The sequence below is a fragment of the Nicotiana tomentosiformis genome, chromosome 2 (assembly GCF_000390325.3).
Source record: "Nicotiana tomentosiformis chromosome 2, ASM39032v3, whole genome shotgun sequence".
NCBI lineage: Eukaryota > Viridiplantae > Streptophyta > Magnoliopsida > Solanales > Solanaceae > Nicotiana > Nicotiana tomentosiformis.
The window spans coordinates 56,816,563-56,887,538 of NC_090813.1; the positions used below are offsets into that span (position 1 = coordinate 56,816,563).

Below are 70,976 nucleotides of genomic sequence, written 5' to 3' on the forward strand. Positions count from 1 at the left end.
TTCTTCATCTTTAAAAAAAGGAAACTTAGGAAGAATACATGGAATCTAGATAGAGGCTAATATACGAGACAATATTCGGGTCACTGTAAGGATTCCGATTTCACTCGAGGGTTTCAGTTCTTATTGCGATTTCTAACTCTAATTGCTGCTATATTTAGCTTGGATTTTCGGCATTATAAACTTGTTCCGGAAGTTCTTTCTATCGTATATTGAAGAGGATTTGCATCCCTAGGTTTCTTTCTACTCTTTTATTTTTATTTTTATTCCTTTAAGTGTTAGTAATTTGAGTTAAAAGTTGGTAAAAGATAATAAAATAATTTATGAAAAGAAATACTTACAGTTTTGGATGCTTGAACTTTTAATTATTGACAGAATTGCATCTCTATGTTATTTAAATTTCTTAACTTTAGTGTCAATCATGGTACTGAAAGTTGTTATGATTTTTTGCTTAGATTCTAACTAGTATCCAATAATATTTTCTTGAAATTCATTTCCATGTTAATCCATTAGTGGGATGGACGAGAACCAATATTTAGTCAAATTTGTTTATCTGATAGAATATAATGGCGATTGAGGTCGTAGACTTCAAATGTTTGGAAATTTCAGAGAACATAAAGAGAGTTCACATTATGCTTTAATTTTCAGTACATTCTTTTATCATTTGGAGAATTATTTAATTTATACGCTACTTTGGGGATTGAGTCATAAAGTTACATTTTAAAATTGTATCAAATGACAATATTATCTAGGTCAATAATTAATTTTAGTGTAGTTTAATTAGTAAAATTAAGATTTGAAGTACTTTTATTAAAGATGAATATAAGAATACAATATTTTTTCTCATTTCATTTTTTTTCCTTTTTATATATATATATATATATATATATATATATATATATATATATATATATATATATATATATATATATATATATATATATATATATTGTGTGTTATTTCATCGGATCAACAACGTTTGTGTGGTAAAATTTCTTTATAGTTTAGTTCAAAGCTTTATGTATGTAGCTTAGTTAGTAATATGATTTTATTAGTTTATATTTCTTAGTTTTCTTTTTTATTCTCGGACATATCCACATCTTAAGAGTTTAGATTATAATCTAGTGTTTAGTGTCATTTTGTTTAATATTTATCATGTATTTAATAGTTAAATTTTATATTTGTTGGCGTTAAGTTGTTTGCTTGTATCAATATTTTTATTCTGTCAAAGAACGGCGCAAGAAAGTTTTTAAATAATTAGACATAATAATTGACTAGTAATAGTTGATTCATTTGACTTCGCCTAATAGGAAAAAGCTTGGGCCGACATAAGAGTTTAGGCCTATCGTTAAAGAAAAAGTACTAATAAGGCGGCGAGATGAGTCATGAACTAATATAAGACTCGTTGCAATAAGTAATAATAATAAAATTATACAAATAAATATTTCGAATCTGAAAGAGACAAAAATAATTGAAATATTCTAAAACGCTAGAAAATTTTTAGATGTACTTTAAATATTAGCACATGTGTTCATATCCGAACCTTGGATTGATATTCTTAAGTGATAAAAGGATCATGAGCGCATTCCCGTGTCTTGATACCATTAAATTTAAAATAATTATGTTTTAACCATGTGTACATTTCGTACCTTGGTTTAACATCTAACTTCAAAGAAATACCTTATGTGTGTATCTCATCTGGGTCCAAACAATTAATAAAATATAATAATTAGTTAAGTGGTAATAGGAAAACCATAATCAATAAAATACAAGAATAGCCAAGAATTGATTTAAGCCGGACATAAGTCAATAAAAGCAACCGTGCTAGAACCACGAGACTCGAGGGATGCCTCACACCTTCCCCTCGGTCAATAGAATTTCTTACTCAATCTTCTATTTTCGTAGACTATAAATAAGGAGTCAAATCTTTCGTTTGATGAGGGATTAAAATAAAAGGTGACTTGGAACACCACAACTCAATTCCAAGTGGCGACTCCAAATAATAAATAATCTCTTTTCAAATCATCAATTTAATTGGAAAAACTCTTCTAACTCAACCTCGTAATAGGGTTGCGTGGAAAAAAAAGAGGTGTGACAAGTATCAAGACACCAAATCCATAAAAGCCTAAAGAGAACTACTCCATAGATATGGAGTAATTCATCATAAATATAAAGAAAAGCATAAAACGATCCAAACTCTTGTCTTGAGTGAGGTTTGAATGATGAATTCCTTGTGTTTTCACTTCTCCGCCTTCTCTCTAGCATCCTTAGGTCTTAGATGTGTCAAAAGTCTATAAAATAATATTTTTACATGTATTTATACTAAGTAGGGTCGGGCCTAGACGAAAATACATTTTCCTGCGCGAACTAGGATAATAACTCTGTAAAAATTGCACAAGCGTGCCGCATGCGGCGACGCGCCACGCGGGGCAGTTGTGGGAAACTTCAGAGAGCTTATTCTGACAGACATCAGGAAAATTGGGTAGCCGCGCCGCGCCGCGGCTGTGGAAATTTCTCAGAGTCCAGATTTTTCCTTGATTTTTGATATCCAGATGTAGTCCTCGACTCCCCATCTCGATCCCCGCTTAATCCCTTGGGCTTTTACTCAGTCTTCAAAATTTCAAATCACTCGAATTAGCTCCATAACATCTACATAACTCTGAATCACTCCTACAAAGCATAAAACCCATAATTAGTGCAAAATACTAGTGATTAAAGCTCAAACTCAATTAAAGTACAATAAATTGAAGTGTAATAAGCGACTAAAATACGAGATTATAGCCTACCATCATACCTACATTTGGAAAAAATGGCCTTAGCTCTCGAAGTCGCTACTCGGGAGCTGAGGCCCTACTTCAAATGCCACCCGATAGTTGTGGTGACTACTTTTCCTTTGCAGAACATCCTCCATAAACTCGAGATCTCGGACAGATTGGCCAAATGGGCTGTCGAAATGAGTGAGTTCGACAAATAATATAAACCAAGGACTGCAATTAAGTCACAAGTCTTGGCTGACTTTGTGGCCGATTTCAGTTTGGCACTACTGTTTCTGGCAACCAAGGAGGCAGTAATGGTGTCGGAATCAACATCGGGGGTTTGGACCTTATTTATGGATGAAGCTTCCAACGTAAAAGAGTCAGGACTCGAAAGAGTCTTAATCACGCCTTCGGGGGAAATCTTAAGGCAAGCCATCAGAATGATCCTTTTAACTAGCAATGAAGTAGAGTACGAAGCTTTGATTGCAGGGCTCGAATTAGCCCAGGGACTTAGTTTCGAGGTTATCGAAATCAAATGTGACTCGCAGCTGGTGGTAAATCATGTTTACAGGATCTTTGATACCAAAGAAAAACGTATGCAACAATACGTGGTAAAGGTCTAGGCTCTTTTGGAACGATTCCGGGAATGGTCAACTACTCATATCCTGAAGGAGGATAACACAGAAGCGGATGCATTAGTAAAATTTGGATCATCGACAGAAATAAAGGGATCGGAGTCCGGGACGATAATGCAACTGATAAACTCAGTCCTGGATACAGATGGTTACTATGAGGTAAATTCAACTAGTCTGGTCTAGGACTAGAGAAATGAAATAATTGACTATCTCGAGCATGGGAAGTTACCCAAAGATCCCAAAGCATCATGGGCGTTATGCGCCAAAGCTGCTTGTTATAGCTTCAAGAGAGGCCAATTGTATAGAAAATCCTTCCAAGGCCCGCTGGCCCGATGCTTAGGAGTGTCAGAAGCTAATTATGTCATGAGAGAAGTCCATGAAAGGATATGCGACAATCACTCGAGCGTAGATTCTTTGGTGCTGAAGTTGGTACGAGCAAGATATTACTGGCCTCGTATGGAACAAGACGCCAAAGACTTCATACAAAAATGTGATAAGTGCCAACGCTACGCACCACTAGTACACCAACTGACAGAACCCTTACACTCGGTTATATCCCCATGGTCGTTTATGAAATGAGGGATGGACATCGTCGGACCGCTGCCACTGGCGCCTGAAAAGGTAAGGTTTCTTTTAATTCTGACTAACTATTTTTCTAAATGGGTGGAAGCAGGTCCTTATTAGAAGATCGTAGAACGTGAAGTGGTGGATTTCCTGTGGGAAAATATAATTTGTAGATTAGGAATACCAAAAGAGGTAGCATGCGACAATGGGTCATAGTTTATCGGTGCAAAAGCTACAAAGTTCCTCAAAGATTTGAAGATAAAGAGGATCGCATCTTCTCCTTATCATCTGAGCGCAAACGGTCAAGCGGAGTCAACAAACAAAGTGATTATTCAAAACCTCAAGAAAATGATGGAAGCAACAAAAGGTAAATGGCCCGAAGAATTGTCCGAAGTTCTATGGGCCTACCGAACAACAGCCAAATCGAGCACAGGAGAAACTCCTTTTTCCTTTATGTATGGTGCTGAATCCCTAATCCCGGTGGAAGTGGGCAAACCCACTTTGAGATATTTTCGGGCAGATGAAGAATCGAACAACAAACAATGTTAATCAACTTGGAACTGCTCGAGGAACGCAGGGACTTGGCACATGTAAGAATGGCAGCTCAAAAGCAGAGAATGGAGAGATATTATAATCGAAGGCCAGCCTCCGTTATTTCAAAGTAGGAGATTTGGTTCTGAGGAAAGTAACCCAAAATACCGTGGAGCTCAACGCAGGGAAGCTAGGTCCAATGTGGGAAGGACTCTACCGTATTTCAGCTATCACTGGGAAAGGTTCATACGGGTTGGAGAACCAGAATGGAGGCAAGTTGCCTAACAACTGGAACGTGGCATACCTCAAAAGATATTATTGTTGATGAACATTACTCAAGCGGAAAGTATGTGTTGTACTCTTTTTCCCTTCGTTCAGTTTTTGTCCCAATTGGGTTTTTCTGGCAAGGTTTTTAATGAGGCAACGATAGAAAGCATACTACGAAGACAACAGTGATAAAACCTTTGATAGCAAATGCAAACAAACAAGCTTCTACTCGGGGACGGTTAGATAATCTTTGGTTCGATAGAAAATTCCCACTAGGAAGTTAAGTTTGCTACCAAATAGAGGTTCCCCGACCGTTCACGAGCACAAACTGCTAGAGGATTGTTAGATTTTCTTTCACTCGATATCATGGATTCCTAAGGGGAAGTAAGGTATGTTGCCAAATTAAGGACTGTCTAGCAATTCATTGATGGAATATTTGAAGAGACAAGACTTCTAGTGTTCCAATTCGCATTCTTCTCATTCAAACACTAGGGGGAATGATATGAGGATACGGCAACATTGACTACCATGTCAACCGGGAAATGAAAATTCAGAAACTAAATGTATCATCGAGACCGGGGACTGCACAGCCAGCCCTGTAGAAACAAGTTGTACAAGAAAGACACAAGTAATCGCAATTTATTTTTAGCATAATAAATGCTAGCCACAAGTAATGGCAATTTCTTAGCATAACAAATGCTAGCCACGAGTACCTCTATAAGTGACAGACTCTCGAGACCTCTTGGCCTCCCTTTCCTCTCTATCCCAGGAAAGCATGCCCTCCAATCTCCTGGTAATACTCACAACTTGCTGATAAGAAATATCCATCTCCAACTCCCTGGCCATACTAATCCGGATACTGGGGTGGAGTCCCTCAATAAACCATCGAATCCTCTCTCGAACTGTGGCAACCAAGGCTGGTGCATGTCGGGACAAATCACTGAAGTGGACTGCATGCTCTGACACAGTCATAGCACCCTGGCGTAGCTGCTCAAACTCTGCGCGCCATAAGTCCCTGAGGCTCTAAGGGACATACTCTCTCAAAAACATGTCCGAGAACTGAGTCTATGTAAGTGAAGCTGCCTTATCTGGACTACTCAACTCATAAGCACGCCACGACTAATAGGCTACTCATCTAAGCTCGAAGGTGGTAAAAGAAACCTCACTCATCTCTGCTATGCTCATAGTACGGAGAATAAGATGACACTCCTCCAAAAAACCCTGAGCATCATCCGTAGCCAATCCGCTGAAGGTATGTGGGTGGTACTTCTTGTACCTCTCAAGTTTGAGCTGCTCCGCCTCAGAAGCGGATGTCCTAATTTCATGCTGAACTGGAGCTACCGGCTACATCGGTATAATCTCTGGAACCTGGTCGGCCTGAAACCGCTGCTCTGTAGTATCGGCGATGGGAGTCTGTGCTTCTCCCCCGGCCTGAGAAATGGCAGGACCAGGTGGAATCAATCCAGCCTGAGCTAAGGTGTTGAACATGCTCAGAAACTGGGCTAGAATCTCCTGGAGAGTTGGTGCAGTAACAGGTATCTCAGGTGTTTGCCCTCCAGCTGGAGCTACTGGGGGCTCCTCTGTAGCAGCTCGTGCGGGTGCTCTGGCTGCACCGCGTGGACGTCTTCGGCCTCTACCTTGGCCCCGGCCTCTCGCTGCTCTAGCAGGGGGCGCAGGTGCCTGGTCATCAGATCTGCCTGTACGTGTCCTCACCATCTGTGAGAGAATAGAATACAGAAGTTTAGAATTTTTGATGTCAACAAATTTCACACGACAACGAATCAAAGAAGTATAATGTTTTTCCTAACAGATACATAGCCTTCCGAAGATAAGTACATACATCTCCGTACCGATCCGCGAGACTCTAATAAACCAACTTGTGACTCACGACACTTATGAACCTAGAGCTCTGATACCAACTTGTCATGACCCAAACTCCCTCTGTGTAACTTTGTCATGGCATCTAGTCTCTTTAACTAGGTAAGCCTAACAAATTGCGAAAAATAACAAAACAAAGTAAAACTTGACAACTAACAGTAGTGGATAACTGAATAACTAGTAAAAATGCCGCTCGGCATGTACCATAACCAATACTCTATAAATACACAATCTTCCCAAAACCCAAAACATCGTAAGTCACAAGCTACAGAAGGAACTAGTATCTCTATACACCAGATTCTAACAAAAGAAGTACGTAAGGTAAATGACATAGGAGAGATTAGAGGGGGACTCCGAGTTCTGCGAACGCGGCAGATGTACCTTGAAGTCTCCGTACAGCAGCAAGCACTCTCATCTAATAGCGGGGCTGATAAGTAGTACCTGGATCTGCACACAAAAACATGTGCAAAAGAGTAGCATGAGTACACCACAACGGTAGCTAGTAAGTGCCAAGCCTAACCTCGGTCAAGTAGTGACGAGGTAAGGTCAGGCCCACTGGTATATAATAAATAAAGCAGGAGAATATACAGTATAATAAGAGACTAGAATTTAACAAAAGGAAATATAGCGAGGCATCAGTACAACACACATGGGTAAACAACAGGGGATCTCCTGAGATACCGTCTCGTAGTCCCAAAATAAATATACAGGGAGAACTCTCGAGGTACCGCCTCGTAGTCTCAAAAGTAAATGTGCAGGGAGAACTCCCGAGGAACCGCCTCATAGTCTCAAAAGTAAATATACAGGGAGAACTCCCGAGGAACTGCCTCGTAGTCTCAAAATTAAATGTACAGGGAGAACTCCCGAGGAACCGCCTCGTAGTCTCAAAAGTAAATATGTAGGGAGAACTCCTGAGGAACCGCCTCGTAGTCTCAAAATAAACACACAGCTCAACTGATAAATATGACAGTTAACAACAAGATTTCTACAGTTAAACCGATAAAGAACAAGAAAACAAATAGGAAATCAACTAGGCATGCTTCACAGAGTTCAAATAAGTAGGTAAAGTACGTAGACATGCGATATTAGACTAAACAAGATAACTACACATATTGGAATAGCTCAATTATGAATGAAAACTGACTAATACTCATTTAAACGGTATCACTCAAATTAAAGGAAAAACAGGTTACTACTCAGTATAATAAATCAGGTTTTACAACAAATAGCCTGTGTACGTACTCGTCACCTCACGTACACGGTGCTCACATATCATAACATTACCAAATTCTAAGGGGATTTACCCCACATAAGGTTAGGCAAGCCACTTACCTCGAACCAAGCTCAATCAATCCGTAAGAATGCCCTTTCCTCGATTATCTGACTCCCAATGGCCCAAATCTAACCAAACACAATTACATATCATAAATACAACTATAATAGGCTCGACCAGGGCCCACGTCTCGGAATCGAGTAAAAGTCACAAAATATGAACACCCATTAACTCATGAGTCTAACCATATCAAATTTACTAAAATCTGACACCAAATGATCCTTCAAATTCTCAAATCAAACTCTCCAAATCCCTAGTCTTAACCCCCAAATTCCACCTTAAATACACACTAACTAGGTGGAAAAATAAATGGGGAAGCAAGATTATTGATCAAAAATAAGCACAAGGGACTTACTTCAAGAAATCCCTCAAACACGCTCTCAAGAAATCGCCAAACCCAAGCTCAAAATGTTAAAAATGAGCAAAAATCGCGAACCCTTGCATTTAAGTGTTCTGTCAGAAATCTCGCACCTGCGGCCCATAGTCGTACCTGAAACGCCCGCTCCTACGGAATTCTTCTGCTTCTGCGATCCCTCACGCCCTGGCATCTTCAGCTTTTGTGATCCATCTTCCGCATCTGTGGATGCGCAGATGCGGTTATACCTACGCACCTGCAACCTCTGAACTCTTCCTTCCAAACCGCGCATGCGTCCATTGGATCGCTTCTGCGGGCTCGCACCTGTGGTCAATGTTGCACAGGTGTGATTACACCAGGTGCAGCAGCTTCAGTTATTCTCCCAAAACCAAATTTTATCTGTTAACCATCCGAAATCAACCCGAGCCCGAGGCCCCCGGGACCTCAACAAAACATACCAACTAGTCCTAAATCACCATACGGACTTAGTCGAGCCCTCAAATCACATCAAACAATGCTAAAAACAAGAATCACCCTCCAATTCAAACTTAATGAACTTGAAACTTTAAATTTCTATGACTGATGTCGAACCCTACCAAACCACGTCCGATTGACCTCAAATTTTGCACACAAGTCATATTCAACATTACGGACCTACTCCAACTTACAAAATCGGAATCCGACTCCGATATCAAAAAGTTCACTCCCGATCAAAATCTCCAAAACTCAACTTTCGCCAATTCAAGCCTAACTCAGCTACAGACCTCCAATTCACATTCCGGACTAGCTCCTAAGTCCAAAATCACCCAATGGATCTAACTGAACCGACGAAAATCCATTCCGGAGTCGTCTTCACACAGTCCCGACTATGGTCAAAATCCTAAGGCTTAAGCTTCCGTTTAGGGACTAAGTATCCCAAAATACTCTGAAACCAAAAACAAAACCGTCCGGCAAGTCACATAAGTAGAAAAGGATATAGGGGAAGCAGTTAATACATGATAGGGGCTATTTCTCTCAAAATGGTCGGCCGGGTTGTTACATCCTCCCCCTGTTAAAACAATCGATTGTCGTCGAACAAGCATAAAGACATACCTGAAGTGGTGAAAAGATGAGAATAACAGCTGCGCATATCCTGCTCGGTCTCCCAAGTCGCCTCCTTGACCGGCTGACCCCTCCAGTGAATCTTCACGGAAGCAATGTTCTTTGACCTCAGCTTTCAAACATGCCTGTCCAAAATAGCCACTGGCTCCTCAACATAAGATACATCTTTGTCCAACTGTATTGAGCTGAATTCTAACACATGAGACGGATCACCGTGATACTTCCGGAGCATAGAAACATGGAATACCAGATGAACCTCTGCAAGACTGGGAGCCAAGGCAAGCTCATAAGCAACCTCCCCAACACGTCACAACACCTCAAATGGGCCGATAAACCTTGGGCTCAGCTTTCCCTTCTTCCCGAACCTCATAACGCCCTTTCTAGGCGAAACCCGGAGCAAGATCTGCTCTCCAACCATGAATGCAACATCGCGAACCTTCTGATCCATATAACTCTTATGTCAGGACTGGGCTGTGCGAAGTCGATCCTGAATCACCTTCACCTTATCCAGGGCACCTTGAACCAAGTCTGTACCAAATAATCTATCCTCTCCCGGCTCGAACCAACCCACTGGAGACCGACACCGCCTACCATACAGAGCCTCATACGGTGCCATCTGGATGCTCGACTCATAACTTGTAATGACCCGTAAATATTTTAACCAAAACTTGGGGTTTTATGGTGCCAAGATAGATTCCTAAGCTCGCCGTGGTTCAAAATTTTTGGACTGAAAAGTACCCTAAGGACTTAGAGGAAAATGTTTAGCAGAAGAAAGCATTTCTGCGGCCCATTATGCGGCAGCATAATCACTCTACGGACGACATAATGGCCACAGAGTGAAGCAGTAAGTTTGGCCAATTTGAAGTTAGTTTTGCGGTCGATTATGCGACCACATAATCAATATGCGGACCGCATATCGGTCGCATAATTCCTCTTGGGTTTCTGTGGAGGGAGTTCTGCGGTTCATTATGCGACCGCAACAAGTATGCGGACCGCATACTGGTCGCATACCTGAGCTGAAAGTTTAGGCCCCTGAGGGCCATTTCTGCGGTTACTTTGCGGACCGCATAACCATTATGTGGTCGCATATGTGACCGCATACTTGTGTCGGGGCACCATTTTTCTTAATTTAAAACTCGACCCCCATTCCTTTAAAACACTCATTTAGTCTATTTTGAAGCTCATTTATGATATTTCTAGAGTGAGAGAGAGGGTTCTAGAGGGAGGGCCTAATTTTTCATCAAATTGATCTTCAACCATCACTCAAAGACTTGGAAATATTCAAGTAGAGCACCAAAATTCTTCACCCTAAAAGGTAAGACTTCATCACCCCAGATCTTAATTTCAAACATAGCTATAATGGGGTACTAGGGTGATACTTCATGGGTATGAGAGTGGTTTATCTTGCATGCATGTGTGATAAAGAGTGTGGGGGGAAAGTGAGCTAGAACCATAAACGTTTTCCTAATTCTGGGTTCAATTTGTATATCGCTAAAATAGATTGTAGTTGCTAAGGGTTCCGGATAATTGTAGAGTCTAAAGAAGCGCAATTGAGGTATGTATGGCTAACTCTCTTCTTCCTAGAATCGAACTCCCGGTGTCCGAATGATGGGTGTATGTTTTATCTTGATCATACTAGAATTGTTTGCCTTAGTGTGTTGAATTTAAAGATTCATGTTCCCTAATTGTTTTAGATGGTTACCATGTCATCATGCTATTTGAGAACGTAATTATGTTGTTTCCAAGCTCCTTCCCTTATGTGTGCAATGCCTTATGTGATGATGTTCTTTGAATGGATAAAAAGGGAAAAGACTTGAATTGTAAAATGTTCCCAAGTGCCAAGAACTACTTAATAAATGAGGCTGTTTGTGCCATGTAACAAAAGATGGGAAAGAAATGTGAATTTAGTGAACAATTAAAAGAGGTTATGTCTCAAGTGAGATGGCTTAGCCGATCGGGCCGAGATCGGACGCCATGCTGTACACATGGTGGTATTTGTGTTGGAATTATTGATTTACATTATGGATATAGATATGTCTCACTTGGCTTAGTCGGCCGGGCCGAGACCGGATTTCGTGTAAAAATACGATGGCATTGTGAGTTGTGGCTTTGGCACTAAAGATTATTAATCTAAAGAGATGGAAAGATTGAATTGGAAACTATGTGACCCTTACTTGGTGTTTTCTTTGTATTTATATGAAACTCTTATTGATTTTTATGACTGCCTTCTCTTTGTTTCACTGTTCATTCTATTAAGATTGGTGTTTGCCTTACATACTAGTACTATTCGACAGTACTAACGTCCTTTTTTGCTGGGGGCGCTACATCTTTGAATGGATGTAGGTGGTTCCATTGCAGATAGTGCAGATCGTAGATAGGTGGTGCTCTCTTTCTCTCCTCACAGCAGTCTTGGTGAGCCCCATTGCTCTCAGGGGTCATGTAGTCCTTCTTTTGTATAAGCTTTCCTATTTTGAGGTATAGCCGGGGCCTTGTTGCCGGCATTATCATGTTGTTCTTTTGTATTCTTAGAGGCTCCGTAGACGTTTATGTGGGTCATGTATGTATGGTGGGGTGGTTGTTGGCTGTTGATCCCTTATTTGATAATGTGGGTGAGGATAATCCCCCTACTATCACATTGCCTGATTCGTCTACTCCAGAACAGACTACCCCAGTTCCTACACCCGTGGAGGGTGCCACAATCCCTCCCGTTGATATATTTGTTTCACCTCTAGCCCCAGCTCCAGGTCCCGGTATTTCTGATGGGGATCTAAGGGAGCTATTCAGATGCTGACTCAGTTAGTAGCTTCTCAGGCCCAGAGATCAAATGTTGCATCCACCTTATTTAGCTCACAAGAGGATTCTTCTGATTCCAGGGTAAACAGGTTCCTTCAGTTATACCCTCCAGTGTTCACATGTACTGATCCCGGGGCAGACCCGCAGGATTTTATTGATGAGATGCATAAGACTCTCCGAGTTATGCGTGCTACTGAAGTAGAGGGAGTAGAGTTGGCCTCTTATCGTCTGAAAGGGGTGGCATATTCCTGGTTTGAGATGTGGGAAGATTCCCGTGAGGAGGGGAGCCCTCCGGCGAGATGGAGTAAGTTCCCGGATGCCTTCATCGACCATTTCTTGCCTGCCGAGACTAAGGCAGACTATGTTGTGGAGTTTGAGACCCTTAAACAGGGTAGTAGGAATGTGTGGGAGTATCACATGGAGTTCGTGCGCCTGTCGAAGTATGATGTTCATATGATGCCGACGATGGAGGCAAGAGTGCGTCGATTTGTGCAGGGCCTTAGCCCTTTGGTTATTAATGAGGCTGCCACAGCTGCTCTAAATTCTGACATGAACTATGGAAGGATGGTAGCATTTGCCCACGCTAGGGAGGCTCGAAAGTTAAAGCTCAGGATGGAACGGGAAAGTAGTAGTATGGTCTGATCAGTGGGCAACCTAAGGGATTCATTCGGAGGTGGGAGATCATCTTTTCGGGGAGGATCATCAGGGCCATCCCAGTCTTATGCTCAGTCTTCAGCTAGTGCCATGCCATCAGGGCATGGCCAGCAGTAAGGGAGTCATTTTAGGCGCGGTCAGCAGGGGTCCCACCATCAGGGTCGATTAGGAGGGAGATTCCAGCAGCAGCAGAGGGCCCCATGCCCTAAGTGTGGGAGGATACATTTAGGAGTCTGCTACCTGGACATGCCAGTATATTACGGATACGGAATGAAAGGCAATATTCAGAGGGAGTGTCGTGCATCCCGTCAGGGTGCAGGCAGGGGCACAGCTCAGTCATCCAGTCCTACAACTGCCACATCTTTAGCACATCCTCCAGCTCGAGGCTCTTCAGCACTCGCAGGGCGTGGTACAGCTAGGGGTGGTGCACAGAGTTCGGGAGGACCCAGCCGATTCTATGCTATGAGTGGTCGACAGAGTGCAGAGGCTTCCCCAGATGTCATCATAGGTATATTGACTGTTCAATCTCATGATGTGTATGCCCTTATTAATCCAGGATCTTATTTGTCCTATGTTACTCCTTATGTTGCTACGAGCTTCGGGATAGAACCGGAACAGCTTCATGAGCTGTTCTCTGTATCTACTCCGGTTGGCAAGTCTATTATGGCCACACGAATTTATAGGGATTGTGTTGTCAAGGTGCGTGGTCGGGATACCATGGCCGATCCTATTGAACTAGGGATGATTGATTTTGATGTAATAATGGGAATGGATTGGCTCTATTCATGTTTTGCCAAACTTGACTGTCGGACCAGAATTATGAGGCTTGAGTTTCTTAACGAGCCAAATGTTGAGTGGGAGGGGAATAATGTTATGCCGAAAGGTAGGTTTATTTCTTACCTTAAGGCCACAAAGATGATCAGGAAGGGGTATATTTATCATTTGGTCCGAGTGACGGACACCACTGTTGAGGTGCCTACCCTTGAATCTGTACCAATTGTGAATGATTTCCCCGATGTCTTTCTGGATGAGCTCCCCAGAATACCTCCAGACAGGGAGATTGATTTTGGGATTGATATGATGCCAGGCACGCAACCTATATCTATTCCACCTTATAGAATGGCGCCGACAGAATTAAAAGAGCTAAAGGAACAACTGAGGGATTTGTTAGAGAAAGGTTTCATACGACCGAGTGTGTCGCCTTGGGGCGCACCGGTTCTCTTTATCAGAAAGAAAGATGGATCGTTAAGGATGTGTATTGATTACCGGCAACTCAACAAAGTTACAATAAAAAACAAATACCCATTGCCTAGAATAGATGATTTGTTTGACCAATTACAAGGTGCTAAGTTCTTCTCCAAAATTGATTTGCATTCTTGGTACCATCAATTGAAGGTAAGGGAGTAGGATATTCCGAAAACAGCTTTCAGAACCCGGTATGGGCACTTTGAATATTTGGTAATGTCTTTCGGGCTAACAAATACCCCGACAGCTTTCATGGATCTTATGAATCGAGTCTTCAGGCCGTTTCTTGACTCTTTTGTGATAGTATTCATTGACGACATCCTTGTATATTCAAGAAGTCGAGAGGAACATGTCGACCACCTCAGGGCAGTTCTACAGACTCTTCATCACCACCACTTGTATGCAAAGTTCTCGAAATGTGAATTTTGGCTTGAATCTGTTACATTCCTGGGTCATGTCATCTCAGGAAAAGGATATAAGGTTGATCCTCAAAAAATTGCGGCGGTAAAGGATTGGCCTAGACCTACTACTCCAACAGAGATTCGTAGTTTCTTGGGTTTGGCCGGGTATTATAGGAGGTTCGTGGAGGGGTTCTCCACTCTTGCCTCTCCATTGAATACATTGACGCAGAAGGCGGTTAAGTTCCAGTGGTCCGATGCTTGTGAAAGGAGCTTTCAGGAATTGAAATCAAGATTGACTTCGGCACCGGTATTGATCCTACCAGAGGGTACTGAGGGGTTTGTGGTGTATTGCGATGCTTCAAGGATCGGTCTTGGGTGTGTATTAATGCAACATAGTAAGGTTATAGCATATGCTTCAAGGCAGCTTAAGAATCATGAAAAGAACTATCCAACTCAACTTAGAGCTTACAGCGGTGGTTTTTGCATTAAAAATTTGGCATCATTATTTGTATGGAGTCCATGTAGATGTATTCACGGACCACAAAAGTCTCCAATACATTTTCAAGCAGAAGGAATTGAACTTAAGGCAGAGAAGGTTGCTTGAGTTGCTCAAAGATTACGACATCAACATTTTGTATCATCCGGGGAAGGCTAATATGGTGGCGGATGCTCTTAGTCGGAAATATATGGGTAGTTTGGCTCACTTGGAGGCATGTCAAAGGCCCTTGGCCTGGGAGGTTTACCAGTTGGCTGGTTTGGGAGTTCGTCTTATGGACTCTAGTGAAGGGGGAGTGATTGTGCGGAATAGGGCGGAATCATCGCTTGAGACAGAGGTCAAGGAGAAGCAATACAGTGATCCAGTGTTAGTGCAACTGAAGGAAGGGATTCATAAACATAAGACTACAGCTTATTCTCTTGGCATGGATGATGGTACATTACGGTACCAAGGACGACTATGTGTTCCAAACGTAGATGGTCTTCGGGAAAGAATCATGGCAGAAGTGCATACTTCTAGATATTCCGTGCACCCAGGTTCTACAAAACTGTATCATGATCTCAAGGAAGTTTACTGGTGGAATGACATGAAGAGGGGTGTGGCGGACTTTGTGGCAAAATGTTCAAACTATCAACAAGTGAAGGCCGAGCATCAAAGGCCCGGTGGGTTAGCTTAGAGTATAGAAATTCCAATGTGGAAATGGGAAATGATCAACATGGATTTTGTGGTAGGGTTACCGCGCACTCCACGTAAGTTTGACTCAATTTGGGTGATCATGGATCGACTCACAAAATCAGCTCACTTTTTGCTGGTTAAATCCACCGACACTGCGGAACAATATGCTCAATTGTATAACAAGGAAATAGTCAGGCTTCATGGCACTCCAGTTTCCATCATTTCCGATCGAGGGGCCCAATTCACAGTTAATTTCTGGAAGAAGTTTCAGCAAGGTTTGGGTATGCAGGTAAATCTTAGCACGGTATTCCATCCACAGACTGTCGGGCAAGCAGAGCGGACTATTCAGACGCTTGAGGACATGTTGCGTGCATGTGTGCTTGACTTCAAGGGTAGCTGGGATGATCATTTGCCGCTCATAGAATTTGTTTATAACAATAGCTTCCATGCCAGTATTCAGATGGCGCCGTTTGAGGCCTTGTATGATAGAAGATGTAAATCGCTGATTGGGTGGTTTGAGGTTGGAGAAGCTGAACTAATAGGACCAGACCTTGTGCATCAGGATATGGGAAAGGTTAATATCATAAAAGAGCGGTTGAAAACTGCTCAGAGTCGTCAAAAATCCTACTCGGATGTTCGTCGCAGAGACTTAGAGTTCAAAGAAGATGATTGGGTGTTCTTGAAGGTGTCTCCCATAAATGGGATCATGCGGTTTGGAAAGAAAGGGAAATTAAGTCCAAGGTATGTCGGGCCATATAGAATCATTCAAAGGATAGGTCAGGTGGCGTACAAGCTTGAACTACCACCTAAGATGTCATCAGTACACCCGGTATTCCATGTGTCCATGTTGAAGAAGGTAATTGGAGATCCGTCCGCTATTGTGCCGGTTGAGACCATCGAGGTTAGTGAAGAATTGTCATATGAAGAAATTTCGGTTGCTATTCTTGATAGGCAGGTCCGAAAGTTGAGAAACAAAGAAATTGCATTCGTGAAGGTGTTATGGCGAAACCAACAAGTCGAAGAAGCCACTTGTGAAGCCAATAATGAAATGAAAGAAAAGTACCCTCATTTGTTTGAATAGCCATGTAATAGTTCTATGAAGTTGTTTCCCCTAGAATTTGTATCACTTGTTCGGCTAATATAAAGACACTCCTTTCTAGCTATATGTCCCCATGAGGCTTCGGTTGGTGTTATTTTGTATTTTGTTGTGTCATTTAATTCTATATATGTTGCTAAGGTGTGCTTCGGGGGCTCTCTGACAGTGGATAGGCCTAAATACAAAGGAAACTCTGGCGAAATTTTCAGAAAATTAGGAAGTTAGGCAAATTTGGGGCTGATGGTATGTGGCATAACTGAAGCTGTATTAAGTGAACCTTGATCCTCATTCGAGGACGAATAATCTTAAGTGAGGGAGGATGTAAGGACCCGTAAAAATTTTACCAAAACTCGGGGTTTCGTGGTGCCAAGATAGATTTTTGCGTAAATATAGTAAAAATTCATCGCTCGCCGCGGTTCGGACTTTTTGGACTGAACAGTACCCTACGGACTTAGAGGAAAATGTTTCGTAGAAGAAAGCATTTCTGCGGCCCATTATGCGGCCGCATAATCACTCTGCGGACCGCATAATGGTCGCAGAGTGAAGCAGTAAGTTTTGCCTATTTGAGGTCAGTTTTGCGGTCGATTATGTGACCATATAATTGATATGCGGACCGCATATCGGTCGCATAATTCCTATTGGGTTTCTACGGAGGGAGTTCTGCGGTGCATTATGCGACCGCAGAACAAGTATGCGGACCGCATACTGGTCGCATACCTGAGCCGAAAGTTTAGGCCCCTGAGGGCCATTTCTGCGGTCACTTTGTGGACCGCATAAACATTATGTGGTCGCATATGTGACTGTATACCTGTGTCGGGGCACCATTTTTCTTAATTTAAAACTCGACCTCTATTCTTTTAAAATACCCATTTAGTCTATTTTGAAGCTCATTTATGATATTTCTAGAGTGAGAGAGAGGGTTCTAGAGGGAGGGCCTAATTTTTCATCAAATTGATCTTCAACCATCACTCAAAGCCTTGGAAATATTCAAGTAAAGCACCAACATTCTTCACCCTAAAAGGTAAGACTTCATCACCCCAGCTCTTAATTTTAAACATAGCTATAATGGGGTACTAAGGTGATACTTCATGGGTATGAGGGTGGTTTATCTTACATGCATGTATGATAAAGAGTGTGGGGGAAAAGTGAGCTAGAACCATGAACATTTTCCTAATTCTGGGTTCAATTTGTATATTGCTAAAATAGATTGTGGTTGCTAAGGGTTTCGGATAATTGTAGAATCTAAAGAAGCGCAATTGGGGTATGTATGGCTAACTCTCTCTTTTCTAGAATCGAACTCCTGTTGTCCGAATGATGGGTGTAAGTTCTAACTTAATCATACTAGAATTGTTTGCCTTAGTGTGTTGGATTGAAAGATTCATGTTCCCTAATTATTTTAGATGGTTACCATGTCATCATGCTATTTGAGAACGTAATTATGTTGTTTCCAAGCTCCTTCCCTTATGTGTGCAATGCCTTATGTGATGATGTTATTTGAACGGATAAAAAGGGAAAAGACTTGAATTGTAAAATGTTCCCAAGTGCCAAGAACTACTTAATAAATGAGGCTGTTTGTGCCATGTAACAAAAGATGGGAAAGAAATGTGAATTTAGTGAACAATTGAAAGAGGTTATGTCTCAAGTGAGATGGCTTAGCCGATCGGGCCGAGATCGGACGCCATGCTGTACACATGGTGGTATTTATGTTGGAATTATTGATTTACATTATGGATATGGATATGTCTCACTTGGCTTAGTCGGCCGGGCCGAGACCAGATTCCGTGTAAAAATACGATGGCATTGTGAGTTGTGGCTTTGGCACTAAAGATTATTAATCTAAAAAGATGGAAAGATTGAATTGGAAACTATGTGACCCTTACTTGGTGTTTTCTTTGTATTTAAATGAAACTCTTATTGATTTTTATGACTGCCTTCTCTTTGTTTCACTATTCATTCTACTAAGATTGGTGTTTGCCTTACATACTAGTACTATTCGACAGTACTAACGTCCTTTTTGCCAGGGGCGCTACATCTTTGAATGGATGTAGGTGGTTCCATTGCAGATAGTGCAGATCATAGATAGGTGGTGCTCTCTTTCTCTCCTCACAGCAGTCTTGGTGAGCCTCATTGCTCTCAGGGGTCATGTAGTCCTTCTTTTGTATAAGCTTTCCTATTTTGAGGTATAGCCGGGGCCTTGTTGCCGGCATTGTCATGTTGCTCTTTTGTATTCTTAGAGGCTCCGTAGACGTTTATGTGGGTCATGTATGTATGTTGGGGTGGTCGTTGGATAGAGTTGTATTTTGGGAACTCAACTATGGCATAATGTATATAAGGAAAAATGAACTAGCAACGTTTATATATTTATATAACTGATTCCTCCCATGTTTTACAAATTATGATGCGATCCCTTTTTGTATTATGGATGAGTCGGGTAGGAAAGGTTTAATAGGCTTGCTCGACCAGGTTCACTCGGTTGAGCGCTGGTTGCGCTCCCCGAGGTTAGGGCGTGACATAACTTTTATTGTAGGCAAACTCCGCAAGAGGTAAGAACTGATCCCAAGAACCTCCAAAATCTATCACACACGCACGAAGCATATCCTCCAGTATCTGAATAGTGCTCTCAGACTGTCCATCCATCTGAGGGTGAAATGTTGTGCTCAGCTCAACCTGAGTACCCAACTCCTGCTGTACATCCCTCTATAACCGTGATGTAAACTGCGTACCCCGGTCAGAGATGATAGATACTGGTATGCCATAAAGCCTGATAATCTCGCGGATATAAATTAGAGCCAACTGCTCGGAAGAATAGGTAGTCATCACAGGAATGAAATGAGCTGACTTGGTCAGCCTATCCACAATCACCCAAACTACGTCAAACCTCCGTTGAGTCCGTGGGAGCGAAAATGATGTTTCAAGTCCTGATACATCTTCACGGCACCCGGATGAATGGAGTACCGCGAGCTGTGAGCCTCCTGGTGAATCAACTCACGCAATCCATCTACATTGGGCACACATAGCCTGCCATGCATCCTCAATGAACCATCATCTCCAATAGTGACCTCCTTAGCATCACCGTGCTGAACCGTGTCCATAAGGACAAGCAGATGGGGGTCATCATACTGACGCTCCCTGATACAATCATAAAGAGAAGACCGAGAGACCACATAAGCCAATACTCGACTCGGCTCAGAAATATCCAATCTCACAAACTGGCTGGCTAAGGCCTAAACATCCACTGCCAATGGCCTCTCTACTGCTGGTAGATATGCTAAATTCCCCAAACTCTCTGCCCGACGACTCAAAGCATCGGCCACCACATTGACCTTCCCCGGATGGCACAAAATGGTGATATCATAGTCCTTAAGTAGCTCCAACCACCTCCGCTGACGCAAGTTAAGATCCTTTTGCTTAAACAGATGTTGCAAACTCCTATGATTGGTGTAGATCTCACAAGGGACACCGTACAAATAGTGCTGCCAAATCTTCAAGGCATGAACAATAGTTGCTAACTCAAGGTCATGGACAGGATAGTTCTTTTCATGCACCTTCAGCTATCTGGACATGTAAGCAATCACCCTACCGTCCTGCATCAACACTGTGCCGAGAACAATCCGCGATGCATCACAATATACAGTATAAGACCCCAAACCTATAGCCAATACCAATACTAGGGCTGTAGTCAAAGCTGTCTTGAGCTTCTGAAAGCTTTCCTCACATTCCTCTATCTACCCGAATGGAGCACCCTTCTAGGTCAGCCTGGTCATAGGTGCTGCAAGAGATAAGAATCCCTCTACAAAACGACGGTAATACCCTGCCAAACCAAGAAAACTCCAGATCTCCATAGCTGATGACGGTCTAGGCCAACTCTACACTGCTTCCACCTTCTTCGGATCCACCTGGATCCCATCACTCGATACTACATGACCCAAGAATGCCACTGAGTCTAGCTAGAACTCACACTTTGAAAATTTTGCATATAACCTCTTCTCTCTCAGGGTCTGAAGCACAGTCATCAGGTGCTGCTCATGATCCTCCCGAGTCTGAGAGTACACCAGAATGTCGTCAATAACACAACGACGAATGAGTCAAGATGAGGCCGGAACACGTTGTGCATCAAGTGCATAAAAGCTTATGGGGCATTGGTCAGCCCAAATGACATCACAAAGAACTCGTAGTGACCATACCGAGTCCTGAAAGCAGTCTTCGAGATATCTGGCTCCCGAATCTTCAACTGATGATAGCCGGGACGTAAATCAATCTTGGAAAATACCCTGGCACCCTGTAGCTGATCAAATAAATCACCAATACAAGGAAATGGATACATGTTCTTTACTGTAACTTTGTTCAACTGGCGGTAATCAATAACTTCCGCATAGAACCATCCTTCTTCTTCACAAATAAGACATGAGCACCCCAAGGTGACACACTAGGCTGAATGAAGCCCTTATCAAGAAAATCTTGTAACTGCTCCTTCAATTCCTTCAACTCATGAGGATCCATACGATACGGAGGAATAGGGATGGGCTGAGTACTCGGCAACAAATCAATGCCAAAATCAATATATCTGTCCGGCGGCATGCCTGGAAGATCAGCTGGAAATACATCTGTAAAGTCCCTCACTACTGGGACTGACTCAACCATAGGGGTATCAATACTGACATCTCTCACATAAGCTAGATACATGTCACACCCCTTCTCAACCATTCGTTAAGCTTTAAGAAATGAAATAACTCTACTAGGAGTATACTCTAAGGTACCTTTCCACTCAAATCGCGGTAAAACTGGCATAGCCAGCGTTACGGTCTTAGCGTGACAATCAAGAATAGCATAATGGGGCGACAACTAGTCCATGCCCAAGATAACATCAAAGTCTACCATGCTAAGTAATAATAAATCGGCTCTGGTCTCAAAACCACTAAGAGTAATCAAACACGATAGATACACGCGGTCCAAAATAAGAGAATCCCCCACAGGAGTAAACACATAAACAGGGGAACTCAAAGAATCCCGAGATACGCCCAAATACAGGGCAAAATAAAAGGACACATAGGAATATGTAGATCTTAGGTCAAATAATACCGACGCGTCTCTATGACAGACTGGAACAATACCTGTAATGATAGAGTAGGAAGCAACTGCCTCTATACGAGCCAGAAGAGCATAATATCAGGCCTGGCCTCCCCTTCTAGGGCGACCTCGACCTCCCCGACCTCCACCTCGAGCTGGCTGAGGAGGTGGTGCGGTAGCTGGTGCTGGAATTACACTATGAGGACCCGGTGGAGCATGTGATGGTTGAGAAGTCTGTAGAGGTGCACCCCTCCTAAATCTGGGGCAATCCCTCACCATATGGTGAGTGTCGCCACACTCAAAATAAGCTCTCGGAGAGCGTGACTGGCTCGGGCCAAGTCTGCTGGACTGGCCGCTAAAAGCACCCCGAGCAGGAAGCACACTAGATATTAGTGGTGCATAATAAGGCTTCTGGGGCCTAGAAGGGACCAGAATACCACTGGCGACTGGAAGAGCTGAATGAACGGGGTGACTCACATAACCCATACCATGTCGAACTGCAGCTGGGGCACGAGTACCGCTGTAAGTGCCAGACTCTCAAGACCTCTTGGCCTCACTCTCATCTCTATCCCGGGCAAGCATGCCCTCCAATATCTTGGCAATACTCACAACCTGCTGATAAGAAATATCCATCTCCAACTCCCTGGCCATACTAATCCGGATACTGGGGTGGAGTCCCTCAATAAACCATCGAACCCTCTCTCGAACTGTGGCAACCAAGGCTGGTGCATGTCGGGCCAAATCACTGAAGTGGATTGCATACTCTGACACAGTCATAGCACCCTGGCGCAGCTGCTCAAACTTCACGCGCCATGAGTCCCTGAGGCTCTGAGGGACATACTTTCTCAAAAACATATCCGAGAACTGAGTCCATGTAAGTGAAGCTGCCTCATCTGGAATACTCAACTCATAAGCACGCCACTACTGATAAGCTGCTCATCTAAGATGGAATGTGGTAAAAGAAACCCCACTCATCTTCGCTACGCCCATAGTACGGAGAATACGATGACACTCCTCCAAAAAACCTTGAGCATCATCCGTAGACAATTCGTTGAAGGTAGGTGGGTGGTACTTCTTGTATCTCTCAAGTTTGAGCTGCTCTGCCTCAAAAGCAGCTGTCCTAGTCTCGTGCTAAACTAGAGCTACTGGCTGCATCGATATAATCTCTAGAACTTGGTCGGCCTGAATCTTCTGCTCTGGAGTATCGGTGACGGGATTCTGTGCTCCTCCCCTGTCCTGAGATGTGGCAGGAGCAAGTGGAATCAATCCATCCTGAGCTAATATATTGAACATGCTCAAAAACTGGCCTAGAGTCTCCTGGAGAGCTGGTGCAGCTACAAGTATCTCAGGTGTCTGCCCTCTAGCTGGAGCTACTGGGGCTCCTCTGTAGTAGCTCGTGCGGGTGCTCTGGCTGCACCGCGTGGATGTCCTCAGCCTCTACCCAGGCCCCGGCCTCTTGCTGCTCTAGCAGGGGGCGCGGGTGCCTGGTCACCAGATCCGCATGTACGTGTCCTCACCATCTGTGAGAGAATAGAATACAGAAGTCTAGAATTTTTGATGTCAACAAATTTTGCACGACATCGAATCAAAGAAGTATAAATTTTTTCCTAATAGTTCCATAGCCTCCCGAAGATAAGTACAGACATCTCCGTACCGATCCGTGAGACTCTAATAAACTGACTTGTGACTCACGACACCTATGAACCTAGAGCTCTGATACCAACTTGTCACGACCCAAACTCCCTCCGTGTAACGTCGTGACGGCACCTAGTCTCTACAACTAGGTAAGCCTAACAAATTGCGAAAAATAACAAAACGAAAGTAAAACTTGACAACTAACAGTAGTGGATAACTAGTAAAAATACCGCTCGGCATGTACCATAATCAATACTCTATAAATACACAATCTTCCCGAAACCCATAATATCGTAAGCCACAAGCTATATAAGGAAACTAGTATCTCTATACACCAGAGTCTAACAAAAGAAGTACGGAAGGTAAATGACATAGGAGAGAATAGAGGGGGACTCCGAGGTCTGCGAATGCGGCAGATGTACCTTGAAGTCTCCGTACAGCAGCAAGCACTCTCATGTAATAGCGGGGCTGATAAGTAGTACCTAGATCTGCACACAAAAACATGTGCAGAAGAGTAGCATGAGTACACCACAACAGTACTCAGTAAGTGCCAAGCCTAACCTCGGTCAAGTAGTGACGAGGTCAGGTCAGGCCCACTGATATATAATAAATAAAGCAGGAGAATATACAGTATAATAAGAGACTAGAATTTAACAAAAGGAAACACATCGAGGCATCATTACAACACACATGGGTAAACAACAGGGGATCTCCTGAGATACCGTCTCAGTCCCAAAATAAATATACAGGGAGAACTCCTGAGGTACCGGCTCGTAGTATCAAAAGTAAATGTGCAGGGAGAACTCCCGAGGAACTGCCTCGTAGTCTCAAAAGTAAATATACAGGGAGAACTCCCAAGGAACCGCCGCGTAGTCTCAAAAGTAAATGTACAGGGAGAACTCCCGAGGAACCGCCTCGTAGTCTCAAAAGTAAATGTGCAGGAAGAACTCCCGAGGAACTGCCTCATAGTCTCAAAATAAACACACAGCTCAACCGATAAATACGACAGTTAACAACAAGATTTCTACAATTATACTGATAAAGAACAAGAAAAAAATAGGAAATTAACTAGGCATGCTTCATAGAGTTCAAATAAGTAGCTAAAGCACGTAGACATGCGATATTAGACTAAACAGGATAACTAAACATATTGGAATAGCTCAATTAAGAATGAAAACAGACTAATACTCATTTAAACGGCATAACTCAAATTAAAGAAAAAACAAATTACTACTCAGTATAATAAATCGGGTTTTACAACAAATAGCCCGTGTACGTACTCGTCACCTCACGTACACGGCGCTCACACATCATAACAGTACCAAATCCTAAGGGGTTAGGCAAGCTACTTACCTCGAACCAAGCTCAATCAATCCGTAAGAATGCCATTTCCTCAATTATCTGACATTGAATGGCCCAAATCTAGCCAAACACAATTGCATATCATAAATACAACTATAATATGCTCATCTAATTAATGAAATCAATACTTTAACAAAAATTCTAAAATTCATCCTAAAAAGTCGACTCGGGCCCACGCCTCGGAATCGGGTAAAAGTCACAAAATATGAACACTCATTCACTCACGAGTCTAACCATATCAAATTTACTAAAATCCGACATCAAATGGTCCTTAAAATCCTCAAATCAAACTCTCCAAATCCCTAGTCTCAACTCCCAAATTCCACCTTAAATACTAACTAGGTGGAAAAAAATGGGGAAGCAAGATTATTGATCAAAAATAAGCATAAGGGACTTAACTCAAGAAATCCCTCAAAAATGCTCTCAAGAAATCGCCAAACCCGAGCTCAAAATGTTAAAAATGAGAAAAAATCGTGAACCCTTGCATTTAAGTGTTCTGTCCAGAAATCTCGCACCTGCGGCCCATAGTCGCACCTGCGACACCCGATCCTACGGAATTCTTCCGCTTCTGCGATCCCTCACGCCCTGGCCCCTTCAGCTTTTGCGATCCATCTTCCGCATCTGTGGATGCGAAGATGCGGTTATACCTACACACATGCGACCTCTGGACTCTTCCTTCCAAACCGCACCTGCGTCCATTAGCTCGCATCTGCGGGCTCGCATCTGCGGTCAATGTTGCACATGTGCGATTACACCAGGTGCAGTAGCTTCAGCTATTCTCCCAAAACCAAATTTGATCTATTAACCATCCGAAATCAACTCGAGGCCCCCAGGACCTCAACCAAACATACCAACTAGTCCTAAATTATCATACGGACTTAGTCGAGCCCTCAAATCATATCAAACATCGCTAAAAACAAAAATCACCCTCCAATTCAAACTTAATGAACTTGAAACTTTAAATTTCTATAACCGATGTCGAAACCTACCAAACCACGTCCGATTGACCTCAAAATTTGCACACAAGTCATGTTCAACATTATGGACCTACTCCAACTTTCGAAATCAGAATCCAACCCCGATATCAAAAAGTCCACTACCGGTCAAAACCTCTAAAATTCGACTTTCGCCAATTCAAGCCTAAATCAGCTACAGACCTCCAATTCATATTTCGGACACGCTCTTAAGTCCAAAATTACCCAATGGATCTAACGGAACCGACGAAATTCCATTCCGGAGTCGTCTTCACACAGTTTCTACTACGGTCAAAATTCTAAGGTTTAAGCTTATGTTTAGGGACTAAGTGTCCCAAAATACTCCGAAACCAAAAATAAAACCTCCCGACAAGTCACATAAGCAAAAAAGGATACGGGGGAAGCAGTTAATAGGGGATCTGGGCTATTACTCTCAAAACGACCGGCCGGGTCGTTACAGGTTCAACCAAGTTCTTCATATATAAAAAAAGATGGAAGCAAGGTAAGTTAAAATTACCATGATTTTTGGCCTTCCACCCGTATTTAAGGGCCAGTTCTTTCCACAAATGAGTTTCGGGAGTCGTGACGTCTAAGATCTTTTGAACCCGCCGGTCCAAACCTTTCATCACCGGCGAGATCCATCGAGTTGCTAAAAAAACGAAGGATGGAGGATCTATACGGCTATAGAAAAATATTTAGTAAAAGGCAATATTAAACAAAAAGCTTACGAGTGCGGTTCCAAACGACCGGAAAGGATGAAGTCGTTGCTGGAATGATGTCATTGGTGGCGACTGCAACGAACCGTTCCATCCTCCCATGGTCGTTGTCATCATCCATGCTAAACAGCAAAGCATGGTGGTCTCGTTTGCAGAGGTTTATCATTCCCCCGTGGAAGATTTTGGGAGAATAAAGATTCATCATATGAGCTAAGATTAGCTCCTCTCCAGTCTCCTGGCACAAGTGTCGAAGGCAGGCGACCATCCTCCACACTGAAGGACTTACCTGTGCCAAACATACCTGGAAGCGAAGGCAAAATTTCACAATCACGGAATCAAGCCTTTCACTCAAAGAAAACGCACCCAAAGTAAAGGGATACATGTAAAAGTATGTGAAACCTTCCTTGGGAAGGGTCACTCGCTCCGATAGATCAGAAGCAATGATATCCAACTCATGGCAGCGGCAGTCTTCCTTTACAGCAGGAATACTGGAAGGAAGAATGGAAGAAGGGTACCTACTAACAGCTCATGTAAGAGGGTTAGCAGTAGGGAATTTCTCTTCTAAGTCCTTTGTGGTACTGAGTCTTCTTGGGATAATGGAACCCACCGTTGAAGGAGCAGAGTCCTCTGCTTTGTTCTTGTTCTTTGAAGAACTGACACGCTTGGAAAAGAAGCCATTGAATAATAAGAAGTAAAATGTTTTTTGTTTGAAGAGAATTAGAGAAAGGATAGAGAACAAAGATGCAAATCAGAAATTCGAGAAAATATGAAGTGCAAAATAAAAGAATGATGCGTGTAAGTAACATTTTGGCGGCTAAATTCATGGCCATGATTACCTCGATAATCGACAAAAGTTGTGCTGAATCGTGGGATAACACGTGTTTGGGGCATTAAATGCGGAGAGACGTGCGTCTAATCAACCGTCAGAAGCCTTCGGAGGGAGTTATAGTAATTCCCGCAAAAGGAGTGTTTCTACCAACTTCCCAGTAACACAAAGTTATGTCACCGAAAAGCAGGGGGACTATCTGTATAGGGTGAAATATGATATGACACGTGGTCATCTAAAGGAAAGACACGCGAAACCCTAGACAGGGATGGCCGAAGACCGAACATAGTCATTCCGCTTGTCACCGGAAGGGATAACGTTCATAAAGGTGTATTAAATGCTCTGCGCCCGGTAGCATTTAATAAGGAATATTCTACAACATTAAGAGCGTTGACCCGTTACAGAGAATTTGGCATTTATATTCACCGTTACATCTTCATCAATAACCCTCATAATTGACATTAAAGGAGGGCACGATCCTAGGACCTACTTTCCTAGACACAACTATAAATAGTGAACTCAGTTATCATTGTAAGGGGGGAGAATTTTTTGGCAAAACTTACACCACATTCTATACAAAGCTTAATACAATTTTACTTTTTGCTTTTTGATCTCATCATTGCTATGCCCGAAAACTCTGTTGTTTCATCTACATTTTAAGGCTAAGTATTGTACATTTTTTTTAATTATTGTATTATTTCAGGATCAAATTAGTTCACTTGTCTAGAAACCATGTATAAATTTAACTGTACCATTTTACGGGTAAACAATAAGTATTGCTTATTATCGGAAGATAAAAATTTAATTAAATACAGAATTAAATAATCACAATTTGAATCAAAATTAATTTTATAAGAGTTGTGGTTGAATAGGTTAGTTGTCCACCCTTAATCAATCTGGGGTTCGACTCCATGTAAAAATTTCTGGTACGAAGCACTTTTCTCTTTAATAGATTTTATACCTAAGCGAGGTTTAGATGGTTCGAGCATGTGAAAAAGAGAAGTCTAGATGCCCTAGTTAGGAGGTGTGAACGATTGACTTCATTGGGTATGAGAAGAGGTAGAGGACGACCTAAGAAGTATTGGGGAGATGTGATCAGGCAAGACATGGCGTGACTTCAGCTCACCGAGGACATGGCCCTTGACAGGAGGGTGCGGAGGTCGATAATTAGGGTAGACGGATAGCATGTAGTCGGGCATTTTTTTTATCCTAACCATGTTGTTTGGGGCTAGTCTAGTAGCATCTTGTCGTTGTTCCTAGATTGCTAGTATTACGGCTATTTCTTTCTATCTTCCGCTTCGATTTTCTAGTATATTATCGCTATTGCTGCCTATTACTAGTGCTATTTCTTTCCTCCATCTAATTTTTTCTTCTAGTTTTTACATTGTTGTTATCATTTTCTCGCTATTGTTGTTGATATTTGATTATTTTTTATTCATCCTCTCAAGTCGTGGATCTTTCGGAAACAACCTCTCTTAGGGGTGGGCATATTTCGGTCCGAACTGAAGAAACCGACCGAACCGAAAATATTTTTATTTCGGTTTCGGTTATTCGGTTTTTTCGGTCGGTTTCAATTTAAAATTTTAAAATTTCAATTTTTCGGTTCGGTTTTCGGTTATTAATTTATTTGGTTCGGCTAACTGAAAAATCGAATTATTAGCATATAGATTCTTTAAGTTATATATAGGCTAAGCCCATAGGTAATAATATAGGCCCAATTTTGAAGTCCATCAAAGACCCAATCCAAACTTACCATTTTATTCTAACTTACCGAAATTTTGAAAGAAAACCAACAAATTCGTCAGTCCAATTATTATACAGAGAGAGCCCAATATGATAATGTTCAAACCGAAAACCGATTAGAAATAAACCAAACCGAAATTAAAAAACCGAATTGAACCGAACTTATTTCAGTTCGGTTACTACTTTTACAAAATCGAAAACCAAATAACCGAACCGAATTTCTTCAAACCGAACCGAACCGACCGAACGTCCACCCCTAACCTCTCTACCTCCCAGGATAAGGATAAGGTCTGCGTACACACTACCCTTCCCAGACGCTACTTGTGAAATTTTATTGAGTTTTTTGTTGTTATTGTTGTTATACATCACGAATCCGAATTAGTTGGGATCCTAATACGAGTAATTGGATATCAGATGAAAAATAAAATAAAAATCCCAATAATTAAGGGTGCTTTTAGCCGCTTTTGAAACTCCAGGGTAAGTGCAGGAGACACAAAGTGGAATAAATAAACAGTACGGACTCTTCGGGAGAAAGAACATTAATTAGGACTTTGTTTGCTCAAAAATAATAATACTCCTACTCCAATAGTAAAGAGAAACGACGACCGGAGAATTACAAAAGCAGAGAATTTTCCGTCGTTGGCTCAAGCGCTGCTACACTCACTGTCTGCACAATCAGGTCCGGCTTTTCATATCTGGTAATCCTTATTGTTCTGTACTCTCTATGTACCTCCACGTACCTCTGCTTCGTTGTTAGCTTTATTAGTTGTGGATTATAATAAAGGGTATTTTCTTAGGTAGTGATTTTGACCCAAAAACTGTTACTTTCATTGATAAGGAGATTTTGTGCAATTTCTTTTCCAAGTGCTGATTAATGAGGGATTTCGATGCATCCTTGGCCTAGTGAGTAATATGTCCAATGTTTGCTAGGGGTCTTTTTAATCTTGTTTGAAATCTTTATGTCAGTAGAAAATGTAGAGAATTTCTGGTGTTATAAAACCTAAATTCTTGAATATTGGAATGACTGGGTCCAAATAGAGCGAAATGGATACTGATAATTTGTATGGCTGGCCCCAACTAATTAGGGATTGAGGCATAGTCGTTTTTTATTATTGAGCTAAAATAGAGATAAAGAGAAAGAAGGTGCATTTGGGATTGAGTCATTTGTCCTTTTAACTATCTAATTCTTTTTTGCTTCCTTGAGGGACTTATGGTAAGAGATTCTGTTCTGTTAGAATCCAATTTTTGGATATGCAAAAAACAAACTAAAAGGGGAAGGTGATAGTATATGTTTGTTATGTTTTTTTATTAGCTTCGTATTAGATAATATAACCTTTTGAGTTGCTTGGGAGTAAGGCATGGCAGCAGTTATAGTTTTTAAAATATACCTTTTGATTTAACAATTTGCGCACCAAACGACTGCTTAGAAGTTATGGCAGTTGTTACTTGGAGATACATGATAATTACTTTTAGTTAGAATGGATTGGCTTCATTTTTTAAATTTTTTTTTTGAGGGGGGGGGGGGGGGGGGGAGGGGTTTCTCACTTGAGAGTTTTATTCTCTTTGATAGAAAGGAATAATTCTGGTAATAAGATGTGGATGGAATGTTATTTAGGAATGATAAGAAAGGTTTGGTGTGTCTGGACTAAAAGGATTAGTGGATGCTTTGGTGGGATCTCAACTCCAACTTACACTCCAAATGTGTACTTAGATTATTTAGTTGGCATTTTCATTCCCCTGTAAACAGTGTTGATAATTTTTTGGATTTTGTTAGCTCCCTGATTCTAGCATAGACATTGTTCTGGAGCTAACTTTTTTGCTACCTTGTATTCTGCATCTTCTGGATGCCTTTTATTAATAACAATTACTTCATCAAAAGGAATGATAAGAAAGATATGAAGTGGTTACACCTTTCAGATTATTTTGAATTATTTCTCTTTGCTATTCATTCCGTTAGACCAGTTCATGTTTTACTAGTTTTGGCTATTTGTATAGTACCGGATTACATTTGATGACATATTAAATTCTGTTTATCCATTTTCAGAACGAAAAGTAGCACCTGGTTCTTGTTTGCCAGCTCAACAGCCATTAGCTATGGACCACTTTGGAGGAGGTAGTTGGACAATGATCCCCAACATCCAAAATCACAGTAATCCTTCCACACCCTCAAATCAAGACCAATTATTTCTGCAGCAACAGCAATTTCAGCAGCAACAGTTCAATCAACCGCAACAGCTCTATCAGCAGCAGCAACAACAACAACGCTATCAACAGCAGATGCAACAACAGCAGCAGCAGCAACAGCAGATGCAACAACAGCAGCAGCAGCAACAACAGCACCATCAATCACTTGCCTCTCACTTCCATCTTCTACAAGTACTAGGCAAAAACCATGATCTATGGATTGCTATTTCAGTGGAGTAACGAGGCATTTTTATTTCTTAGTGATACCTTTTGTTCTAACTTTGATTGCCATCTTACAGTTGGTGGAGAATTTAGCTGATGCTATTGAAAATGGAAACCGAGATCAGCACTCAGATGCATTGGTTTGTTCATATTATAACTGATGCATTATATGATAATTTGATCATACATGTTAGTTTGCCATTTCTTCTAGTTTAACAAAGTTACTTTTTGCTTCACAAGGTTACTGAATTGAAAAACCAGTTTGAGAAGTGCCAGCAGCTGTTGACCTCAATATCAGGGTCTATTAGCTCAAGATCAATGGTATCTCATGTGCATCCTTTGATAGCTGTTGAAACTTGTTTTGACACTCCATATCATCCCCCCCCCCCCCCTCCACACCCAACACACACACACACACATACACAAAGCCCAAACACATACACAAGAAGAAAAAAAAAGCACAAAAAAATGTTAAAAAGTATTATTTTCTGTAAGAGTTGTATGTGTTTACTTTGGCTATGTAGTTGCTTTTAATGGTGCTCTTCTGTTAGGCCTGTATGTGCAACTTATAGTTGTAAAGAATTTTACAGAAAAGTGTGGTTTATTATGTTTGAGACTATGATCGCTTGAACAAAGTTACTCCAGAAATTATAATTTTGATGTATATTGTCATGCTTCAATGTGGATAAGAATGGACTATTCGTGTGTTCTTTTGACAGACAGTTGAGGGACAAAAGCGCAAAAAGGCAGAGTGCGAACAATTGCTAAATCAGCGAAGGTGTGTATCGTGGTGGAGATACTTTTTGTTATATATCTGAATATTTCTACTTAAAGTAGTAGAATTTGCATTAGCTTCTTTTTCTGATTGACATGATTCATGCTTAATTCCAGGGATCTTATTTCGAAGTATAAAGGCTCGGTTGAGGAGCTTATTAACTCTGAACTATAGCTGCTACATTCGTTCTAACTATGGTAAGGTACGTGTTGCAAGTTGTTTCTAGTCTGCACAAAAGAAGTTGACTTGAATCACCTGTCATTTTGTTTTTATTCAATGCCAGTGAAACAAGTGTACCCAATGCAGTCAATTTGTAGTCTACTCTTTTTTATATTTAATAATTAACCACTCGTGCTGGCAACAATTACCTAAGTTACTGAAATTCCTCTGGGTCTGAGCTGTTGTCATTCTTCGCTAAAGACCACATTTTAATGGCGCTTTGCTCTTTAAGTCTATACCTTTTGCCTTTAATAACTCTGCTATTTTCAAATGGAGTATTCAACTAGCAGCTGGATGAACTTCTTCTTGTCTCAGCATCGACTTGGTTATCCATGCTAGATGTCCATGCCATCTACAGAAGTAAAACCTCTTAAGTTACTGAAATTCCTCTAGGTCTGGGAAGTTGTTATTCTTCTTTTCTTAAAGCACTTAGTATGTTCTCTACATAGTGGCCTGCAAGTGAATTTGGGTAAGGGAAGATTAACCTAGCAGATCTTCAAGTTCAGCCTTAGGATTTCTCTCTTACATAACATTTCTCAACTAGTTGCACTCCATATTGTTTTAAGCGCGCGATTCTTTGAAGCAGATGGCTTCACTCATGAAGCAATAGTTCCTCTTTTGATCTCATTTAATAACAATGTTGTGACCTTTATTAAGCATCTGAATTCCCATATGGCTGGCCTGATGAAAACTTTTATCTTTATACAGGAAAAAACACAAGTTGCTAGCATCTGCAGCGAAGGCCACTAGATGGGAATTAGACTTTGGCGGTGACTTGATATGTCTTTGTCTTCGGACCAAAAATAAATAGGCTGTATTATTTCGTCACTTGTAAAGATTCAACTTGGCAGTAAAGGAAGGAAAATGACTATCTAGATATACTTATGGGATAGGGTAACTGCAAGAGAATAAAGAATTGGTTTCTTCTAAGAACACTTTCTCCAAAGGTCAAGTTTTGGACAACGAAAAAGCATAAGTATTATGTTGAATTTTCCTATCTTAACAAAAAATTGTCAAGCAAAATTTCCCTTTTTTGCCTTTTCAAACCTATCAGAGTTTTCTCTAATTCATATTTGAACATTATGAACTTTGAGATAGAATCAATTGATTTTGAAAAGATGGATAAAGTTATATGCTTTGTGGTCCCGAAATAGAGCAATAATTTGTCACTAATTCCTACATCTGCCTTACACTGCATTAAAGATCAGTAATTGCGTGGAAAAACAAATATTATTTGATGTTGTTGCCACTTACCTACCTCAAGTTCTTAGGATGTTGCAATTTAGCCCCCGAAATAATCTATGACATTACGTCACGCCAGGAAAAGAGTTTATGTTTTTACTTCGTTATTTTCTGATAAGTATTCTGTAACATTCTATTGATGTGCATTTGAGCAATATTCAACTAATTAATTAACTAGCTTATCAATGTTATTAGGTAGTTGGCAAGATTAGTTAGGGATTAGTTCCTTTCCTTTAGTCATAAATCCTCCACCATGTACTAAGCACGCGGCAATATTTGGTTGACATAAAAAAAGATTGGTGTTTGAATTTAAAGTTGAAAGTGAAGATTCAAAAAAGATATTTAAATAAGAATTTCACTTGGAACAAAATTTAAAATTTAGGAGAAGCTCATTATTTTACTTGCAATAAATACTCGCCAAATAAGTTTTTCAATATTTCAATGGTATTTCAAATATCGATGTCATTTGAAAATAATAAACTTCAGTATTTACATAACTAAAATATTATTTATGGCCAAACGGAATTATAATATGCATTCATTTTCTTTCATTCTTTTTATGTAAATTACTTTCTTCCTTAGAAATTGAATGTCTTGTATTTGTTCTTAGTAATTGCTACAACAACAACAACAAACCCAGTATAATCTCACAGGTGGGGTCTGGAAAATGTAGTGTGTACGCATACCTTACCACTTCCTGGAGAGGTAGAGAGTCAGTTCTTAGTAATTGCTAAATTACCCTAATTTTCTGAGAATTTATTAAAAATAAAATTTTAAAAGTTGCTTTTGTTAACTATTGTGTAGCAAAATTTTAATTTTTATTTCAAATCTAAGTTCAGTTAAAAAAAATTCAAATTGGCCATTGATAAGCATAACAAGACATTTAACGGGTGGGTAGAGTGTATTTGTCGCATTTACTTTCCCAACCAGTTTCAGGGGAAAACTGGTCTTGTTCAAATTTACACCTTAATGCTCTAAACTGCAAATTAATAAGGCGATCGATTTTATATTTTTTGGTAAATAGAATACAAAACATTTCCAAGTAATATAATATACTTGAAAAATTGAATCATCTAATAATTTAATGTCACTAATTAATGTTGTTTCGGTTTCAGTGAGCTAGATAGGCTCATAAATTAGGACATGAAGAAACCCGTGAACCTTTCACTTTCAAAAATTTCCCTCCTCACTTGTGTCATTCTTAGTAGTATTTCTATTTGGAAAACCGAAAGAAGGAGAAGGCAGAAAACATAGGTATAAGAGAGTGAGTTGGCTATAACAGTAAGTTATACTCCCTAATTAAGATCGTAATGGGAAGTGAAGATTATTGTAGCATCTCCATAATCACAGCAAGGGCTTTTACAGAAATTAGGAAAAGAAGATCTGCAGAAATAACTTGTACCAGGAGCTTTACTACTTGTATATCGCCAAGGTGGATTTTGTCGAGGTGGTTTGAGACAAAAAAGGGCGCAGAAAAAGTGAAGGAGCAACAGCTTCAATATGGTAGCGGAAACAACGAGAAGAAGAAGAAGAAGGATTCTCTTACGAGATTAGATAGGGAGTCTTCATCGCCATCTCCGGCATTGGAAGAACCAGGTAAATATAGCTTTACATCTCGCATTTTTATTATTTTTTCAATATGAAAACAAAGACAAAATGATGAAAAATCTGAAGGTCGTGTTTTTCAAATTCAAAGTTAGAATATTTTTTATTTGTGTCTATCTGATTATGTAGACTGATTAATAGTAGGGTTTTTACCATTTTTCAATTGATGGAGTTGTATTTAAAGTCACTTGATTATATATATATATATATATATATATATATATTTGTTATGTTGTTAGTGTATAAAACTTAGATGTATACTTATTCTTTAAGGATTTAACTTTTATTCGAACATATTTTTTTTTAATAAAAAGAGCTGGTGATTGAAAAGGGTGTCTGATGGTCAGTGAATTAGTGTTCACTATTTCCATACAAACCGAAAATAAACTAATTTATAGTTCAATAAGATGATTAAAAACATATACAAAATTTTCGATCACTATTGACGTATGTGATCGTGTAAATAAATGGACATAGTGCAGAAGTTGTTTCTTTTGTAAATACGTTTGCTTGAATTAATAGCATGTTTAATTTGACCAAGCTTCTAAAATCAGCTTATTTTGAGAAGTGTTTTTCTCAAAAGTATTTTTGGTGAGAAGAAGTTTGTGTTTTTGAAAAGTACTTTTGAGTAACAATTAGTATTTGGCTACTTTTGAATAACAATTTGTATTTGACCAAGTTTTTTAAAAGTGTTTATAAGTCTATTTTTAAAAAAAGTATTTTTCAAAAAAGTATTTTTGAAGAAAAACTATTTTTGAAGAAAAACTATTTTTCAGCTTCTCAAAAACTGCTTCTGCTTCTCCTCAAAATCACTTTTTTCCTTCCAAAAACTTGGCCAAACACCTTGCTTTTAGAAAAAAATACACTTTTAACAACAAAAAAAAATACTTTTGACTTGAAAGAAACTTGATCAAATAGGCTACTATAAATCGCAGTAAGGTTGTGTAACAAGAAGTTTGGCGGGACGAGGAGAAACACCAAACGGTAAACAGGAATAGGTACATGGAAAAATTCATATTTGAGTCATCTTAATAAATGGGTAGGACCAATGTTTGCTTAGAACTAGAAAACTGAGAGACAGCTTCTTTTGCAAAATCCGTTGCTTTTTAATATTATTTAATTCCTACCTTCCTGCCGAAATTATTTAATTCAGTTAGATAAGATGCAGACAAACAAAAAAATAATTACTCCAAACAATTTCGGCAGGTTTGAATTCAACCACCTAAAATATGATTTCCAAATATTTTAACTCTTATTTTGAGCACGCTGTCATCTAATATAGAAACTTTATTATCTCTTATTGACATATTGCAATTCCGGTAGTGGGACATAAAATTGAGTTTAGATGTTATTTTACTATTTTTACCTTCACGTTTTCATATTATATCCCGTATAAGAATATGGAAACAATTTGTTCTTTTTGATTGACATGGAAAATGACATAATAATATTTGGACATGTAACTTATTACCTGAATGCATTATTTTTGCAATGTAGATAGAAAGTAAGATGAGAAAACAAGGTAAAAAGAAGAAAGCCATCATTTTTGCAAAATTCATGTCATTTTCAAAAAACATTCGTCTTTTTATGATTTCATCTGTGTAATATTTATTAAAACAAACCAATCAACATTTTATGCAGGAGACAAGAAAGCAGACTCTTTGAACCTAGGCATTGGATTTGGTTTAATTTATCTGTTTAACGCTACCAAAAATGAGCTGAACAAAATCGTTGAGATTCGTAGAGAATTGGAAATCCTGCTTCATAATTCCAAGATGGAATTCCAAAACCAAGGAAGAATCAGACGAAATCTTTCTGCTGCATCCCATTCAAGAGCCAAAATCTCACACGACGATTCAGATTGTGTTGAACAATTCGCATACTCTACTGATATAGAACAAGAATCAGAAATCACTTGCAGCCATGATCATACAGCTTTCAACTGCAAATCAATGAAAGGAAAAGAGACGAATTTGGAAATGAACCAACTTGAAGCAGAACTTGAAGTCGAACTAGAACGTTTGCAATTCCATTCAGATTCAGAAGTCACGTTGAAATATCCAACACATCAAGATGCAGAGGTACGTTCTGTTAGCAGTTACATTTGTTTAGATTACAAATTGGAGTATGACATGACTATACTAAATTGCTTTTAGTTTAGCTTGAGCAGAGCAATAGAAAGTATAGGGCAGCCCGGTGCACTAAGCTTCCACAATGCATGCGTGGGGTTCGGGGAAGGGCCGAACCGAACCACAATGGTCTATCGTACGCAGCCTTACCCTGCATTTCTGCAAGAGGCTGTTTTCATGGGTATAATTTTCTAATTAGTTTTGTGTAAGATCTCAAGTAGTGAACTTAAATTGTGGCAGATTATGGATAGCTCAGAAGGAAGCCTTGGCACAAGCTTTACAGAAGTATACAACCCTAATGCGTGTGTAACAATAAGAGAAAACTGTGGAGTTCCAGCAGAAGAATTAAACAGGAAACTGCATGAGCTTCTACAGACAAGGCAAGAAGAAAGGATCAAAGAACTGGAGTCAGCTTTAGAATCCACCATGCAAAAGCTTGAAGAAAAAGAAAAGGAGATCTGTTGGTGGAGAGACACTGCCAAGGTCATCTCTCAACAAATTCCTAGTCGTCGATCACTAGCTACAATAGATTAAACGCCACACCAACCTTTAAGGAATTTGTCCAAAGTTTTTTTGGATGGAAAGAAAGAAAATGAAAAACAGAACTTTTTACATGGCCGGATACCATTTCATGTAAATGAAGGTGAAGGGAAATAAACCACAGCTTCATATATCAAATACTAAAGTTTAGTTTGAAATAGCAAGAGGAATGGATGCCTTCATTTTGTTTCAGATAGTTGACACTTGCCACAGAGTTATTTCTCAGGAACACACTAAAAGTCTGGTTTAACATGTTGTCTGCTGACGAAGAATAAGGTAATTATCTATGAGAGAATGAAAAATATTAACTTGGAAAAATACAATAAGTTTAAGCCAAACAATTACACTGCAAGTGTAAGCATGCATTTTTTCCCCAACAGAAAATGAAAAGCCCTGGTGATATCCTTTCACCTGTTTCTGCAATCATAGTAACAATTCCTTTGAATAGATTGAGAAGTAGGTGGTTGATAACCAAGATCATATACAGTTGTCTTGTAATAAAGCATGTAGTACCCAAAGAAACTCTATGCTGGTAGAGCATTATATACTTGCATTTAAAAGAAAGAAAAGATAATCACCACATATATTGACAGTAACATCACCAGCAGTTATTTCCAGAAGAAGAAATTAGAACCCCTTTCAACATGTTTGGTGCGAGCACAAAAAAAATAAAATGATTATCGCCATATATGTGGCACTGATATTATCACAATACATACAGACTATGTTTGGAAGAGAAATAAACATCCTATAGTAACTAGTAGATATAGAGGTTCTTTGGAACTACAAAAGTAACACATGTATACTCTTGACTCTTACTGGAACATGAGATATATGCATATTCGTAACACAACAACAAATGTGGAATGGCCTGTAAACTTTATACTATTTTGCTATCTCATTGAATTCTTCCAGAAGTTTCTCAATCGTCTTCCTTGATACAATTTTTTCAATCTCGAACACCCTCATCTCAGCAGCTAGACCTGTAAAATTACATCAAGAGTTCACACACCCAGCATCAGCGAAAGGGTATGTCTAGACACTCAAATGGTAGTTCATGAAATTGCATCTAGGGTCAGTAAGGGGAAAAAGAAAAAAAGCAGAAGAAAAAGACAGTAATTGGTATATGTAAGAGCCAGCTAATTATTTTTCTTTTCCTCTTAAAAATCCCTACCTCCGTGTAATAAACGACTTTCATTTCAATGGATTCTTGATACCCAAAAAAGATGGTGAAATATGGTTTCAATACAGAAGCATAATCTTGAGACTGATAAAGTTATATATGAAGAAATGTAGCTTATTGACCTGATTGACGCAAAGCTTTGAGTGGAAGCACATTTGCGTAGGAGTAGATAAACTGGAGCAGGCTTTTCATAAGCTCAGTAGATTCAGCTGAGACTAGAATCTCCCTCTAAAATTGAAAGCCAGGAACATGGTTAGAATGCTTGAATATCAGCAAAATGGTATATCCCATATCACATACATCCAGTTCATAGAAGTACACACAACACAGAGTCATCCTTCCATTAGCATAAACAAATTGGAAATTTTCTTTTACGAATGAGATAAAAGGAAAACTTCACCCAAGAAGCCGCTAAATATAAGTCGCAATGAGAATTTAGAAATTTATATTGTTCCAAGACACAAATGTAATAATAAGCCACCAGGCAACAGTATAAAGCAAAAGTAGAATAATCTGTCAGACACAACATCGAGCAACTTGATCCATCAAAATTAGAGCAAGCATTCAAAGAGGAAGCCATTAAACCTTGAAGTTCTTCTCAGCATCATAATACCCTGAAACGATCAAGAGGATGCGAAGTTTCTCTAGTTCTGCATATGGAAAAGAAAATTATTGTCAAGCCAAGGTGTCATATCTCCCTGCTGTCAAAGTATTCACGAGGAGTGAAAGTATAAAGTCATTTGGCAGGAACAGAAGGTAAAAAAGTTTTTAACTCTCTACCAGACCAGAACCTCGTTCCCTCATCCTAGCACACAAGAGTAAAAGAATTCTTATATATATATATATATATATATATATATATATATATATATATATATATATTATTTTTCCTTGATGAGGATGGATGGATAAGATGAGGGAGAGCTTGAAAACAGATTATTCTACCACTGCCATAGTAACTGCAGATAAGGACCAAAAGGGTTGTCATATTTGAGACTACACGAACTTGATTAAAGAATGGCACTTAGAGAAAGAAAGGAAAAAAAGAGAAGGGGGAAGAGTTTAAGCAATTTATCTAACAAAGTAAAGAACACTGGCCAGCTAGCTAGACGATTTTCTCTCATATGAAAAAGAGCTACAGTTGGAGATATGATCACAATTATCTTGTGATTAGTCACTGATCGAAATATTTATGCTTCCGAATTGGAAAAGGAGCAGTATCAATTACTTACGCTGGAAACTTCTTATGTTTTCTGCTGAAGTAGAGTGATGTGATAAGAGCTCTCCTATAGGTATTCCGACTGAACTCATTCCAATATTTGAAGTCCCCATTCTTGATCCTGTACCATCAGGTTTCCCTGCTCCAAGCACTGAAGGTCAGTCCAAATAAATAATACACTAAAAACGTTATCATGTCCATGACCTCAATGTGTGTGAAATGAGACCACTAAAGAATGTAAACTCCAAGGAAGTTTCTCAAATATCCAAGCTATCTGTAAATTCTAACCATAATATGATTGCATCAATTTACTCGACAGAACCCTGTAGAGACCATCTTCTTGTTTCTTCCTAAGAGTTATTGCTAGCCAAATACTTGTCAAGAAAAAAGAAAAACAGAATCTGGCTAGATAAAATTACTTTGTGGCTAGCCAGAGGTTTGAGAAACTAATTACACATTCTAGGAACACTCATAAAAGATGAGGCGATACTTGTGAGTATGGAAAATCTAGTAATCCATATTTGTATCTAGGTGTACTTTAATTAACTAACTGCAGGGTTACATTAGGGAAAGGCAGTCAGCACCTGTTAGCCGTTGGTCTTTAAATAAGTTTGAATACCAATATGAATTACAGTATAATATGTCTGTGCTCGTATCCTACTACAGAAATGAATCATCTAGTTTAAAGTAGCATACTTGAACAAGGCATCTACAAAAGCTAATAAATCATGGATTTGAAACAGAAAGGTCTGTGATTGGGACAAAGAGAAGCAGATGAGTACCTGATTTTGACCATCTTCTAATATCTTTCCGTAAAACTTCTCCTGCTCTGGGGTCAGCTTCATCCGATTTTGACAAATTTATATTATCTTTCTGTAAAACTTCTCCGGCTCTGGGCTCAGCTGCATCTGACTTTGACAACTTTTTAATATCTTTTTGCAAAACTTCTCCTGCTCTGGGGTCAGCTGCATCCGGTTTTGACAATCTTTTAATATCTTTTTGTAAAACTTCTCCTGCTTTGAGGTCAGCTACATCATCCATTTTGTATCTAACTGAAAATGACACAGTTTTAATTGGGAGCTGAGTCTGATCACTCAGGAATTAGAAACCTAGAATAGTGAAGAATAACGGCTATCAAAGCTGCATAACCTACAAATTTCATAAAGACCGTTACATCCAAATCGACCTGCTCCATTTATCAACAAGGTGGTCATGTACTTATCAGTTGTTGTAGTCTGTGGGTTTGTCAAATTTCCAGTGTCGACGAGTATACCTGCTAACTGCACAAGTAATCAGATTTATGAAGAGATTATAAAGCATAAAGACAGAACCCTTGACACAATAAGGGCATTGGTTAAGATAGTAGAAGTCCTTATGCCATCCAGAGAAATCCAAAGTGTGGGCAAAGCAAACAGTTGGACCTATGCTATAAGTAGGGATAAGAAGAAGAGGATATCTTTCACAAATTGAATTGCCAAATATAGTGCCCATATTCAATTTTCACGGCAGAGCTGACAAGTAAATTGTGTTGAACATTTAGAAAGATGCATAAACATGTTTTAGTAGGAGCTGCCGTATTGTTCATTGTTATCAAAAGAATCGACAGAAGTGGGGAAGGATTGTGCATCAACAAGGATTTAAATGCAGGGACCAATTTGAAAACTTTTACAGTCTCAGAAGTTAAATGATTTTAATAGAATCTTGCACTTTATGTTAATGCTAGGCATAAGGTTTTCCCAGGTGGGAGGTGGGGGGTAGGAAACAGATGAAAATTTTAAAATTCCCTCAGCAAATTGTATTTGGTCAGGTACACTAGAACCAGATAACAAAAGTACAAACTAATTCTCTTAAAAGTTGCTAGAGACCTCCATTGACTACAATGTAATACAAAATATATTCACCAAGAACTGAGAATATTAGAAGTTTTTTGAAATTTGTTTTCAGGATTAAATGCATATAAAGTTTTTTACAAAATATAAAAAAATTAAATGCATACAAAGTTCATCTCATACTAAAATGATTGATTCTACTATGATCCGTCTCAAAATAGTGTCTTCATTTCCACATTGGAGTTGCTATTACTCTTACAAATCTTTTTACCATTAAAAATACGATAGGACCCTCTTTCACACTTCCTAACAAAAACCAAATGAATATAAATGAAGGGTCCAGCTTCATTACAACTAACTATGAACAATATAATTTATCGATACTAATCACAAGAACCAGGAAAAACCAGGGGCAGAGCCACCTTTATAGTTACGGGTTCGGCGGAACTCAATAGCTTTGGCTCAACCCTGTATTTGTATTAAAATTCATTTGATATGTGTAAATAATTTATCCAGAACCCAATAAGAAAAAAGGATTGTGGTTCAGAACCCATAAACTAAAAATCCAAGCTCCGCCTCAGGGCAAAACCTTCATTTGGAAAGGGTAAGGTTTTCATTTACCACTGGGATTTTGTTGCAGTTTAAAATTCTCATCATATTTTCCACCTTCATACCTTTGGAATTACTTGGTCCTAAGGTCGTCTCAAAATATTTGAATTCACCTGAGAGGCAAAAACATTTGTGATTCTTTCAGATTTCTATCCTAATATATTGGTTAAAACAGGTTCTGAGACTTCAGGCATCGGTACCAAATAACAGTTTCTTTTTTCTTTTTTACAAGTCCAAACAACAGTGGTTCTGGTAGTGAAGGAGATGAAGAAAAGGAATGGTTTTAAAACATAATAGAGGACTTCAGTTTAGACAAATATGACTTGCATACACGTTTGAAAATCCAGATATTAGAGCTAGTACCAGAAGTCGACTGAACCCTTGACCCGCCAGTATCTCTGGTGAAGTTAATGCAAACTTGTTAGCAATAAGTGTGCAGCATGATGCCTCCTACAATACATAAATAAGTACACAAAATACGTCAAGTAGAAGTAAGAACAATCATTTGGCTCCCAGCAGCAAGTTTGATTGTGTAAATAAAATGACCCTTAGGCCTAACTCGAGGTCGAAAGCTAGCTCATGAGGTGAAGGTTGCCCAAGGCCTAACTTTCTCCAACATCCGCGAACTCTTGCTGCAATGTTTCTCTAGTTGTTCTTAAATTTATTGGAGCACAAGCTACACTGGACTAAGTCAAACTTCCACCAAATAAAGCATTTGCATAAATATTTACGAAGTCGAATTTAGTGCTGCTTAGCAAAACTAGTTTCCGTTAACCAGTTGAACTGTTAAACATATGAAAATAGTGTTTTTAGAACATAGAAGACAAATCAAGGAAAATAACATTTATTGGTATGTCGACTTTCCCCTGTATTTCTTATGGAAATGAGGAAAATACCTTCCCAAGGGTGATAGCACCAACTGAAGAATAAGGTGTATCTTCCTGCTTAAACAGAAAAGGTCAGAGCATAGTCTCTCTCTATTTAACAGACTTTACTACTTGACATAGTCAAAGTATAATGGAGAAACAGAAAAAAGAAAACCAAAATAAAAAGAACCTCTCTGCAATTGAAGATTTCAACCACTGCATCCTTTAATGCCTGTTCCAGTAAGCAGCAACTAATCATTATTCAACTAATTAATAGCAAATCAGCACACTTGAAACAAAGCACTTACCTCCTGATTAGCTGGAAGCTTGCTTTGGTTGACTAAAACAAGTTTAAGACTCCCATATAAATCATAGTAGGAAAGATCAATCTGTTGAAAGTTTAATGAAGAGAACATAATTAAAACTTCTGAGACATAAAAAATATCAAGCTATCAATTGAATAAGAACCAAGTATTATGGGCATATTTGGAGTATAGCAGAAAGTAGAGAATTTTTTTTTTTTATTAGAGTAAAAGACAAGATCTTCAAGCTTTCCAAGGAAAGCAGATCAGCTGTTAGGATGACGTTCCTGGAATTTCATTTACTATGTGGACCCAAGTCTAGAGAATTTAGACTACAGTCTCATTTCCTTTCACTAACTTTGCATACAGAATGGAACATACCTCATCAATAAAAATCAAGGAAGATTGATCAAGAAAGCAAGAATCAAGTAGCCATCTGAGCTCAGCATGAGAATGAATGTCCGACCTTTTCATGTTGATGACGGGCACAGTGCAGAACTGGTTGTCATTTAATGTTTCATTCAAGTAAAAAGCATACATGATGGTTGAAGCAACAGATCCAACATCTGCATCCAGATTGCAAAAAAAAAAAAAAAAAAAAAAAAAAATTCTATTAAAGTCAATCAATGTAAGATGCAAGTTGTTACAAATGATCACAGACATGTATTGAAAGTTCAAGCTACTGACTGCTCTCTAAATAAGGACTTTTCCTTCTGTGCTGCAATCGATAAACTAAATGAAGCAAGTATTTCTCAAATAATTGCCAAAGGACTATAAAAGTTGAGCATCTCTTTTTTGTCTGAGTATACAGCCTATATACTTCTGGTCCTATAAGGTGGTATTCAATGAAAGAGGTAGCTTAAACTTGAACAATTTGCAAAATCTTTATACGTGGCAAAAGAGATGGTGCATTTCTCCTTAAACATAAACAACCAGAAATACTTATGCAATTACAATTTCTGACCAATATATATACTAAAAAAACAATTGTAAAATCAAAAGTAATTTACTAGGATCTACGTTCTTCAACTGTAGGCTTAGGCCATTCGCAACTTTTTCCAGAAGCTTCTACTCTATTGGATTATCCACTCATTTTATGTAGCTCATGTTTTCAATTGGAGACATCATGGCTCCATAATTGTATGGAAATTATCATTCATTATGATACTTTATCTACTCCTACAAGTATCCTTTGCTTTGGTATTTGTATAGTTTGGCCCTGTTTAAGTAGAATCAAACATCAAGAAATTTGTTGCAATAGAATTCATGCATCATCAGTAACATGAGGATCCTCAACCTCTTTCCGAGATTCTTAAACCAAGTCGGTAACTGGAGAAAACGATCTTTAACTTTAAATAGAAGATATATCATGTCAGTAAATCTTCAAATTTTGCGGACTGATAGCAAGAAATGCTAGGATACTGCTCATGAGCCAAAACATAAATTGGACCATGTTGTACAAATCCAGTTCATAAGTAACTAGTTAACTATCCTTGAAAAAGAAAATGTAGAATCATCTAATGCTTAACACTTTCAGACTATTGTACACTGCTTGCTACTTAGCTTTTCAAATCAACTAACAACTGATTCTCCTTTGTTGATTTACTTTATTCATGAATACAACTGTTTATGCACAAGTGTTCTTAAAACTAGCATATTTCAATTGGGTGACCAACATTTATGGGGCTCTGTCTAGTATCAAATCTAAAACAAAATGAAGGAAAAAATTTCATGATTATCTGATGATTTACCACGCCATTTGTAGTTTCACTCTCTCCACCACAAGACAAGTTAAAGATGCTGCCATGATAGCCATATATCTACCATCCATTCTGGGCCTTCTGTTGTTTACTTCTCCTCATCTCCAGCACTCTTACCACTTTCCTGAGACCTTGAACTTTATATTTTTTTCACTTTCAAACCACACCTTAAATGTACTCTCAAAATTCTGAACTTTCAAATCAAACTTCAAAGGACATACAGAACATATTTATCATGAACACTCCTCTTGAGATGATCTTCTAAGCCCTAATGAGGACCGTTTTGGATATGAAATTAAGACCAATTTAACTCGGTGTATACTTTAGGAATATGTTGGATGCCGATAACTACAAACTTGAGAATCGTTTATTTTTCCATGGACTATTCCGAGAAATTATGTTAAAATTAAATGAAATAACAAAAGCTGGTTTACTAAGGAGGCAATTCTATGTTAGAGAATGAATGGTTAATGGAGGTTACCGCAGCAGTCCGGGCCAATCACTGCATGCAAGAATCTTGATGGAACTCCTGCACTAACATCATCTCTTCTTGCCTTTAGAAAAATATTCAGCCTGTGAATTCCTTGACATGATCCAACAACTTCCAGCTGCGGTGAATATCCGCAGTAGAACAATGCTGCCGATTGAGGAAGTGGAATGCGGGAGATAGTTGTATTTCTCTTGGTCACACTATAAGATCTTTCATAGGCAGGCAAAGGTAAGCCACTAGGAAAATAGTACTCTCCATTTGCTTCAAAGGATCTTTGACTAGACTGCATGGTAGACTCATCTATATAATGCAAATCAAACTTCAAGCCAGACCGAGGACCTCCCAAAGGGGAGGAACTCATCTTGGAAGCTGCTGATGACTTCGCAGAGAATGACCAACCAAGAGGTTCACGAATACTTTCTGATGCTGAATTAGTAAAATTTCTATCATAATATGCATCATTTTCAGATAATTCCACATGAATCTTTTTCTGTCCTCGGTTACCAACATCCGAGGCCGACCTCGTTATGTCATTCCTTGTGGTTTTTCTAAGAATGTCTAAACCACTTCCTTTGCGGATGACTGCTGCCTCACCTCTTCGCATGCCATCGAAAAAAGGGTAATCTCTGGCACGTGCATATTTTTCCTGAAAGTAGAGCAGAAAGATGTAATAAAAGTACTAATGCAGCTATAAGCATGTTTTTCGTCAGGTTCAGCAAGACACAGATACAACGCTTGATCAGGTATTTCAATTGGAGTTGCACTTCAAATTCACACATTACAGGCCTTATCTACACCACTGTTTGTATAACTGAATATGATAATACAAAAATCAATAGAGCACTAAACTTGTTTCCGTTTATATTAGAAGTACAACAACAACAACAAAAAAATCCAGTGGAATCCCACAAGTGGGGTCTGGGAAAGGTAGTGTGTACGCAGACCGTACCCCTACCTTGTACAGGTAGAGAGGCTGTTTCCATTTATATTAGAAGCAATGTCAGGAATTTTTTTTTTTTTTTTTTTTGATAAATAAAGATTTTATTAAAACTGGTACCAAGATGGTACAGAAGAAAAATAGTACTTACAAGATAGCTGCAACTTTTAATTAGTTCATCCTACATATTGTCCCTTAATAAGTGCAAAAGATCCAAATACTGATCCATCTTATCTAGACCAGAAGTACAAATTTTTAATGTATTTGTTTTTAACTCTGGAATCTGCAGCCTCTTTCCTTAATTTTATTTATTTGATGCATTTGTTTAATGTCAGGAATTTTAAGAATTATGCTTTAATTGACTATAACGTATTGGGACAACGATGTAGTTTATGGGAAGAGCATCTAAAGCATGTACACCAGCAATTAAAAGAAGTTAATCCAAGTAAAAGCAGCAGTGTTGAAATGAATCTGAAGGATTGGAAGCTGTTGATTAACGGTACAAAAAGTGGCAATCAGATGGTATAATTTATCAAGTTACTTTAGCTATGATCAAGCAATAAAATGAAGAGTCAAAGAGATGAAGCTGAATTTTTCTTGTTATACCAATTAGTATAAAGTTAACTTAAAGTTCTCTTATTTGTCTGACTTATCGATCACTAAGTACAAAGCACATTAGCTATGATCAAGCAAGGAATGAAGAGTCAAAGAGATGAAGCTACAAGTACGTGAAAAATATTCCAAATAATATTAGAAATTTAAGTTAAACAAGTAAATGGAAAGGAATATTTCTCACCTTTTGAAGTTGTGCCATTGGAGAACGGAGGATGTATTGAGAAAGTACGGCAGAAATCTGTCAAATAGAAAATACATAATAGAGCTAAAAGGAATTTCCGAACGATTTGGACAAAGAGAATGGGACGTTAAATAGTACAAAAAAACTGAAAAGGATGACAAAGTAGCGACCTCGTAGTGTCTTCGTAGTCATTGTGGAGTCCGCCATTGCAGCTGTTTGTATAATGCATACAAAACAGTAGAGCAAAGAAACATATTTTCAGCCTTTTATAACACCCTCCATAAAAAACTTTTGTTACATGGTCGCCCCTGAAGTTTGTGCTGGGACACTTTACACCCTTATACAGCCAATTATGATCATAATTACCGGGAAATATGTTAAAAGTATTTAAAAAGAAATTACGTAATTTTTTGGAATAAGAAAAATCTATTATTTTATTCATTTTAATTTTACCTTTTGATTTTTTCCAATTTTTAGAGTTTCAATTAATTTTGTATTTTGCAATTTTTTTTAGCCATTTAAGGGCATATTACCTGCATGCAATTAATCAGTATTTCTTATTTTCACAATAGTAATAATGTTTTCTTAAAAGCAAATGAATTGGTCATTTTCTTATCTTTTTAGTCAAATTGACTAACTAATGATTTTACAAAATTTAAAGGGGTCATTTTTCGTTTACTTGACTTTTTGAGAGTGTTTTATGAATATACCTTTTTATGTCTCACAACTTCTTAATATTTTTTAAATCTTTTTTAGATTATGGTCATTCTGAGTTCGTAGATATAATTCTTGATGATACATTAGTTATGTAGGGGGAATAGTCAAACAGATCCAAAAAATATTTATTTTGCTAAAATTGCTGGAAATATAAAAAAGGACATTTAACATTGTTATCAAGAAGAATGGAGTATTAATGTATATATATATCTCACGTAGAACATTGTTTTCCAAATAAAAGGAATCTCTTCCTCCATTCTTAATTTGTTTCAAGTTACAACCTCCTAGTTGAATCGTGACCAAGTCTAAGACCAACTTTTGGCCTAAAAAGTAGGGATGGCAATGAGGCAGTGCGGGTGCGTGGCGGGTGCGGATGAATGTGGGTTGGGTGCGAGACAGGGCGGGTCTGAACATTCTTCTAAAAACTAAAAGTGGTTGCGGGTTAAATTTCATGTGAGGCGGGTTCTTCCATTTCAAGCAAATTTGCCACTGAGTATATAGACTGTTGAAGCATTTCATCTTATACTTTTCTTTAAAATGAGATTTTGGATGTTTAATAGTTGAAGGCCGTGGTTGTAATATTAACAGGAAAAATCTGAATTTTCTTTTCCTCTTTTTATTTTTCATTCAGGTTTTTTTTCCCCTCCTTTTTCGTTTTGAAATAAAGCTGTTGCTGTTAACTAAAAGAGCAATAAGAAAAAACAAAGTCAATCTAGTAGCCAAATCTGAAAGTATGATTTTTTATTTAGATTAAATAATAATATATAATTAGCATAGCTAAGATATCAGTTCAACGAGCAAAAAATAGATGAGAAGATTTGGTAATTGACTTAAATTAGCAAAGTTCAGTAAATAAAGTTTCACAAAACTAAATTTTTTTGACGAAACAGAGAGCTTATAGAAGAAAATGAAAGATTTTTATTAGGCGGGGCAGGTTCACGCGGGGCGGGTTGAAAACAAAACTTTTTGCTAAGCGGTGCGGATTGAAGTTTTGCGGGTTGAATCTAAAGCCGCCTCGTCCCGCAACCACTGCCATCTCAGTGCAAAGTAACTCAAAGGATAGAAACATTTTAAAACATGTAATCCATAACTCAGTGTCATTTCGTTTCAGCGTCAATAGTTCAAGAATTGATGGAAAACACCCTCATGTCTAGTATTGACAGAAACTAACATACTGCTTTTTCACCAAGCTTTACACCAAGCCAAACTGACTCATTAGTCAAAAGTGAAACCCACCCAAATCAAAAATTAAAAACAAAAACAAAACCAATAACCAATGATAAGGAATATCATTGGTGTTTCCCACAGATGTGATTACTTAAATTGATGGTTACTGAGATGGTAAGCCCTCTGGCAAAATTATACTTATTCACAAAGTCTATCTTCTACTTCTTGTTCAAAGCAAGTGCTAAGTCCCTGAGCTCCTCAAATGCTTGCATAGTTTCTGCATCAAATCCTCCCGCAAACTGTACCAATAAAGACAAAAGATAAACTAAGATACGACATTTTGAACAAGTTGTAAAAAGACCAGTGCTACACATAGAGTTCATCCCTTTTTAGTACTTCTATTTCTTTTTGTTGCAGAATTAGCAAACTTGTTTAAAGTTTACAGGAGATAAGAAGGGAGAAAGTGAAAGATCGCCGTAAGAGAAAATGTACAAGCCAGTATTTACAACGATTACAACACAAACCTGATGAATTCGGAAGGCAAATCTCACTCCTTGGAGTAGCATGTAGTCCATGGAAGTGTCTTTATCTAATGGTCCCTTCGACTGAAGCTCCGCGGCTACCCTCTTCATGTACATCTTCGCCAACTTCACAGAGCCAAACTTTATCTGCATAATTTCTTTTAAACTAAGTCCACAACGAAATGACAACTATACAGATTGACCAGGAAAAAAAAAGTATTGAACATTCTATAAAGGAGGACATGCACGAATGCAAGAAAGGTCACTGCCCAAATATGAGCAACTACAATATTGAACTGTTGCCCCCTCCTTTTATCTTTTATGAGCCGAGGGTCTTCCGGAAACAACCTCTCTGTCTTCTAAAGGTAGCGGTAAGGTCTGCATACACTACCCTCCCCAGACCCCACTTGTGGGAATATACAGGGTTTGTTGTTGTCGTTATTGTACAATATTGAACTGTTGGAGATTGAAAATGGCATAAAAGAATGTAGTGTAAGATAATCTGCAATCTTGAAACTTGTCATCTGTCTCATATCATTATATAAGACACTTACAAGATCTAGGAAGCAGAAAATCACTTCTCATATTCCCCTAAAGTTTGGATTCCCTTGTATGGTGAACCATATACAATGCCTTAAACAGTTCAGCAACCTAATAAATAATGGTTATATCTTATTGGCTAATCAAATCAAGCTCTATCACCATTTGAAGACCTAAATCTACCCAAGACTTTCTATTTGGAAACAGCAAGAAACAAACAATGAAATAGCTGAACCTTGCTTAGTATCCCATTATCAAGCATCCAGTCTGTGGGGATTTTGAACTCTTTGCAGTGACGCATCAATGAGTCTCTGGTCCGATGAAGGTTATAGACACTACGCTCCATCCTGCGATGTGAAGATAAAATTTGAAGGGCAAGGAGGTAAAACGTAATATATCCGACATTACAAACAAAACTTGAGGTCTTACTTCTCTGACAAAGAAACCATCTTCTTTAGTGCAATATCACATGGCAATCGAGGATCGTCCTTGTAACTTGAAACTTCATTCTCCAACTTCTTGAGATCTCTATATCCAAAAGCTGCCTCCCTTAGTGTATCTGCTTTTCTCTCGGGCCAGTCAAAGTGCTTTAGCACTGCCCTTTCGTCCACCTTCAAAACAGCACAAGCGTAATGATCAAAATTTAGCAGTAAATTACAAGCTGCACCTCCTACTTAATATATGAAATACAGCAGATAAAGCACCTCGATATTGGTCGAATTTTCTGGGAACTGTCATTTAAGTACACTGGATTTAGTTCGTAATGATTACTAACTGAATGCCACTAAAATGAAATAAACTAGGACCGAAACAGGACTCTTCTAAGATTCTATTCTTCATTTTCAATTGAATGATCCTAAAAAAATTCAAAATGAGACAATAGCAACGGTATCTTTATTGCAGTCAATAAAGATTTCAAAATGTATTCTCACCAGAAAGCAAAGTTCATCGTCTAGCCATTTCACAAAAGCAACTATGTCTTCAATATCCGCAAAAACTGCATGGTTGACCTCAGCTATCAGGGAATTCACAAATTCTGCTTGGGTCTCCACGTCTGCCTTTATCTACAAGTGGAACAATAACATGCAATCAGGAGTAAAATAAAGTCCAGAGACTGAAATGAAAAATATCTGGGAAAAAATCTAAATAGTTCCTCATATATGGATCATATAAATGGTCAAGGAGGACAAGGGAAATGTTCTTGGACATCTTGAGTCATTATAGTGCAATTTAGTGATCATTGATATTGACAAAAATAGAATGAGAAGAGCAGGCAGAAAGAACTCACAGCCAGCAAATAAGATGATCTGTTCTCAATTTCACCGATCATGCTACTACGAACGTCTGCAACACTTGAGGGATCACATGCTCCTCCATTTAACGAATCCTTCCTAGAATCTCTCTTCATTAATGAATGATAAAACTCTACTACTTGAGGGGCTCTCTGCACCGTGCCAGTTGTAGTTTTTGCCATGAGTTTTGGAGGAGGTGGCGGAGGAGGAGGGGGAGGTGGTGGAAGAACATGAACTTGAACACAATCTTCTCCTTCTGTTGCACTTAAAGCAACAGATGAAGGCCTTGGAGGAGGATTAGGAATTCGCAAGACACGTTTCTCAACCACCTCCAAAGGGTTGGTGGTTAATTTATGTTGGGAAATAAGAGGCTCAATCTCCTTCTCCACTTCCTTTGAACACATAAAACCATCAGATTGTCTTCTCTTATTACTATATATCAAGTCCTCTAGATAAAATTTTGATCCACTTATCGAGTGCCTGCGAGTAGAACTTTGTGTATCATCCCAACTATGATTAATGGTATTATCCGGGCTATCAACTAGTTGCAAATCTTCATCGGTAATAGGCCATTTCTTTAACTTCTTAACAAGGCTTAACCTCCTTGAGCTACTATATTTCGACTCCTCATCACTATGATCATAAGACAAGCAAAGTGATTCCCTACTTTTCTCACTATCATGAGGGCTACAAGTCTTTTCACAAGTCGTGGACGAACAATTGCGCAATTCTTCGCGCAAACATGAGTTCACCCACCTTAAGTAGGCAAGCTCCTCAACCTCATTCAATCTATTCATTTGAAGCCCCTCAACTTGTTTGCAAAGGTTTTCATTTGTGTGTCTCAACATAGAAGCCTCTGCTTTAATATTCTCAATTGTGTCCCCCTGATAATAATAAAGTGAAACAAGATATAATCAAGCTAACCAATTACAGTTGTTAGACGAATTCATTTTTTCCTACACTATGCATGAAAAATACAAGATAAAGTTTGAACCACATTTTTCAGTATTTCACTAATAAACTACTAGAGAAAACTATGCATTAAAGACATCTGTGGCCACTTTATCAAGGGTTTGCAAATTCAAGATTCAAAACTGCAATGAATACTGGATACTTTTCCTACACTATGCATGAAAAATACAAGATAAAGTTTGAACCACATTTTTCAGTATTTCACTAATAAACTACTAGAGAAAACTATGCATTAAAGACATCTGTGGCCACTTTATCAAGGGTTTGCAAATTCAAGATTCAAAACTGCAATGAATACTGGATACTTTTATAGACAAAGCAGTCAAAGTACCTCAGAAAGCCTACAAGCAATATCTCTTTTCTGAAGCTGGAGCTCCTTATTCAAGCGCCTCAACTCCACAACCTCCATTTCCAAACTAGTCACACTTTTGAATTCTTCCCTATTGGATATCTCATCTTGCCTCTCTAGAGCAGCAGCCAAGGAAACCAGTTGATCAGTAAGCCTTGCCTTTTCACATTCCAGCAATTCAACTTTCTTCACAAAACTATCGATCTCACTCTTCTTCAACTCCAGTTCCCTCCCGAGCTCGACAACTTTTGGACTCCTCTTGAATTCTGATAACTCAGCCTGCAACTTCAATTCCCTTCCCTTTGATTCTTGTAACAAGTTCCTCAAATGATCAATTTCATTGAATAGATCACGCGAACCGGAAGATTTAGCCCTGTGGATATTAACTGTTTGAGGATGAACTTGAGTTGAACTGGCTGAACATGACAAGTCTCCCATTAAAGACCTCTTCACCCTTGATTGAGAAATCCCAGAACAGTTCTTTTGGTTCGAGTTTTCGTTGACAGAAAGTGGCTCTTTCTTTGCATGAATTATCGTCTGCAACTTGGATTTCTTATCCCCTGAGAAACCCTTCACAATATGAGAACCCCATGAAGATCTCACCTTTGACAGATTACTACTATTCCCTTTTGCATTGCTATTACTACTACTACCCTTTGGTGCCTTATTTTGATCACCAAATTTTGAAGCTTTCACTCTATTCTCTGATGATTTTTCCTCTCCCATTGTGAACAACTTTAAAGATTCCAACCCCTTATACTCAAAACCCTGAATAACTTAATTATGAGGTCAGAAACTCCACAATCCCATTAGATTAAGCTCTAAAACCCTGAAGATACAAATGGAGTTTCCTCATAAAATGACTAACCCAAGTTTGAAGCTCAAAAATGAAACTTTTTCACCATAAAATTGAGCTCTAAAGAGGTTTAGCAAAGCTCAAAATTGAAACTTTTGCACCATTTTTTCAGCATTGGTCATCACAGATATTAAATGGGGGTCTTCAGTTTGAAGATCAAAACTGAAACTTTCCCACTGCATATTAATTTAACTTTGGAAACCAAGAATTTTATATGGGCTTACTCAGAAAATAAACTACACCAAAAGGGTGGAGCTCAAAAAATTCAAACTTTTCCACCATATATTCAGCTCTAGAAAACACAAAAATCAGATGAGTTTCTTTCTCTAGAAAATCAATTTGATGTGTAAAACCTCAAAAGTTCAAGAGTTTCCCTTTATATAAAGCTTTTGGAAGCTGAAGAATTAAATGGGTTTCTCTAAAAAATTAATTTTGACTAGTCTAAAAACCTACAAAAATTAAATCTTTTCACTACTCAAAAGCCAAGAAAGCTTAAGAGTATTTATTGTCTTTGATCGTGCAAAGAAGACGCTCCTCTTTGATGACTTTTGAAGAGACAAATCATTAGTTAAAGAGAGCTGAAAATGGTGGAAAAAAGGCTCACACTTTGAGGATTCACTACACTATGCTTGGGAGAGAAAAAAGGGGAAGATTGTCGCAGCTTTAATGGCCGTTTGAATTTTGAATTTTGAATTTGTTTTTCCCTTTTTTCTTTATTTCCCCCAGAGATTTGCATTTACTGATGGTAATATATAATTGATCTTAGCCGTATATTTTTTGTTGGCCCCACAGGCTTGCTTGGAGTGGTCTTAACTGAACGGTTGAGATTTCCAACATAGAAAAAGGTTCTGCAACGGTCGACTCCCGCGCTTGACCTTATACGTAATCCAGTTCAAATTATTAAATGTAAAGGTCAAGTTTAGCTTCGAAAGAATCTCACTTTGGCAACATATGTTGATCATTTCAATATGTCATTCATTTTTAACAGAACTTCAAGTGATATATTAATCATTTCAAATTGCAACTTAATGTGACATATGAAAAAAATAAAATAAAAAGTTTAAATTTACGAGAGCTACTTAATGACCACACTAATTTGGCGGAGGATTTGCAGTCGTACCCTATATTTGTTCCACCTTTTAACATGTACCATATTTTTAAAAATTATTGATTTGGTAGCCAGTTGACAAAAAATCCGTAATAATATGACAATTATACCCCTGACAAAAGATATAAAACTTGCATCACACATTAATCGCGTGAGATCTCCTCTTCTCCTCTCACCTTGAAACTAAAACTTCATGTAGCATGAAGTTGTTTCATGTTGAAGCTAAAATACATGCTAATATAGTATGAAGTTGTTTCACATTGAAGCTAAAACTCCATGTTAATTCATGCTGAAGTTATTCATCATGCAGTTTACAGTTTTGTCATGAGTTTTATCCGAAATTGCAGTTTAAATATGCTGAAATTGTTTAGTTCATTTGCTAAAACTTCAGACTAAACATTCTTAAGTTTTTTAGTTCATTTGCTAAAACTTCAGACTAAACATGCTTAAGTTTTTTAGTTCATTTGCTAAAATTTCAGACTAAACATGCTTAAGTTATTTGGTTCATTTGTTAAAACCTCAAACTAAACATGCTTAAGTTTTTGTCTTGCAGTATGTAATTTTCTAATGAATTTTTGCTAATGTATTCTGAAGTTATTTAGTTCATTTGCTAAAACTTCAGACTAAACATGTTGAAGTTATTTAGTTCATTTGCTAAAACGTCAGACTAAACATGCTAAAGTTATTTAGTTCATTTGCTAAAATTTCAGACTAAACATGCTTAAATTTTTTAGTTCATTTGCTAAAACTTTAGACTAAACATGCTTAAGTTATTTAGTTCATTTGCTAAAATTTTAGACTAAACATACTTAAGTTTTTTAGTTCATTTGCTAAAACTTCAGACTAAACATGCTTAAGTTATTTAGTTCATTTGCTAAAATTTCAGACTAAACATGCTTAAGTTTTTGTCTTGCAGTATGTAATTTTCTAATGAGTTTTTGCTAATACATGCTGAAGTTATTTAGTTCATTTGCTAAAACTTCATACCAAAAATGTAACGACCCGACCGGTCCTTTTGAGCTCTATCGCGTCATTCAGCAGTTTGAGACCCTGAACAGCTTCACTTCAGGTATTATGACTTGTACGCGTGGTCGGAATTTAATTTCGGAAAGTTCGGAGTTGATTTGGAAAGAAAATTCTAATTTCGGAAGCCTTAAGTTGGAGGAATTTACTAAAGTGTGATTTTTGAGCAGACGACCTCGGAATCGGGATTTGAAGGTTCCAACAGGTTCATATGATGATTTTGGACTTAGGCATCTGTCCGAATCGAGTTTTGGATGACCTGGGAGCGTTTCAGCGCCTATTGTGGAAGGTTGGCATTTTGGAAGAATTTCATAAATTTGAGTTGAAGTGCATTTCAATGATATCGACGTCTGTCTGGGATTTTGAGTCTGGGAATAGCTCTGTATGATGATTTTAGTCGTAGGAGCGCGTCCGGAAGTGGATTTGGAGGTCCGTAGGTCATTTTGGGGGTCAATTGGGCAAAAGTTGGAAATTTGGTTAATTTTAAGAAGTTTGACCGGGAGTGAACTTTTTGATACCAGGGTCGGATTCCGATTCCGGAAGTTGGAGTAGGCCTGTAATGTCGAATGTGACTTGTGTGCAAAATTTGAGGTCAATCGGACGTGATTTGATAGGTTTCGGCATTGAATATAGAAGTTTGAAGTTTTAAAGTTCAATAAGTTTGCATTGGAGGGTGATTCGTGTGTTTAGCATTGTTTGATGTGATTTAAAGGCCCGACTAAGTTCGTAATGTGTTTTGGGATGTGTTGGTATATTTGGTTGAGGTCCCAAGGGCCTCGGGTGGATTCCGAATGGTTAACGGATCGAGTTGGGACTTGGATGAAATGCTGAGGCAGTTGATATCTTGTGCAATCGCACCTGCGCGAAAAGGGCCGCATGTGCGAGCTCACGGGTACGAGCCATGAGTCGCATGTGCGAAGGAAAGGAGGCTGGTCAGGGACCGCAGGTACGGAATAGTTGGGCGCACCTGCGAAGACGCAGGTGCGAAGTGGGAAACACAGGAGCGGGCGATGGGCACAGGTGCGGCGCATGGACCGCAGAAGTGGACGCGCAGATGCGCTACATGGAGCACAGATGCGGGACTGTTGGGCTGAGCTTGAACCGCAACTGTGATGGAATTTCTGCAGGTGCGAAGCCGCAGAAGCGACTATTGCACCGCGGGTGCGAGGATCGCTGGGCAGTGAGGTTTTTATAAAACAGGGTTTTGGCTCATTTTCACTTTATTTCGTCAATGAGAGCTGATTTTGGAGTGCCATCTTCATCAACTATAATGGGGTAAGTAATTTCTTCATATTGTGAGTTAAATACATGATTTTTACATGGATTCAAGAATAAAAATTTGTAGAAATTTGGGATTTTGAAGAAAAACCTAGAAATTGGTATTCTTGGATTTTGATCACGAATTTGGGCATGAAATTGAGAATAAATTATATATTTGAGTTTGTAGTGTTGTGGGTAGTGTTTGTCTTTGAACATTTTCGAAATCTGGGCACGTGGGCCCGAGGGTTGCTTTATCGGCTTTTCGAGCGGAGTTGGGAATTTGTCTAAATTGATTTGTTATGAGTATTAGAGTATATTTTTATTGGTTTGCACATTGTTTGACAAGTTTTGGAGCGACGAGCATCGATTTGAGGTGTTAGAGGGCTCTGAAGTCAGTTATGGAATTTCAGAGCTAGGTAAGTCTCCTGTCTAACCCTGTGAAGGGGAAACCACCCCTAGGTTATACTTATTGTTATGTGCAACTAGTTGTGGGCGCTACGTACATATGAGGTGACGAGAGTCCGTACGAAGCTAAAGCATATCTATGTCCGGGTAGACTTAAGACCTTATCCTGTAATAATTGAATTCTTTTGAACTTGTTCTGCTGGCTTATTTAATTAAAGTTATAACTGAAATTGATTTAAAATAAAAGTATTAGGTCAAGCTTTAATACCCTGAGTTGTTGCTAAGGTATTCGATAAATGTAAAAAGATGTACTTATTATTATGCTCATGTACTTTATTGTAAGCACGTATCTTGTGATTCGAAAATTACCTTCCTTTCTTGTGGAGCGGGCCGAACGCCTCGGCAGTATATAGAGGTGCATCTCTGCTTCGTGCCGTTCGACCCTCGGCAGTGTACACACTACTCCAGATCGGGCCAAACGACCTCGGCAGAATCGAGCGATATATCGTTAGTAGTCCAAATATTCACGAAATAAACTTTTCACTAACACCCGGTATTTTATGGTATTTCTTATCTGATTAGTATTGACACTTGGCATTTATTTTGAGATATTGAGGTAGGATACATGATCGATAAATTTTGATAAAAAGGAAATAAGTGGAACATTATGAAACTTCATATTTCTCCCCTATTGATGTGTACTTTACAATTGTATGATATATTGTATTATTTAATTAACTGGACTTCTAGTAAGTATCGATGTCGACCCCTTGTCACTACTCATCCGAGGTTAGGCTAGATACTTACTGGGTATGCGTTGATTTACGTACTCATACTACACTTGCTGCACATTTTTGTGCAAATGTATATGTGACTAGTGGCCTTGTGAGAGCAGAGGCATGTATGCATACAGGGACTTACGTGAGCTACATTCCACATTATGACCCGCAACCGGCAGAGTCTCCTTCAGAGTATTTATATTTCTTCTATCCAATTTTGTATTCCGAACATATGCTGTATTTTATTTTACATTCCTAGTTGATGCCCATGCCCTTGTGACACCGTATTTTGGGGTGACTTTGAGTTGTTTTGTATTGAATTTTGTTAAAAATATTATCATTTACTTTGTTAATTTCATCTTCTACTGTTTGATGGAAGGAAAAATATGATTTCAAAATATTAAATGAGAACCAAATTGAGTATTTATTATTGGCTTGCCTGACAGTGGTGTCTGGCGCCATCATGACCTTTAATAGATTTTGGGTCGTGACAATATGGTATCAGAGCACTAGGTTCACTTAGGTCTCACGAGTCATGAGCAAGTCTAGTAGAGTCTTGCGGATCGATACGGAGACGTTTGTACTTATCTTCGAGAGGCTACATGGCTGTTAGGAGCACTTCCCTTCTAGATTCCTCATCATGCGATTTAATTCCTTTGAGTCTTATGCCTTCATCTCCTTCTTATTCAATCTTATGCGACGTGAAGCGCTTGTCAGAAATTGGAAATCGAGGAATTGTAATGGTACTACAGATGTGGTGCAGAATGTTTCTCCCTGCGTATTTGATTGGGCTAGAGCCGTCGCCTTGCGGAAGGCCGTTCTGTCGTTTCAGCTCAGTATCAATATTATCTAAGGTTTTGATATTCAGCATTGATTGTTATGATAATTTGTATGTTGCTATCGCACAGTGTTTGTGTAATGGTAGGACGCTTGCCTATGCGTCGAGGCAGTGAATAACTCGAAAGAAGGTTTTACTTAGTGCATGATTCAGAGTTTCAGTATTTTATTTCCGGCAGAGGAAAGGCAATCGGACTGAGAATATTCAGGTTTGGGTTAACGGAGTAACGGGAGTTGGTATTTTGAGCGTGGTGGAATTTTTATCTGTGATATAGTGTCGTTGCCCTGGATTGAGTGTGTTAAGTTTGCCGGTGTTATGGTCTTCATCAATTTGCCTTCGGGGCAGGGTACTGTAAAATAGTATCGGGGAAGCGATTGTCAGAGATCGCAGTGTGCGGTGGTTCAGGACTTAATCGGTGGTTCGGGTGTTGAGGGCTCAAGGAAGATGATCTTCGGGGAGGTTTAAAGTTGATAGCGATCTATTGGTTCAAGTGCTACAGAGATAGATATTGAGTTAATTCAACAACTGGGCAGCGAAGGATGAGGAAGGGCATGTGGGAGGTGTCTTGCGATGGTTAAATTTCTAGAAGGCCAAGTGTGAGAGACAAAAGTCAGCCAGTTGCTTAAAGGAGAGGGTTTGACCAAAGTGGGAGAGTAGCAGAGTAGCATATGGGTTCTGTGGTAGGATAGCTACACGCCTTGAGGAAAGTTTAGAGTGATTTGGGATTCATGGTGGATAGTGACCAGGTCTACGGGCTTAATTTGGAATATTGGCTACTATACGGGGGAAAGTTGGATACGACGGAAGGGAGTTGCTTGATATGAAGAAGGATATAACATGACTTTGGATTGGAATATATCATCGCACATTTAGTTGATGTCAATGGGGAGTGAACGAGCTTATACAGCTGGTGAATGAGCACGGGCTCAGGATGGTTTAAGGATTTCATAGTAATGGTACTCAGTACAGCATTGTTGGAAGATATCGACATGGACTTTCCACAGGTGAGTTATCTCCTGTGAGCAGGCTGGCGGTTGCGTGGTGTCGATGAAGCTTTTACAAATAATTCTACCGGCTATCCAGTAAGGGATCGAATAGGTGAACGTGGCTAGTGATTTAGAGTGTTCATAAAATATTTAACAGAAGGATTTCGAGAAAATTTGGCGGGTTGATTATGCAAGATCATATCAATGGGGGTAAGGAATCTTGGTGGGTTCCAAAGTTATGCGATGGTAGCTTTAAGCTAAGTGGGAGAGCTCCACCGCCTACAATTGGATTGCATGGTTGTCTACTTGTGAGATTTCGGGTGATCGACATATTGGTGGGTTATTACGACCAAGGGAAAGAGAACATCAGTGGTAATTTGAGCAAAGGATTTGAGGAATGTGTGCTATAATTGGCCTTATCAATTCATATTCAGGCTTGGGGAAGACTTAGGATTTATGCTTCGTGTAGAGGTGATTTACAAGGAAAGTAATTCAGCCGGGTGCTTCTTTGAGAGGGTGTTCATGTGCTAGCAGAGCCTTGGAGTTCGATTATATTCGAGATCAAGTTAGAGTGGGTGACTCTCAACAATGGTCCTAGTCGATTCAAAAGTTAAAGTGTGGTGCCTAAGGATTTCGAGTTCGTAGTATGGTTAAGTATCGATCTGTTGCAGCAGATTATGAAAGGGGCTTGGAGTGTTCTATGTTATCTTCGGTATGCGGTGTAGAAGTGGAAGAATGGGAGAAAATAACTTCGGAATCATAGGGAAATTATCAGAATGGGTGTACCAGTTGAAGATGTGAATATGCGCAAGATGAGGGTATGAGATGGTTCGTGGGTTTTGAGACAACGTGGTCTCGTGGAATAAGGTCACTCAGGGTGAGTGTGGATTTAGGTTCATGATGTTTTGAATGGAGCTATTATTATTCCTAAGGCAAGTCCAGAGTAAATTAGAAGAAGTCAGATCGGTTAGCAATGGTTGAATTGGCATGATGGTGGCAATGATCAGTTCCTTCAGCATGTTAAGTTATACATGTGATTTGTGGTGGTACGTGCGAGGCTTGACAGCGGCCGTAATTGGTTTTAATTGGAGGCATTCGGGTACTACGGCTTGTTATGTGTAGATAGATTCCGGAAGAGTTATGGTGGTTTAGACCACTACTTGAGGATTGTATTTTCTGCAGTTGTGAGAATTTGGTCGCGTATTGCAATGGTTCTCCAAAAATGATTTAAGTGGAAGGTTTATATATGATGAAGTGTGTACCCTATTAGTGGTTCAGAAGTTTTGATGAAATTCTTGTACTCTCGCGTATGGGCATGTCAGGTGCAGTGAGCGGCATGGAAATTGGAAGCTGAGGATTATGGTTACGGTTCGGTGTTGACAAGATTGTCACGAGCTCAGATGAGCAGGGAAGAATTCAGATGTGTAGAGTAAGCTGATATTGTCTTTGGCATCACCTGAGATCGGTGTCATGTGTAAGAGGCTTTGTGCACTGATTTGCGGCTTCTTGATCTGCTTTACAACACTAGTGTGGCCGGTGGTATGGATGTGCTGGCTGATTACCTGGTGCGGAAGGTCATAGGAACGTATCCCACGGGAAGATTGTATAAGTGTGACATGTAGTCACTTGATTGATTAAAGATTTGAAACCAATCAGGGGATGCCATTATGGTCATATGAATAATGCGGTGTATGGTGTCAATTCGGTAAGAGTATACAATCAGGGATCGGTACATCATGTAGTGATGGATATAGTGTTCGTATGTTAGGAACAGACCTGATAGATGATTTCAGATGTTGAAATTTGGCTCTAAGGCTAACTTGACTGAATAAAAGGGAGAATCTTCAGAATGGCCCGAGCTAATGTGCTCAACTGGGTTGTGGTAGCACGGTTAGGTACACGAGGTGTTAAACAATGATTTCGGACTCCAAAGTAGTTCTTAGCACATTCGAGGACGAACGTATGTTTAAGTGGGAAAGAATATAATATCTCGGCCGGTCGTTTTGAGCTCTAGCGCGTCATTCAACGGTTTGAGACCCTGAGCAGCTTCACTTCAGGTATTATGACTTGTACGCGTGGTTGGAATTTAATTTTGGGAAGTTCGGAGTTGATTTGGAAAGAAAAAATCTAATTTCGGAAGTCTTAAGTTGGAGGAATTTACTAAAGTGTAATTTTTTGAGCAGACGACCTCAGAATCGGGATTTGAAGGTTTCAACAGGTTCGTATGATGATTTTGGACTTAGTCGTATGTCCGTATCGGGTTTTAGATGACCCGGGAGCGTTTCAGCGCCTATTGTGGAAGGTTGGTATTTTGGAAGAATTTCATAAATTTGAGTTGAAGTGCATTTCAATGATATCGACGTCCGTTTGGGATTCCGAGTCTGGGAATAGCTCCGTATGATGATTCCGGTCTTAGGAGCACGCCGGAAGTGGATTTGGAGGTTCGTAGGTCATTTTGAGGTCAATTGGGCGAAAGTTGGAAATTTGGTTAATTTTAAGAAGTTTGACCGGGAGTGGACTTTTTGATATCGGGGTCGGATTCCGATTCCAGAAGTTGGAGTAGGTACGTAATGTCGAACGTGACTTGTGTACAAAATTTGAGGTCAATCGGACGTAATTTGATAGGTTTCGGCATCGAATATAGAAGTTTGAAGTTCTAAAGTTCATTAAGTTTGAATTGGAGGGTGATTAGTGTTTTTAGCGTTGTTTGATGTGATTTAAAGGCTCGACTAAGTTCGTAATGTGTTTTGGGACGTGTTGGTATATTTGGTTGAGGTCCCGAGAGCCTCGGGTGAATTCCGGATGGTTAACGGATCGAGTTGGGACTTGGATAAAATGCTGAGGCAGCTGATATTTGGTGCAATCGCACCTGCGTGAAAAGGGCCACAGGTGCGAGCTCGCAGGTAGGAGCCACGAGTTGCAGGTGTGAAGGAAAGGAGGCTGGTCAGGGACCGCATGTGCAGAACATTTGGGCGCACCTGCGAAGATGCAGGTGCGAAGTGGGCAACGCACGAGCGGGCGATGGGTGTAGGTGCGACACATCGACCGTAGTAGCGGACGCATAGATGCGCTACATGGAGCACAGATGTGGGACTTTTGGGCTGAGCTTGAATCGCACCTGCCATGGAATTTCCGCAGGTGCGGAGCCGCAGAAGCGGCTATTGCACCGCAAGTGCGAGGAACGTTGGGTAGTGAGGTTTTTACAAAACGGGATTTTGGCTCATTTTCACTTTATTTTGTCCATGAGAGCTGATTTTGGAGTGCCATTTTCATCAACTATAATGGGGTAAGTGACTTCTTCACATTGTGAGTTAAATACATGGTTTTTACGTGGATTGAAGCATGAAAATTTGTAGAAATTTGGGATTTTGAAGAAAACCTAAAAATTGGTATTCTTGGATTTTGATCACGAATTTGGGCATGAAATTGAGAATAAATTATATATTTGATTTCGTAGTGTTGTGGGTAGTGTTTGTCTTCGAATATTTTCGGAATCCGGGCACATGGGCCCGAGAGTTGCTTTATCGGCTTTTCGAGCGGAGTTGGGAATTTGTCTAAATTGATTTGTTCTGAGTATTAGAGTATATTTTATTGGTTTGCACATTATTTGACTAGTTTTGGAGCGACGGGCATCGGTTTGAGGTGTTAGAGGGCTTTGGAGCCGGTTATGGAATTTCGGAGCTAGGTAAGTCTCTTGTCTAACCCTGTGTGGGGGAAACCACCCCCTAGGTGATACTTATTGTTATGTGCAACTAGTTGTGGGCGCTACCTAGAGGTGACGAGAGTCCGTACGTAGCTAAAGCATGTCTATGTCCGGGTAGACTTAGGACCTTATCCTGTAATAATTGAATTCTTTTGAACTTGTTCTGTTGGCTTATTTAATTAAAGTTATAAGTGAAATTGACTTAGAAATAAAAGTATCAGGTCAAGCTTTAATACCCTGAGTTGTTGCTAAAGTATTCGATAAATGTAAAAAGATGTACTTATTATTGTGCTCATGTACTTTATTGTAAGCGCGTATCTTGTGATTCAGAAACTTCCTTCCTTTCTTGTGGAGCGGGCCGAACCCCTCGGCAGTATCTCTCGGAATGGGATAAATTCCTTCTTTTCTTGTGGAGCGGACTGAACGCCTCGACAGTATATAGAGGTGCATCTCTGGTTCATGCCGTTCGACCCTCGACAGTGTACACACTACTCCGGATCGGGCCGAACGACCTCGTCAAAATTGTGCGTTATAATGCTAGTAGTCCGAATACTCACGAGATAAACTTTTCACTAACACCAGATATTTTATGGTATTTCTTATTTGATTGGTATTGACACTTGGCATTTATTCTGAGATATTGAGGTAGGATACATGCTCGATAAATTTTGATAAAAAGGAAATAAGTGGAACATTATGAAACTTCAGATTTCTCCCCTATAGCTGTGTACTTTACAATTGTATGAATTATTGTATTATTTAATTAACTGGACTTCTAGTAAGTGTCGATGTCGACCCCTCGTCACTACTCCTCCGTGGTTAGGCTAGATACTTACTGGGTACGCGTTGATTTACGTACTCATACTACAATTGCTGCACATTTTTGTGCTGGTGCATATGTGACTAGTGGCCTTCTGAGAACAGAGACGTGTATGCATACGGGGACTTACGTGAGCTACATTCCACATTACGACCCGCAACCGGCACAGTCTCCTTCAGAGTATTTATATTTCTCCTGTTCAAATTTGTATTCCGAACAGATGTTGTATTTTATTTTACATTCCTAGTTGATGTTCATGCACTTGTGACACCGGGTTTTGGGGTGACTATGAGTTGTTTTGTATTGAAATTTGTTTAAAATATTATCATTTACTCTGTAAATTTCATCTTCTACTATTTGATGGAAGGAAAAATATAATTTCAAAATATTAAACAAGAACCAAATTGAGTATTTATTGTTGGCTTGCCGGACAGCGGTGTCCGGCACCATCATGACCTTTAATTGATTTTGGGTCGTGACAACATGGTATCAGAGTACTAGGTTCATTAGGTCTCACGAGTCATGAGCAAGTCTGGTAGAGTCTTGCGGATTGGTACGGAGACGTCTACACTTAGGGCTATAGGGCTGTTAGGAGCACTTCCCTTCTTGATTCCTCATCGTGCGATTTGATTCCTTTGAGGCTTATGCCTTCATCTCCTTCTTATACAATCTTATGCGACGTGAAGCGCTTGTTAGAAATTGGGAATCGAGGAATTGTAATGGTACTATAGATGTGGTGCAGAATGTTTCTCCCTGCGTATTTGATTGGGCTAGAGCCGTCGCCTTGCGGAAGGTCGTTCTGTCATTTCAGCTCAGTATAAGTATTATCTAAGGTTTTGATATTCAGCATTGATTGTTATGATAATTTGTGTGTTGCTATCGCACAGTGTTTGTATAATGGTAGGACGCTTGCCTATGTGTCGAGGCAGTGAATAACTCGAAAGGAGGTTTTACTTAGTGCATGATTCAGAGTTTCAATATTTTATTTCCGGCAGAGGAAAGGCAATCGGACTGAGAATATTCAGGTTTGGGTTAACGGAGTAACGGGAGTTGGTATTTTGAGGGTGGTGGAATTTTCATCTGTGATATGGTGTCGTTGCCCTGGATTGAGTGTGTTAAGTTCGCCGGTGTTATGGTCTTCATCAATTTGCCTTCGGGGCAGGGTAGTGTAAAATAGTGTCGGGGAAGCGATTGTCAGAGATCGCAGTGTGCGGTGGTTCAGGACTTAATCGGTGGTTTGGGTGTTGAGGGCTCAAGGAAGATGATCTTTGGGGAGGTTTAAAGTTGATAGCGATCTATTGGTTCAAGTGCTACAGAGATAGATATTGAGTTAATTCAACAACTGGGCAGTGAAAGATGAGGAAGGGCATGTGGGAGGTGTCTTGCAGTGGTTAAATTTCTAGAAGGCCAAGTATGAGAGACAAAAGTCGGGCAGTTGCTTAAAGGAGAGGGTTTGACCAAAGTGGGAGAGTGGCAAAGTAGCATATGGGTTTTGTGGTAGGATAGCTACACGCCTTGAGGAAAGTTTAGAGTGATTTGGGATTCATGGTGGATAGTGACCAGGTCTACGGGCTTAATTTGGAATATTGGCTACTATACGGGGGGAGGTTGGATACGACGGAAGGGAGTTGCTTGATATGGAGAAGGATACAACATGACTTTGGATTAGAATGTATCATCGCACATTTAGTTGATGTCAATGGGGAGTGAACTGGCTTGTACAGCTGGTGAATGAGCACGGGCTTAGGATGCTTTAAGGATTTCATAGTAATGGTACTCAGTATAACGTTATTTGAAGGGGTCATCATGGACTTTCCACAGGTGAGTTATCTCCTGTGAGCAGGCTGGCGGTTGCGTGGTGTCGACAAAAAATTTACGAATAATTCTACCGGCTATCCAGTAAGGGATCGAATAGGTGAACGTGGCTAGTGATTTAGAGTGTTCGTAAAATATTTAACAGAAGGATTTCGAGAAACTTTGGCGGGTTGATTATGTAAGATCATATCAATGGGGGGTAAGGAATCTTGGTGGGTTCCAGAGTTATGCGATGGTAGCTTCAAGCTAAGTGGGAGAGCTCCACCGCCTACGATTGGATTGCATGGTTGTCTACTTGTGAGGTTTCGGGTGATTGGTATATTGGTGGGTTATTACAGCCAAGGGAAAAAGAACATGAGTGGTAATTTGAGAAAAGGATGTGAGGAATGTGTGCTATAATTGGCCTTATCAATTCATGTTTAGGCTTAGGGAAGACTCAGGATTTATGCTTCGTGTAGAGGTGATTTACAAGGAAAGTAATTCAGCCAAGTGCTTCTTTGAGAGGGTGTTCATGTGCAAGCAGAGCCTTGGGGTTTGATTATATTCGGGACCAAGTTAGGGTGGGTGACTTTCAGCGATGGTCCTAGTGGATTCAAAAGTTAAAGTGTGGTGCCTAAGGATTTTAAGTCCTTAGTATGGTTAAGTATCGAGATGTTGTAGCGGATTATAAAAGGGGCTTAGAGTGTTCTATGTTATCTTCGGTATGCGGTGTATAAGTGGAAGAATGGGAGAAAATAACTTCGGAATCATAGGGAAATTATCAGAATGGGTGTACTAGTTGAAGATGTGAATATGCGCACGACTAGGGTATGATATGGTTCGTGGGCTGTGAGACAACGTGGTCTCGTGGAATAAGGTCACTCAGGGTGAGTGTGGATTTAGGTTCATGATATTTTGAATGGAGCTATTATTGTTCCTAAGGCAAGTCCAGAGTAAATTAGAAGAAGTCGGATTGGTTAGCAATGGTTGAATTGGCATGATCGTGGCAATGATCAGTTCCTTCAGCATGTTAAGTTATACATGTGATTTGTGGTGGTACGTGCGAGGCTTGACGGCGGCCGTAATTGGTTTTAATTGGAGGCATTCGGGTATTACGGCTTGTTATGTGTAGATGGATTCCGGAAGAGTTATGGTGGTTTAGACCACTACTTGATGATTGTATTTTCTGCGGTTGTGAGAATTTGGTCGCGTGTTGCAATGGTTCTCCGGAAATGAATTAAGTGAAAGGTTTCTATATGATGAAGTGTGTACCCTATTAGTGGTTCAGGAGTTTTGATGAAATTCTTGTACTCCCGCGTATGGGCATGTCAGGTGCAGTCAGTGGCATGGAAATTGGAATATGAGGATCATGGTTGTGGTTCGGTGTTGAAAAGAATGTCATGAGGTCGGATAATCAGGGAAGAATTCAGATGTGTAGAGTAAGCTGATATTATCTTTGGCGTCACCTGAGATCGGTGTCCTGTATAAGAGGCTTTGTGCACTGATTTGCAGTTTCTTGGTCTGCTTTACAGCATTAGTGTGGTCGGTGGTATGGATGTACAGGCTGGTTACCTGGTGCGGAAGGTCGTGGGAATGTATCCCACGGGAAGATTGTATAAGTGTGACATATAGTCACTTGATTGATTAAAGATTTGAAACCAAGTATGGAGATTTGGTACTATCGCTAATGTGAGAATTTAGGCCTGAAAGGCTCTCTATTCAGTTGGTTGTGAATTGTGGAAGTTTGTTCCAGATTTAGCGGCTATTCTTGTGTGTCATGGGAAAAAATGGTTGTTGTGGATCCTTGAAAGGTTATTAGCCCAGTGCGGTACGATCAGGATCGACTTGAGGTTTGTGGATGGATCTAAGTGTGAATGTGGGCTCTATATCAGGCCGAATGTGTTTATTTCGGCATAGCACTATTTTTGGAGGGGTCTTCGGGCCTTAAATGTTATTTCTATTGTCATCCCTTCCGTGCAGTCTCTATTGTGCCATGTGGGTTGTGAGGCGGTTTGGTTATTTGCACTTGTATTGAGATCCCGTATAGTTTGTGGTGTTAGATGAGCAGGATGTCTCTCGAGATGTAGGCCATTTATTGCACCTTAGCTGTGCTTAAGTTTTATAGCGTATGACGCTACCCGTCTCCCAAAGATTTGTATTATGTACTTGGCGTGCTTATGGTTGATATTCGGGCATCTTATGAGTATAAGCGTTACGACTCGATGTGTGTTTTCCTTAGACTATTATATGTGGATCGGGTGGTACGCCGCCACGGGTATATGGTTAGATCGAGTGGCACTCCGCCACAGGTATCATGGTTGGATCAGGTTGCACGCCGCAACGGTATCATGTGTCGATCTGGTTGCATGCCGCAACAATGCGTTATTGAGTACAGTTTCCCACATCTATTATTGTGTTTTTTGCTTCTCATTTCCCGAGAAAGGTCCATAACATCTTTTCGGTTGTTTAAATTAGTTACGTGGGTTGAGTAGATCTTCCCAGAGTTCGTTTCCTTATGTATCACATTCGAGTTTGTAGCTTGTTGGCACATTGTGGCATCATATGAGACTTTTGGCAGTGCCTGAGGTGGCTTATTGCCTGAGAAACTTATATAGCATGAGACGAGATTATTGGACCTGGGATCAGTGCTATCAGATTTATATGAGGAACATTAAAGAGAAAATATCGATATTCAGTCCAGAATGAGGTAATGGTTCTTGTCGGGAGGAGAGACTCAATGAGTTGTGATTCGGCAGGTGGTTATGAGTTTCTACACATCTCTTCTGTCGTGGCAGTATTGCGAGAACTGAAACGGGACTTATATGCTTCATGAGATGTGTTGTGGGCATCAGATTCGTGGGATTTCGGCTATTGTTGTCGGGGGATGCCATTATGGTCATGTGAATAATGCGGTGTATGGTGTGAACTCAGTAAGAGTATACAATCAGGGATCGATACATCGTGTAGTGATGGATACAGTGATCGTATGTTGGGAACAAACTTGGTAGAGGATTTCAGGTGTTGGATTTTGGCACTAAGGCTAACTTGATTGAATAAAAGGGAGAATCTTCAGTTTGAGCTAATGTGCTCAACTGGGTTGTGGTAGCACGGGTAGGTGCACGAGGTGTTAAACAATGATTTCGGACTCCAGAGCAGTTCTTAGCACATTCGGGGATGAACGTATGTTTAAGTGGGAGAGAATGTAATGACTCGACCGGTCATTTTGAGTTCTAGTGCGTCATTCAGCGGTTTGAGACCCTGAACAGCTTCACTTCAGGTATTATGACTTGTATGCGTGGTCGGATTTTATTTCGGGAAGTTCAGAGTTGATTGGAAAGAAAATTCTATTTTCGGAAGCCTTAAGTTGGAGGAATTTACTAAAGTGTGATTTTTGAGCAGACAACCTCAGAATCGGGATTTCAAGGTTCCAACAGGTTCGTATGATGATTTTGAACTTAGGCGTATGTCTGGATAAGGTTTTGGATGACCCGGGAGCATTTCGGCGCCTATTGTGGAAGGTTGGTGTTTTGGAAGAATTTCATAAATTTGAGTTGAAATGCATTTCAATTATATCGACGTCCATTTGGGATTTTGAGTCTGGGAATAGCTCCGTATGATGATTCCGGTCTTAGGAGCGCGTCCAGAAGTGGATTTGGAGGTCCGTAGGTCATTTTGGGGTCAATTGGGCGAAAGTTGGAAATTTGGTTAATTTTAAGAAGTTTGATCGGGAGTGGACTTTTTGATATCGGGGTCAGATTCCGATTTCGGAAGTTGGAGTAGGTCTGTAATGTCGAATGTGACTTGTATGCAAAATTTGAGGTCAATCGGACGTGATTTGA

The 70,976-nt window shown here is 39.5% G+C and overlaps 6 protein-coding genes across 10 annotated transcripts; 4 read left to right on the forward strand and 2 right to left on the reverse strand.

Moving 5' to 3' along the window:
* The first annotated feature begins 12,468 nt into the window (after positions 1–12,468).
* On the forward strand, positions 12,469–12,852 carry LOC138904845 (uncharacterized). The gene has a single exon (XM_070193346.1). It carries the CDS (start codon positions 12,469–12,471, stop codon positions 12,850–12,852), a length of 384 nt encoding a protein of 127 aa, XP_070049447.1.
* Positions 12,853–13,134: 282 nt separating this feature from the next.
* LOC138904846 (uncharacterized) lies at positions 13,135–14,794 on the forward strand. The gene is made up of 3 exons (XM_070193347.1): positions 13,135–13,951; positions 14,576–14,675; positions 14,740–14,794. The coding sequence occupies exons 1-3, from the start codon at positions 13,135–13,137 to the stop codon at positions 14,792–14,794; spliced, it is 972 nt and encodes a 323-aa protein (XP_070049448.1).
* Positions 14,795–29,643: 14,849 nt separating this feature from the next.
* Positions 29,644–33,433, forward strand: LOC104100293 (mediator of RNA polymerase II transcription subunit 9). 5 transcript variants are annotated; one of them, XM_070195372.1, is made up of 8 exons: positions 29,658–29,798; positions 31,145–31,386; positions 31,426–31,476; positions 31,584–31,646; positions 31,747–31,827; positions 32,226–32,284; positions 32,398–32,483; positions 33,209–33,433. In XM_070195372.1, the coding sequence occupies exons 2-7, from the start codon at positions 31,195–31,197 to the stop codon at positions 32,453–32,455; spliced, it is 504 nt and encodes a 167-aa protein (XP_070051473.1). In that variant the 5' UTR covers positions 29,658–29,798; positions 31,145–31,194; the 3' UTR covers positions 32,456–32,483; positions 33,209–33,433. The 5 variants fall into 5 exon arrangements, with proteins under 5 accessions (XP_009605796.1, XP_070051472.1, XP_070051473.1 ...); XM_009607501.4 differs by having other exon boundaries at positions 29,644–29,779; positions 31,145–31,476; XM_070195371.1 differs by having other exon boundaries at positions 29,648–29,779; positions 31,145–31,476; positions 32,398–32,478.
* A 1,294-nt stretch (positions 33,434–34,727) lies between these two features.
* Positions 34,728–38,212, forward strand: LOC104100292 (protein POLAR-like 1). Its single transcript, XM_009607498.4, has 3 exons — positions 34,728–35,338; positions 36,989–37,428; positions 37,717–38,212. Exons 1-3 carry the CDS (start codon positions 35,053–35,055, stop codon positions 38,008–38,010), a joined length of 1,020 nt encoding a protein of 339 aa, XP_009605793.1. The 5' UTR covers positions 34,728–35,052; the 3' UTR covers positions 38,011–38,212.
* Positions 38,213–38,661: 449 nt separating this feature from the next.
* Positions 38,662–48,234, reverse strand: LOC104100291 (uncharacterized). The gene is made up of 14 exons (XM_009607496.3): positions 48,178–48,234; positions 48,008–48,064; positions 46,266–46,920; positions 44,406–44,590; positions 44,031–44,111; positions 43,913–43,954; positions 43,753–43,797; positions 43,220–43,306; positions 41,572–41,698; positions 41,201–41,470; positions 40,432–40,557; positions 39,785–39,849; positions 39,322–39,427; positions 38,662–38,999 (listed from the first exon to the last, which is right to left on the reverse strand). Exons 2-14 carry the CDS (start codon positions 48,023–48,025, stop codon positions 38,902–38,904), a joined length of 1,905 nt encoding a protein of 634 aa, XP_009605791.1. The 5' UTR covers positions 48,026–48,064; positions 48,178–48,234; the 3' UTR covers positions 38,662–38,901.
* A 1,552-nt stretch (positions 48,235–49,786) lies between these two features.
* On the reverse strand, positions 49,787–55,057 carry LOC104100290 (protein CHUP1, chloroplastic-like). The gene is made up of 7 exons (XM_009607495.4): positions 53,548–55,057; positions 52,241–53,128; positions 51,885–52,016; positions 51,382–51,563; positions 51,188–51,299; positions 50,416–50,559; positions 49,787–50,190 (listed from the first exon to the last, which is right to left on the reverse strand). Exons 1-7 carry the CDS (start codon positions 54,289–54,291, stop codon positions 50,110–50,112), a joined length of 2,283 nt encoding a protein of 760 aa, XP_009605790.1. The 5' UTR covers positions 54,292–55,057; the 3' UTR covers positions 49,787–50,109.
* Positions 55,058–70,976: the final 15,919 nt, after the last annotated feature.

Coding starts and splice junctions, on each gene's coding strand:
- LOC104100291 (XM_009607496.3), bottom strand. Junction 44,591..46,265: donor GATTGGCCCGGACTGCTGCG/GTAACCTCCATT, acceptor ATCTGGATGCAG/ATGTTGGATCTGTTGCTTCA. Junction 43,307..43,752: donor GTGCTATCACCCTTGGGAAG/GTATTTTCCTCA, acceptor TATGTATTGTAG/GAGGCATCATGCTGCACACT.
- LOC138904846 (XM_070193347.1), top strand. CDS start 13,135: ATGAAAGGCAATATTCAGAGGGAGTGTCGTGCATCCCGTCAGGGTGCA. Junction 13,952..14,575: donor TGGGATTGATATGATGCCAG/GCACGCAACCTA, acceptor ATGTCATCTCAG/GAAAAGGATATAAGGTTGAT. Junction 14,676..14,739: donor AGTTTCTTGGGTTTGGCCGG/GTATTATAGGAG, acceptor ACATTGACGCAG/AAGGCGGTTAAGTTCCAGTG.
- LOC104100292 (XM_009607498.4), top strand. CDS start 35,053: ATGGGAAGTGAAGATTATTGTAGCATCTCCATAATCACAGCAAGGGCT. Junction 35,339..36,988: donor TCCGGCATTGGAAGAACCAG/GTAAATATAGCT, acceptor CATTTTATGCAG/GAGACAAGAAAGCAGACTCT. Junction 37,429..37,716: donor CAACACATCAAGATGCAGAG/GTACGTTCTGTT, acceptor AAATTGTGGCAG/ATTATGGATAGCTCAGAAGG.
- LOC104100290 (XM_009607495.4), bottom strand. CDS start 54,291: ATGGGAGAGGAAAAATCATCAGAGAATAGAGTGAAAGCTTCAAAATTT. Junction 53,129..53,547: donor TTGCTTGTAGGCTTTCTGAG/GTACTTTGACTG, acceptor TATTATTATCAG/GGGGACACAATTGAGAATAT. Junction 51,564..51,884: donor ACGATGAACTTTGCTTTCTG/GTGAGAATACAT, acceptor GCTGTTTTGAAG/GTGGACGAAAGGGCAGTGCT.
- LOC104100293 (XM_009607501.4), top strand. CDS start 31,195: ATGGACCACTTTGGAGGAGGTAGTTGGACAATGATCCCCAACATCCAA. Junction 31,477..31,583: donor CTCACTTCCATCTTCTACAA/GTACTAGGCAAA, acceptor GCCATCTTACAG/TTGGTGGAGAATTTAGCTGA. Junction 31,828..32,225: donor CTATTAGCTCAAGATCAATG/GTATCTCATGTG, acceptor TTCTTTTGACAG/ACAGTTGAGGGACAAAAGCG.
- LOC138904845 (XM_070193346.1), top strand. CDS start 12,469: ATGTGGGAAGATTCCCGTGAGGAGGGGAGCCCTCCGGCGAGATGGAGT.